The sequence below is a fragment of the Amblyomma maculatum genome, unplaced genomic scaffold (genome assembly GCF_055883805.1).
Source record: "Amblyomma maculatum isolate TAMU_Amacu unplaced genomic scaffold, ASM5588380v1 scaffold_13, whole genome shotgun sequence".
Lineage (NCBI taxonomy): Eukaryota > Metazoa > Arthropoda > Arachnida > Ixodida > Ixodidae > Amblyomma > Amblyomma maculatum.
In genome coordinates this window covers 33,993,716-34,065,804 of record NW_028146738.1, presented here as the reverse complement: position 1 = coordinate 34,065,804, position 72,089 = coordinate 33,993,716, and the positions used below count along the sequence as shown (strand labels likewise).

The window sequence follows — 72,089 nt, the reverse complement described above, 5'->3', positions numbered from 1 at the left end:
GTGCTTAGGAGGTCCGCCTTCAGGTCATGCTGTCTTTAAATGACTTAAGTTTAAATTAACGACTAGGAATGTGTAAAACAAATCCTATAACGTTATTATTTCTAGTGTGACTGAAACCGAAAAAAAATCGTTAAGGCTATGAGGTAGCGCTTGTCTTATTTAATTTCGGCGCTAGTTCCCGCATACCAGCGGGCATCTTTTTATCATGCGCATCGATTATCTCGACATTAGATCTCGATCGCGGTGTTCGTCTGAGACCCTCCGCCAGCCGTGAGTATGTGCGCGTCCAGAGGAATCGGACATCCTCCCTCTCTTCCCGGCGCCGTTCAGGCACTATCTTTTTCTTTTTTTGGCATGTGGTGTTTTTGAGCCTTCTCGCGTAGCGTCTGCAGTAGCGACAGTGTGACCGTAATAACTAGTTGAAAGTGTGAATTGTGCCAGCAAAGTGTGAAACTGCGATCCTTTCGAGTGAAGTGCGTCAGCAAAAGAGGTTTTAATTTATAATTTATCTTTTTATAAAAAGTCATTGTGCTTTTAGTCTGGTTTTTCCGCCGTCATGTCTTATTCTTTGAAACCTCATTTTTGCACCAATTTATTCCGCGATACTTCGGAAGCAGCCCCTTTCCTACTTTTGTGGGCTATGCCAATGACTCAATCAAACAACAAACAGAGTGAAAATTTCCTTCCTGGACAAGACTGCCACAAAGGTCTTTAAAGGAAGGTATATTTAAATCAAATGCCGCTAGACAAGTGCCCCCCCCCCCCCCCCTCCCCGACACATCAGAGCCCTTTGACCTCAGTGGGATCAACAGGATAGATACATGTATAAGCTATAGAAATCTTATAATGAAGGAGCTGATTAGGTGGCACGTGAACGATCGATTTCGTGTAAGGGCACCCGAGGAAAGCTATAAGTTCCGTTATTGCCTGAGGATAATTCTAAGCGCACGTTGCCTTGACCTTGTTGGGTGATCGTTTGTTCAACAACATTTATTTTCGCATGGGCTTCGCGGGTCACAATGTTCATTCTCTGGGCGACCATGATGAAGGCACAACGGAACTTCCACAAAGTGTAGCGACCATTTCATCAACCTTGCTCACAGCGACGTTTTATATCTGGACGTATGAAGCTTCCAGGCCTTAGCTACAACTCTCATTTTTTCTCCTTCTGGCTTTATTTCGCCCTTTTTTTTTATCCTCCGCCTAGTTCGCTCGAGCTCCGGCCAGTTTCTTCGGGCCCACTTCATAAGCAACGCTTGTGCGGGCGCCTACATAAAGCAAATACACAACATAAAACAGCATTGTGTGCCGCCCCGCAAGTATGCTTTTCCTTTCCTTCCTGTGGCGCCATCAGTTCCCTTCCAGGTCCTTACCTCGTTTGTCATGTTCCCCAGCCTTGACTCGGCCGGCAGCGTCTTTATGAATGACGCCGCCGTCGACGCTTGCTTTGAGCAGGCCCGGAGTTGCTGCGTGTCGGGTTGGCTGGTGTCTTGTGTCATTGACCTCCGTGTCCGTACTGGCTTCGGCCATTTGGTTCCTTTTAAAGTTTTTCTCCCTTTTTTGCTCTTTTTCAGCCACCTTTAACCCTTCCATTTTGCTCTATGCGGAATAAGCGATCAGCTTTTAGTCAGCGCACATTGCTTCGTTCGAACAAGCTGACTTTTTTTTTTTTTTTACTTTGATGCAGCGCCGAAAAGGTCCTCATCTTCTTCAGAGCGCCCGCAGATGACCTTGTCGCCGTGCTGTCTTGCAGTCCTCTACCGAACATCCTTGTCTGCAGTAAATGTGGCTTGGAATGCCGGTGGCTTATTCTTTGCTTTTTTTTTTTCCTATTTGAGCTGCCTCTTTAAAGCAAATATTGTAAACGCGCGAGGGGTGCCGCGATGAGTGCTCACACAGCCACCGAGTCACGTGCACCGCATGTTGTGGTCCTTAAGATGGATGGTTTATGGATTCATTGAGCTGTGCCGCCGCATGGTTTCTGCCAACAGGGGCTAAACGCGCGCTTCTATGAGTTCTACTATCATTGTTCGCAAATGTCGCAAATGGCCTTTGAACGTGAGCGCGTATGAGAGTTAGGGTTGACTCGCAGATAGAGGCAAAGCGCTTAAGACGCCCTCCCTACTCGGCTGAGTGTTTTGTTTTCAAGCCGTGGTGGGTAAGGGTGAAATGCATCAGCGTACATGCACTTAACGCTAATTTAATACGAATCCATAGGGTATTTTGTGCCTCGTGATGTTTAGGGACATATTTTCTTTATGAGGTATGTGGTTCTAGGCCCTGTCTATGTGTGGCCTACTGTTGCTTGTATGCTGCCTTGTCTCTTGCATGCTTATCGTCTCTTGTAGCGAATAGTTAATTTTTTTCTTTTAGAATGACGAGGTCTGCTGCCTCAACCGGCAGCGTCTCGTTACACGACGGATGACGATGTTAATCAGATTTAGTGCCGTTTCTGCTGTCCTATCGATCATGGTTCACTTTCGCCGAGTGTGCAAATCTGCGACGATCATTCATCACACCTTAATCATAATTTACTTCTTCATATCAATACATCGCTTTATTATTTGGCCAGAAAGAAAGTTTTTGACAGCACAGTCTCGAAGTTCAATCAGAATCTGAGGCTCTGAACCGATATAAAGATGCAATATCAAATCATTTTAAATCATAACACGCAGAGAAGGCTCCAGATAGTAAATTTCGATAGAAAATATCAAATTTTCACTATCAACGTGGTTCGACGAACGCGCTAGGGTGGAGGAGCAAGCGGTTCACCGTTTCCACAGCACCGCATGTAACCATCACACGCACTGCTTGTCGCGAGTCCATAGTTAACTATTAAATAGTACAAAAAGAAAACGACTTCTGCAAGCCGCAGCATCTGCCATTAAATACAGCGGATCACGAGCTGCGGCACGGAATAGAAAGAACAGCGAGAAGACAAGGATAGGAAAGAAAAGAAGGGACATACGAAAGAAAGGACGCGGTAGGTTATAATGGCATTAAGTAAGTCACATGAAAAGTGTACAATAGCACGATGCCCGCAACCATTGTCTCAGCATATCACAGCTTGCCTTTACGGATAGGCGTCGAATGGGGGCCGCCACGAACGCCACACAGGCTGCCGGATACAGGAACACCATGCGGAGCAAAGAAGCACCCTCTCTCCTCGCAGCAAGAGTTCTCATGCAGCCAGCTAAGCGGAAGGGGAAGTGCGTGGAGGCGCGCGCGTGAGACGGGCGGAAACCGGTTGCTGGCCAGTTCCCGAATCCGATCCTCCAGAGAGGCGGTTTGCCTGCAAGTGCTCCCAAACTTGAAAAACGTTTCTCTTCGTCCCGTTGTCCACCACGGAGTAATGGGCGCCTCGTAGCGAGCTGATGCATGTAACTGGGCAGGTTGCCGTGGAGAATCATTTCTGGTAAAACTCCGTATCATTATCGTGCTGAAATTAGCATGCCCTTCTACCACACTAAAATTTCCAGAAAGCCCCTTTTTTTCCCTGATACTGCCCGTGCATCTGCCGTGTCTGTAGCGTCGGTCCCGCCGAGCAAACGACTGCGCGAGTGCTGGAGATGTGCGGGGATGTTGCTTTTGCTAGCATGCGCCGCCCTCCTTTTCGGCCAAGAACGTGTGATATCCGGATGCTCAACGATAGTGAACTCTTCTGTGGTGCGGAAATGATGGAATATATCATCGACGTAAGAACAAGAATAGATTATTTGAAGAGATCGCTACAAGTATGGGGGAATATTTCACAGGTGAAAAAGATTTATTCGTCCGGTTGTCTTAAGAATTGAGATAAAACAGAAGCAGCTTTGCGATTGCTTCTATGAAAATCATTGGCACTCATCGAGAAGATAATCCCTGCACGGAACAAAACTTGCGTGCTGCGGTCGCGTCGGTACCGGCAATAGCCCATGATGCTACTTGACGTCCGCGCGATTGGCACAATTAGCGGTAAGCATGCATGTCAGCAGATAGACACGCGAGGCACAGTTTGTTTTGGCACAATGAGTTGGTTTTAAGGTTGTTCGAAGGCGGCTGAGGGCAGAGAGGTCGTCGCGCAAAAAAAAAAAAACGACTCGTAAAAATTAGCCTCTATATGGAACGGTCTCTAACACTGTTAATTGTCTTTTTATGAAGTTTGTATTTTGAACTGAAATAAATATGTGTATACGCAACAAAAGAATTACCTGATGTTTTATTTCTGACAAAAAAAATAGGGTGGGCCTACATGAACGAAAAATGTTTGTTTTCTTGCCACTACAGAACACAATAAAAAAAATTTTCTTGTGACCTCGCTAAAGAACCATCTGACGTCTCTACATACCTACGTACCTTCGGTTGTCGCGACAATTACGCCAGAAGCTTGTGTTAAGGGCCTGTCACACTAGCACGACACGACGCAGACCCGACAACGACACCGACGGTCGGCCAACTCGTCGGCCACCGTGTCTGCGGCCGACCAAGCTGTCACACTAGGCCGACGACGACACCAACACGACCGAAAACCAAATGTCTTCCCAGTGTGACAGGCTTGGAGGCCGGGGACACCGACAAACCCAGTCTGCCGATTGTCGATGACCGAGTCTTCCCGAGATCGGCCGCCGAGCAAAAACTTTCTCAAAACGCAAAGCCGACTCAGTGTACCACGTCGACGGCGAATACCTTTCAGCACTAATATACGTAAAAAAAATAGAATCATTGCATGATCCCTGACCAAAACGCGAGCGTGAGCCGCCAAAATACTCGGGGCCGCCGAATGCGTGTGGAATATCAACGGCAGCGTTTTCTTTTCGGGGCGAGGGAATTCGGAGCGCATAGATTTGCGGCGCGCGTCGGGACCGTGAGCAATCTTTCAGCGTTTCCGAACTGCACAGAATAGTGCAAAATGAACATAGTGCGTGACAAATAAATTATCAAAAGAAGCGATTATTTTCCTGAAGCCAGCTGAGCTGCCGATCCTCATGCGCACTTCGATCGTTGTGTTTACAGTCATAACGTCTAGTTGCTGCGTCGCTACTTCGCAAGCCAATTTCAACGCTACGTTACGCATCACGCAATAAATGTTTCTTCTATAGTGCAATGTGATTCAAGAATTGTGAGCGCAAAAAAACGAAGAACTAGCGTTTAAACTTTTCAACAGAACCAACAGCAGCTGTGGTCCCGCTGCCGGCACTGTGAAATACGCCTAAGGTTTTACGAAATCCACCGAAGGTTTTTCGCACTACACGGCAATGATTCAAACTATCTGCAGTTCACTCTCAGCAAACTGAGCAGTCAGTTAAGCGGTAAACGCTACTACTACCTTTGCGCTTTTCACATAGCACGACAGCATATCAACTAAAACAACATCTCAACCTCTGAAAGCACCGGTTAGGCCTAACTTCGGTGGTGCAGTGGTTAGTGCAGCTAGCTATTGTACACGAGGTCGTAAGTCGTATTCTGCTTTTAATATACTGTCTCTTGTTCGCCGTGGAAAGCTTTTATTTTTCGAACACTGCCGTTCTGATCCGGCAACCAAAACCGTAAAATACTGGGCAGTATTCAGTCTCGGCGCAAAATCATGACTGGTGAGGCGCTTGTTTTGATATAGTTGAATATATGAAATAGAATTAACAAAAGAGTCCCTTAATTTTATGAGAATAAACCAAGTAAAATAAAAACGGGAGTAGGTGTAGAAAAGAGAATCTGGCATGGCAGAAAAAATAAAAGGATTAAGAAAACGAATTGTATAATGACACAATAAGAGACTGAGAATGGGAGGGCTTAGTCGGTGAGTATGTTTCGCGCGTTGTCTCGCTGGTGTGACATAGGAGTTGGGCGACCGTCAGCCGACAACCGTCTTGCGAGCGACGCGGCGCCGACACCAACTGTCGGCCGACTGTTTCCATCGGTGCAGTGTGACATAGACGCAGACATCAGGAAGACGCTCTGTTGGCAGACCAAATCGGCGCCGTGTCGCGCTAGTGTGACAGGCCCCTGACGTTAGAAAATTTCGTTGTTGCGACAGACCGTCGTGTTGTTACGTCAGAACATTGTGTTGTTTCTTGCGACAACAAAAAGTTTCGACGTAACAACACAAGGTTCTGACGTAACAACACAACGTTCTGTCGTCACAACACAATGTTTTGTCGTAACGACGCGAAGTTCTGACGTAACAACAAAAATTCAGTTGTTGCGACAGAAATATCTGTAGTAACTACAGAAATTTATGTAGCTTTTTCGACTGGGAGGAAAGTCGTGACATCGAGTCTCCAAAAAGGTCTCGAGTTAAGTGTGGTCAAGAGCTTGAATTCCAGTTATTATCATGAGTTCGATTCTCAGAAACTGGATTCATATCGCAGAGAAGGTTATGAGTTGCAGTGCCAGAAAAGGTCGTTGGTTCCAGGACCAGAGAAGGTACTGGGTTCGAGAACCAATGAAAGTCTCTGAGTCCCTAGCTCGCGTCACAGCAGTTGTGATGCCGTACATAAGGTAGATGGTAAGAGTAGTTCGCATGAGTGACAACTAGCTGCCATAGCAACTGTGATGCCGGTTGTATACGAGCTATCGAAGCAGCGCTACACGAGTCAGCTCTACCCTCCATTCATTTAGCCGGTCCTAAGGGTCTAGAAATATTTATTGAGTTATGTGGCCTTACTTCAATAGGAACCATTAAGAAAGACCATCAAGGGTTGCTCCTGTTCAATCCTATCGTCTGTCAGACATGAAATCTTGCACAATAAACAGCTGCTTAGCTCTCACAATTGCAAACATTTTCAGGGCAAATTTTTGGTGCTAAGTTTATATTCTGTCCTATGCGCGGCTCTCCAGACTGCCCAGGATATAGCTTGCGAAAACACGCCTTGTCTGGTCTTCCTTTTTGTCGCAGCAGACATCACAGCTCATGCGCGCACGAAAAAAAAAGTTACCTTGTACAATCAGTTGCGGTTTCTGGCTTCAATTACGAGTGATGCAATGTACGAACTCAGCTTGCTTAGCTAATCGCTTCGCATCATAAATGAACCTCAATACCCGTCGGCGCTTTCTTACATCAAACCTCGCATAGTAATGACACCTGAGATAATTTGCGCGCCGCTGCTTGCGAACTGTCTGCACAAACGAACACACACACGCACGCACGCACGCGTGCACACACGCACGCACACACATACCCATTTCGCGTCCTTGACTTAGCGCGGTGATTCTTGTTTGATAACAGTCATGCGCATGGTAGCATATATGTCATGACGAGTGATCAATTACCTTTGAGTGCCTCATTCTTAAAACGCTAGTATTCCCCGCATATCTGGTTTCAACAATTCAGTGTCGTCAGTGGCACGAAGCTTCAAATCGTTTACGAAAAGCTACAAACGCGTATGTCAGAATGATGCTCATTTTGCAGTTACGTCGCCTTTCTCGGTTGGTAAAAGCTGTTTTTTATAGCGGCGCCCACAACTTATACTGGTTACCGGTTATCATCCAAATATTGGTTTGTCCAAAATACAGCCCACCACGATATGCTGGCAATGCATATCATGCTATACGCCTGCTATTCACATAGAGGCAAATTTCAAAAATGAAGCGCCGAAGGCTCGGTGTGCACGACCCTGTGATCTGAGAAAGAAGCCGAACAATGTTCTTTACATATTCAGCTGTTTCGCGCCTTTGTAGAAGATAAAAAAATAAAGGGCGTGCATCTGTGAGTAGCCACAAAGGCGCCTTCAGATGCCGTGGCCGCTATAAATATTACATTCCTAACCCACGAAACTTAAAAAACAGAAATAAAAAATACTTGGCAAACAGGCTAGACATATAGAGATTTAGGTCTACGCTAGACAGGGAGGCATTATGATATTTCACATTTCTCTTGTTTGTTTGTGTTCGCATATGCGTGCGTGTGGCTGCGGGTATGTGTTTGAGCTAGAGTGTGTGTTTGTGCGTATGTGTGCGGGAACTAAGCCGATGTTTTCGAGTAACACGAAGAATAATCTACACAGTAGTGAATTAACTACATTGCCCTCTTACATGTTAGTAATAAAAACTCTTTTAAAGCTATATATATCGGCACTTTTGTATTTGCATAAAAGCGCACATTTGAAACACTTCGGCAGAGTATACAAAACGTTTTAGTGCTTAATGTATTTTTGTGTTCAACATATGTAAACTAATTAAGAAAATTTAGAGTGTGTGCCTGATCAATTAACTAGTTGAAATAATTGAAAATGAAACTTTTGAAAAAGGAGCGTTAAAAGGTGTCAAAATGCTCAGAAGGCAAAAGCAATGTTTTCTGAAGCATCGTTGTATACAACATGAAAACGTTGAAATATAAAAGCCAAACAAGAAATCAGAAAACACATCATCTGTGTGTGTGTGTGTGTATGTGTGTGCGTGCGTGTGTGCGTGCGTGTGTGCGTGCGTGCGTGTGCGTGTGCGCGTGTGCGTGTGTGTGTGTGTGCGCGCGTGTGTGTGTGTGTGTGTGTGTGTGTGTGTGTGTGTGTGTGTGTGTGTGTGTGTGTGTGTGTGTGTGTGTGTGTGTGTGTGTGTGTGTGTGTGTGTGTGTGTGTGTGTGTGTGTGTGTGTGTGTGTGTGTGTGTGTGTGTGTGTGTGTGTGTGTGTGTGTGTGTGTGTGTGTGTGTGTGTGTGTGTGTGTGTGTGTGTGTGTGTGTGTGTGTGTGTGTGTGTGTGTGTGTGTGTGTGTGTGTGTGTGTGTGTGTGTGTGTGTGTGTGTGTGTGTGTGTGTGTGTGTGTGTGTGTGTGTGTGTGTGTGTGTGTGTGTGTGTGTGTGTGTGTGTGTGTGTGTGTGTGTGTGTGTGTGTGTGTGTGTGTGTGTGTGTGTGTGTGTGTGTGTGTGTGTGTGTGTGTGTGTGTGTGTGTGTGTGTGTGTGTGTGTGTGTGTGTGTGTGTGTGTGTGTGTGTGTGTGTGTGTGTGTGTGTGTGTGTGTGTGTGTGTGTGTGTGTGTGTGTGTGTGTGTGTGTGTGTGTGTGTGTGTGTGTGTGTGTGTGTGTGTGTGTGTGTGTGTGTGTGTGTGTGTGTGTGTGTGTGTGTGTGTGTGTGTGTGTGTGTGTGTGTGTGTGTGTGTGTGTGTGTGTGTGTGTGTGTGTGTGTGTGTGTGTGTGTGTGTGTGTGTGTGTGTGTGTGTGTGTGTGTGTGTGTGTGTGTGTGTGTGTGTGTGTGTGTGTGTGTGTGTGTGTGTGTGTGTGTGTGTGTGTGTGTGTGTGTGTGTGTGTGTGTGTGTGTGTGTGTGTGTGTGTGTGTGTGTGTGTGTGTGTGTGTGTGTGTGTGTGTGTGTGTGTGTGTGTGTGTGTGTGTGTGTGTGTGTGTGTGTGTGTGTGTGTGTGTGTGTGTGTGTGTGTGTGTGTGTGTGTGTGTGTGTGTGTGTGTGTGTGTGTGTGTAACGATGTCGCTTAATACCTTTAATGGTGGAGCACGCTTTCCTCTGAATGCCCTCTGGGAAGCATCAAGTTTGAAGAAGCGGCGTCCCGACGTGAAAATGATAAAAATAAAAATCTAAAAGCGGAGAAACGTGATCCGTGTCTGTAAAACACTATCACAACGGCGGAGCTTAAGTTCTGCTTAAAATTTGTTCTAAGGTCTGGTTTATCAGACTCTCCTTGCCATGATTGCTTGTGTGTTTACGTGCACGATTGACAATACAGAGTAAGATAAAATTTCCGTCCCTTACGGGACCTCCTAGAAATGTTATCCCCTAGCAAGTAACTAACTGACCAGTAACAACAAATGCCACACCGTTTATTACAAACTAAGCATACTGAACACCACTGTACGAGAGAAACTGTTTAGCAGCACGACATTTTGAAAGCAATGCGAGGACTACGCGCTGCTAAAGTTCGAGCCCTTATTATGTATAATGGCTGAAGTCCCGCGGCTGTCTAAAACTAATATGCTCCTGGCTAGCCGAGCAACAACAGACACTGCCCCTATTTGCCCGGCTACACAAAAACAGGCACGCTACAACCGCTTTTACGCGCCGAACATGCGTGACGGCTCTTTAAACGAGCACAATGCAAACGATCGACTACAAAATAATAACACACTAGGCTTGCTGAAGGGTATGCTACTTAAGGTACACCACTATCTAACCTATTCAGGTGCTTCGCTTCTATAGATCCCTCTGCGTTCATGCATTTTGTTGGCGATAGGCCCACTCAATTTCAATACTTTAAACGACGCCATGCTTACGTGTGCCTTTGTCGAGAATTCGGCGAGAAAGCCCCGATCCCAACAGAGCTGAAGGAAAGAAAACTGATAATCGCAGGGATGCTACCAGTACGCAAAGAAGACCGCATGACGAAAGGGTGCATATTGTTCGCTACTTTTCGCCAAGGGTGGGGCACTCACATTACCTTGATTGTGAAACTCCTGCTTCGAATCCCGACAGCGATATCGCTGCTGAGTTGCATTCTACAACGTCATTCAGCACCAGCAAGAACGCCGTGCTGCTGCAGATGACGGAGGTGTGCGTGCACAGGCCCTAAATAAAGTGCCTTGCTCGACCTCTCTTTGACTGTGGCAGCCATGGACTTTTTTTTCAACAAGATGTTTTCTCGAGAGCGAAATTTAGAGGAAACAGCTGAAGAAGAGGTGTCGGTCTATCCTTTCGGTGGCTTGGCCAGCACTGTGAAGGAAAGACGGCATAGAGAAAAGCTCTGGCAGAAAACCTAACTCAAATCCCGGGGAACCACATTGAAACACTAGTAATTGAAGTTGCGGTTTTCGACTAGCTGCTTTTCCCAGAATACGCTATAGGGATAAGCCAGGTGACTGATTTCAAATTCAAGAGTATCCTCGTCTCTCCAGTTCAGCAGGTTGCACTAGAAATGGAAATTCAAATTTGCGAAGATAACTGCTGGCCTGTAGACCACAGAGAACCGAAAGAAGTGCAAATGGCCTTGGTTGAGTTGAATAGTCTTCTGTTGGGCTTTGCTATGACGGGAACCCCTTTCCTCTTTCCAGTGTTGTGTAATCTGCCATGCTCGTTCAGTGCATTGACGTCTGCTACAAAGACACTAGCCTGTCAGGCCAACTTCGACCGTTCTGGTAGCTTTAGAGCTTCGATACTCTTCATGCAGCTTCCTTCGTTGAAAAGAGGGACAACAGGTGAAAAAAGATTTTACTCGTTCTTTGACGTTTATAAACAAGTCACGCTTCCCGTTCAATGCACCTGACTTACGGCTAGCAAAGAAAGTAGCTGCATCAAAAAACGCCTGGGAAAGGTGCGGTGCCTGCGACGCAACGAAAGCAGACTGATGGCCTTTAAAGCATCAATCTGCAATTCACGGATCAAGACTTCACGGAAAAGTTTCCAGCAGAGGAGATCGAGGGTGTTTCTCATGGACTGTGCCGTGTAACTCATCGTGCAGTATTCCGCTAAGGAAGCTAACTACCAATGTTCACACCATGTTTGATGTGGCATCGAAAGCATAAGGCTTCTCGTCATTTAACGGTGCTCTCTCTACCTGCCCGAATCTAAACCCTAATGAGTTTCGATTTGTTGTCAATTGTGACTGCCATTAGGCGGGATTCATGCAAGATGGTCATATTTACATCTGATATCAAACTGATTTCCGCAGCAAAGATTCATTTATCTGGCATTCATCTGTGCAATCTGAAAACTCAGCAAATGGTTACAGAGAAGTCTGACGCATCAATAAGCTTGACATGGTGCCCCAAGTGCCCATTTAATGCTGGCGGCCACAATGCATTACCTGTCTAGCATATTTGGGGACCCCTCTAACTCAACACAAATTCTTGGAGTTAGCCTGCACATCGACAATTGAATAACTGAAATCAGCAACACAAGAAGAGGCGACGAAATTTCACGATGAGTAAGAGCGAATAATGAGATCAACATGATTGAAACTGCATTAATGGAGCTCCAGCCATGGTCGCCAACAGCAACGGATTGAATGTGCTAATATTAGATACCCCTACGCTGTCACTGTAAATGCAAAATCAGACAAGAGTGTTGGGGCTCGAGTGAGACAGAGGAGCACACGTTCTTCTCCGGAAGCGCTTGACCTTTTACCTTCTGGCAGTGGAAGATATCCCACAGGTGCCAAGTGCCAATTGTAGCGAACTCAGGCGTAGTTGGAATTAACAGCAGTACCTTACTGAAACGCCTGTTAAATAGGTGATCAACCAAATACGTCTACTTACTGAGGTAATAATAACATTTCACTCCAGCAGCATCAATTGACTTGCAAGTAGACGCTTTTTGTATTTCTTCGAGAAGGTGTTTACGTTCGATTAACATAGAAAACTGGCATCGTCATTGTGGTGGTTCCTGGACATAACGGAAGAGCGGGGTCTTGCATGATATGGTTGTGAGGGGGAAGTGCCGTAGGAATTCCCGTTCGGCTCTCCTGTATCCGTAAAACACAAAATTTATGAACTGGCACTCATTCGGTAGGAAGGACGTTAAATATTTTGAGAGTTCCTTGCATTCAACATCCGTCAAGATGTTGTTACAGCTGAACGCAAGGACTCTCCCACTGTCTCCGACGAAAGGACACTCTGGTCCACCCAAAGAACAGCTAGAAATTGCAGATTACTCCTCTCAATGGATGGCTGTGCGGGGTGTGGCAGTGATTGGTGAGTCGAGGTTGATGCGCGGAGAGAACGACTTTAGCTTCGAGGGCGAGCAGCACACATTGTGCGGTACCGGAGTGGCACCCCTCTCGCTTGGACGCCCTCCGAGGAGTGGTTTCGTTTTTGTCTGTACAATTTTAATTGAATTTCGCTCGTTGATCTGCAAATTATTCTCCTTGCGACTTCAAATTCCTCCCCGATCACATAAATGCTCGCCACTTTTCCGGCGATGAATTTTTCTAACATGTACTGTGGTATGGTAACGGGGTGCAGCTGCTCGCACCCATGTTGTGTCGGTGACGTTCGGTCATCTCTCATAGCCTAACGCGTTTAGCCGCATAGACCCTGGCCTCGATAAGCTTCATTTATTAAATAATGTTGATGTGCTTCTGGAAAGGGGCTGTAGAGACCTCAAAATGAAGGCAGATGGTACTTCAAAGGGCTTCGAATTTCAGGAAGTGAGCTGCTGTATTAAGGACTTAGTGGCCCCTTTGAGTTCCGACAGCTAGCCGGATTATGCTTCTCATTTTGGTTTGTTTCACATGAAAACTAGTCGGCTTCTTTAGCATCACAGTTAAAGGCGTTGGGAGCAGTAAAATTCATATCGAAATTACGTAAACCACCATCCTCAAGTGGTGATGACGGATACTGAAACGAGCAGAAATTTAAGCACTAATACCATCTCCTTTTTGTATGACCTACATTCCAGCGATGTTATTGCGGATTTAATTAGTCCCTAGAAATGAAAGGACTAAAGCATGAGATGAAATTTATTTCAGAGATCATTGTTCTAGTGTATCAAGCTAGATACGAGAGAAAATTGAAAGATAGAAGTACTTATTTCCGGCTCAAATTCATTCTCAACAAAAAGCAAACTTCATTAGCGCTTGGAACTGCAATATCCATTGGTTTACTCAATAAACATCAGAAAAAGAATGCAAGGTCTGTCTAAAGATTATTTTCCTTAATGCACAAAACAATTGACGCAGTGCATGCTCTCACTGCTCATGCTCCCTGGCCTTCTTTATTTTGTACACTCCTGAATTTGGGTACGCACGATTGACCCGATCAGACATTTGGAAAACAAAACACGCATCACGTGGCTCCACGCCACTGATTCAAACCGCTCACCTCGTGTCCATGGACTGTGAGAACTTGATATGAAACGGGGCGCTTTTTTGCTTTTGTATCTACTGCTTTTATCTGTCATGTGAGTGCTTTTGGCATACGGGTGGCCCGCTAGAGTGACATGACGTCACGCATTCTTCCGCGACCTTAGCCATCAGCCTCGCAGTGTTCTGCCTGTATGTGCCCTGTCGACCTGTTTTTAGTCGATAAGCTTGTGTAGATATTTGCCATCTCATTACGATACCCGCACCCTCACGCATGCAGTACTTTCCACGCTTTGGCGCAGTCTGCTTTACTGGGCGTGTGACGCGTGCAGTGTTACGTATATATGTGTGTTTTTTTTTTTTTTTTGTATTTTCAGGACATCTTAAGTTTTCCCCCACCGTCATTACTCCCACCTTGGCCAGCTGGCGTGGGATTTGGAAGGGCATTTGGGCGTTATGCTTCCGTTCTGCTTTTCCGACTATCCGGACCGTTTATCAACATGCGGCACAATTTGACTTTATTTCTTTGATGTCGAGTGAAGTTTACATGCGTTGAATTTTCTTTCTTTCGGTAGGGGGAGGGGGGTTTGATATGCCCAGTGACTTGTGGAGTGGTAGATTTCATATTGTAATCTGTCAGTCTCACTGTGATTAATAACACTGTGTGCAAACATTGTCTTGCCTTACTGATTTTTACTAACCCGCGACGGCAACTGCTCGGCGGAAGTTTAATCTTTTTCCTGTGACTACTTTGCACTATAAACGCACATAAAAGTCAGCGAAGGGGAGCTGTGCGTCCGAAGGCCCATTCTGGTAACTTGTCTGTCGCCTTTAGCCTTGGTCTCACGGGAAAACTGTATTTTGCTACAAATTTCCGGACACGAAAAGAAACAATGAGCTTTATTCCAAGCGGTGACATCACATGAAAATGTCATTCCCGAATAATGCTTTCGAAGCGGAAAAATGATGCAAAAAGCTTTCTGCACTGGTGCTTTCAAAACTGTCTTTTGAAAAATCATTTATATTCGAATGCGATGGCATCTGTCCTCAATACCAGATGGCTTTGGTAGGTCAGCGCGTGTCGACTTGTATATTTTGGAGAAAACCAAATGCCCTACAAAATTTGTGCTGCACATGAGCAGGCACAATACCTTGCATATTATGACTAAAACTGATCATCATGGAACTCGTGGAAGCTATTCTTTCGGATTTCCGAAAAATGTTTTAATTAAACGATGTATTTCGACCAGCTTGCCAAAACACGCACCAAAATGTAGCTATTTAGTTGGTGATTCAGAGATAAACTTTTACCTAAATGTGATTATAACCTGAAAACAAAAACATCTTTAGATACGAACTCACTGATACGCAAGAAAAAGGCTTGGATGTAAAATAGAGAACTGCAGAAAAAGTAATCACGAACATACATTACACGCTACATTGCCTTTTGTTTCGGTTCCCAAACTCCGAAAAACCTATCTGTAGATTTGTTTTGGTGCTAACTCATTCGCTGTGTACCAAACATATTTGACTCTAGAGGGTCTTGTAAAAGCAGTCTTAATAAATGAGGCGTTTGTATTTTCGTCTAAAACACATGTTACAGCGTAGAGATTTAGACGCTCTTTCAAGAACATAAAAGTTTTATACATGTCACACAAAGAGCATCTCTCTTTCGGCATGCTAAAAAAGCGCAGGAAAATAAGAAAAGGCATGGGCACCCTTATAACTTCCCGCAAAAATGAGCCAGAATAAATAATAGACTAAGCGACCTCTTTCCTTAGCTGTAAAATTGTCGCAGGCCTATCACATAGAGAGATGAAAAAAAAAAGAAAGAGAGAGAGGGGGAAGACATTTTATTGGGATTCTTGGTGTGGTTTGGTCTTAGGTGAACTGCAGGCATTAGCTGCAGCCACGATCTTGCTTTCTATACACACGTCTGGACTGCGGGGCCTAAATTTCGAACAACCTCTCCCTGCTCGAGTAATGCTGTTGCTTCTGAACTGCACTGGTATGGGAAAATGATATGTTATCGGATAAAATTCCCCACAGAAGTATTGTAAGTGGCGATGTGAAAAGTAAATGATATATAACTCTGAAGTGTCGAGTGTGGGAAACTATTAGCTGAAAGCTGTTTTCGTGCAACTTTCACAGCCTTGGAAAGAATGTTGTTTCTGACTTGCTTTTTATTTCTTTCCCCAGCCTTGGAGAGAGTTTTGTATGTGGCATGTGTTGAGTTCTTTGCAGCCTGAAGTGCCGCAATAGCCTGCAATGTGAATAAATGCTGTTGTTTATCTCCATCTCTTCGTCGCCAAGAGCTTGGCCGGTGAAACCACGAGGAGCAGAGTGTCCGATATCATTACCTGGTAGGGGATAGTGAGCAGGAGAAGAAACAACCGTAGTTGCTCGTGCCACTTGCCTTCGTCAAAAAAAAAAAAAAGAATCGCATGGGAGTAGCAAATTTGAACCTTGGCGTGGTCGCAGGCTGCAGTGTTGGAGCCCGTAGCAGCCATCTCTGCGGCCTTAGGAGCCAGAACCGAAGCAATTGCCACATCCTACTTTTCCTTGAAACTCTGTGTACGGAAGGAAGAAATTGTTAGAATTTCGTGTCTTTGACACACGGCAACCGCATTTATTCCACGGGATCAAGGAAGACTATATAATGTATGGATATTTTTTATAATGGTTTGGACATTTCTATTGTTTTTTTTTAAATAAGGACCGGATAGGTTTTTTTCAGCATTAGACTGATAGTTACTTCTCTCAGGTTGGTTTGCAAATCTGCCCTCTCAGCCTACTCAGTAGTGGAAACTACACCTAGCTTGAATAACACTTCTTTGTCATATATCGTGCTTGATAGCTGCTCATTTGGAGCCATTAAGTGAGCCTCCGTGTGCTCTTTTAGGGCGCTATGAATTTCTAAAGTAATCTTTTCTGCAAAGCTTTCTAACAGTACCCTCAGTGTCTGCTTGTACATAAGCCTGCTGCTCAAGGAGTTAATTTTGTTCACCCTCTAAGAAACGCTGTGTCATATCACTGTAGAGGCTGATTTCCGCAACTGTTATATATGCACAACCTTCACTGTTTCTAACAGTAAAAACCTCATTTATATACATTGGGTATCTTTTTGTGTTAGGGAATGACATAAACGCCTTTATTGTGTCGGTCCATGAGCTGTAAAATTAACCAGGAGCTGTGAGTTGAAAATTAATTAAAGAAGGTAAGAACACTCAGAACTGAACCCTATGTGAAAGTTTTTCTTCTAGATTTTTATTGCGAAAGCAATACAACGCCAGGTTTCGGTCCGTCACGTAGTCCGTGGCCGCAGTCACGAATGACCTTGAATAGCCGCGAAGATGAAGAAGAAGAAGAAGTATAAGAACGCTCGGTCAGCCGCAGCTAATGCTTTCGCTCTATATTCGGTTCAGCAGCGTTGAATCCTTCTAATTTTTCTTTTCGTGTGAGTGAATACTTGTAGTATTTTCGCTATACTCAGTACTCTAAAAAGGGAGTGCAGCTCTACTCTACATTTCTTTAAACACTATTCCAGTAAGCGCCCCTCGCGATAAGTTGGGAGCAAAAGAGCGACTTGATACCGTGCTGGCTATTAAACCGAACACACTTCTGCTTGTCTCAGTATATTTGACCCTTCCAAGATGTCAGTACCGCTTGCAGCAATGCGTTCAAATGACAGTTTCAAGGTAGCATCGCTACGAGCGGAAAAGAACGCAGTTCTGATACGCCAGAATATTCGATGACCGTGCTTGTATACAAAGTGTGGTTGCCGTGTGTGGTACTGTAGACAACATCATGTCACATTTTATATTTCATCAAATATACAATAGGTGTCCGTATATGATGCACAAGAATCGAGGCGATGTAGTCTGTTAAATATGCAATGTTGGTAAGCCGATTCATTAGGCTTACAAATGTCCATTTCAGATGTTTGATATTTAGGACAGGACTGTCTTTTCAGAAAAGTTAAAAAGCTTTCTTAGTTTTTTTTTTTTTATTCACAGCCTTCAATATTTATTTATTATGGCCCTCTGGAACCCAAAAATAAGAAGCTAGTAAAGATTCCAGGTAAATATTTCTATAACCATTAAGCGTGATTGCGTATTTAAGGTCCTTTTTTATTTACAACCCACTTCCACAAACCACACATACGTACCCCTCCGAGTCTTGAATTTATAATTCTTTAAATATTAAAAACCGCCTTGTTTATGAGCACGAGCAAGCACAAGCCCAGATTTATGAGTTAGAACTCAAGCGACATCAGCTGCCCAATAGTGTTTGATTGTTGCTTTCGGCGTAGCATGAGAAATTCACTGCTGTTTGTTTTTATTCATTGTGGCGCTAAATACAAAGCATTGAATCTCCAATATAATTGCTCCTCGTTGTACAAGAAACTTAATCATTGAGCTTGAATTCTTTCTAAAGTGCACCTACCGTCTACCGCTCCAATTTCATGCCTGACGAAAGCTACTTTTTAACCTCCACTTTACAAGCATGATGTGATAGCCAAGATTTCGGCAGTATCCTGCCTGACGAGGGGGAAGAGTAGTGGTCGAAGAGAACACATACCCGCCAAAATAATGAAAAACGCTTTAAAACATCACATTTTTGGACATGCACGAGTGCCTATTTCAAAGTGCAAAAATTGTTATCAAGCGATTCGTGTGGTCCACGAAACGTCATATTTTAAAAACATTTTTCATTCTTTGGTGAGAGTATATTTTCAACCTCTAAGCGTGAATTAAGCGTCGAGAAAAAGTTCTTTTTTTTTTTACCTCTGAACATAAAAATAACCGATTGGAGTAAAAAGGGTAGACTTTCGCAAAAGAACCTGTTGAATCAAGGTATCCATATTGGCCATTTAAAGCCTGCAAGATAGCTTAGAGCTTAGTGACAGGCCGTGAACTGTATACTCCAGGAAAAAGAAGAACTACAAGATTCTGCATAGTCTTTCTTATTTCGAAATGTGGCAAGTTCGCTGAAAACCGATTAGTGCGCACAACACTCTATCATAGCTTTGTTTAAAAAGAATCCCCAAAGGTTTCACAAAAACTATTAACGAATGAAGCAGAATCCCCATGTCTGTAGTAAACGATAACAGGATCTCTTATGACCATTGGGCTACACGATATAGTACAGTTGTTGAATTTATATTACTCCTTGCGCAATACTTTGCGCCTATCGCGTTGTCGACAAATGAAGCGATAAAGGCAAATTATCTTGTTTTGAAAGTATCTCGCAGAGTAACTTTTATATTTTATTCATTATTTTTACCCCTCGCGTACAACCCTTTTGCGCAGCCGGCTTTCTGCGATCGAGTATTTCGCCTGAAGAAATACATCCAGCCCACGCCTAAGCCGTCCCCTTGACGTCGTTGGCTGGACAACGGCCAAGTGACTCAAGCGTGCGCCTCTATTTGAAAGGGGGGCGATCGGGGCTGCCCACATCGTAAAGCGGTTCTGCGGCATCGGCGTGAGAGCGTCAACGAATGCGCTACGTTTGCAGTCGGGTGAGGGGGACGAGTGAGCGTGGAGATAGAGGGAAACACTTGATCACTTCCACCGCCGCTTGACACTTGGCTTCTCCGAGATCTCCGCTGGTCCGGCTTAGCTTGAATTAACGAATCTTAGGATAAGAGTGTCCCAGAGGTGGGCTTTCCCAATACTCTCCCCCAAAACGTAAACGCATTTTCGTCAACAAAGAGAGGTTGTCGTGAGCGCGCACCTTTCGGCCCTTTCGAAAAGCGGCGTCGCACTCTTGTTCCGCTCATTCAGAGAAACCGCTAAGAAGTAGCAAGTAACGTCCGACGCACAGCTAATATTCGCCAAAAAGTCAGTGAAAAGTCACTGTCGCATTTCGCATTACCACTTTTCCAGTTAGACAGATGTGGTGGCGCTAAAAAGACTAGAAGAGTGCCTTGAAACGAATTTGTTCACCACCACTCTCAAACAGAGGCTTGCTTTGAGTCCGAAGAACGAGAGTGGGCGCACGCCATTGCAGCTTTGCCGGCTGCTGCTTTCTAGTCATGGCTTCGAGACTGTCGTTGAGCGTTGAACCTCAGCCCGCCAAATTGCTTTTCGTTCTTGTGGCCAGCTTATTGGCAGGCCCCAATCTGTGCCGATGCTCTCTCAGCGAGGTGTCAGCGCCTACAGAGACTGCGGTGATGACAACAGCGTCAGCCGAGCCCGAGATCAGCTACATGGACATGCTCAAAGATTGGATCGGCAAAGCCATCGACGAATCTTCTCCAACATTTGCTCGAAAACTTCTGACAGCCGAGGTGTCCCCAGAGTGCAGCCTTGGCCTACTCAAGTTGGTGCGGGCAATCAGGAACCTGGAGCCTTGGGCGCTAAGACGTAAGTTTACTCTCCCTTTTTTTAATGCAAGCAATAACGAAGGTTGATATACTCCGAACATTTAATGTCGGAGTTTGTCTGGCTTCGCTGTTGCTTGTTTCCTATCTTGTTAGGCCGGTTAGCACCGCTCACGACCTTGCAGCCGCAAACCATCCGGAACGAAGTTAGGGAATTAGTAACGGTGTAGAATATGATTTCCTCTGTAGTAAAATTGTTGGCAGGTTCAAGGACTTGGCAATGCACAATTGGTGGACGCAAATGACGGGCACAAAGAGAGAGCTGAGCTGTGTTCGCGAATCAAAATGCGGAAAAATAGAAAAGTTGTGTCGGGTGAAAGTTGCAAGTATCTCATAGCTCTTATTAAGTGAGAATCGAGGCTCTGCTGATAGACCATTGGGTGGCTCGTGATTTTATTCACTCTTTACTAACGCAGTTGGCACAAATATTTAGGCCATCCACTACCGTCATGCATAGGTTTATTGCTTGTGAGTTGCTTACCAGCCGCGTGCACTGTGGTAATTTTCATGGCAGGAAATATTACATAAATCAGTAAAATCAACGAGGAGTACCTGGTATTTACAATCATTCCTTTTCAAAATTCTTTTTAGTTCACCTGCTCCTCCATTAAGAAAAAGATCTCATGATACTCATGCTGTTGAGTAACGCGCGCTTGTGGGCGTGACTACATTCCCTCTTCTGCTGCGCAGTGTTGATTTGGCAGGTAAAAAAAGATTTAAAAAAAATTCTTTACAGCCCTGACGATAAGACCACCTGCAATTACCTTGAATTTATAACTCATGATACACATGCTGAGCTAAAAAGCTGTTAATAAATTGGAAACATAACTGAAAGAGCTGGAAAGTTCAATATAACTCAATATGGGCCATACTGATTGATAGTAAAAGGCAGAGAAGTAGATGTGGCACCTAATGAAACTGTGAAAAAGTTAAGTACAAGACTTTAGTTATAGAATCTCAGAGGAGCGAAAATTTTCCCGAACTTGGCACTACGGCGTCCCTCGTAGTTAACATGCAGCCTCGGAAAATTAAACGACACAGAGCTTAGGGAGTATGCTCCCATTCTAGCAATACGCAATGAAGGGTATGAATCCTCCTTACTGATATTTTACTTCTTGTCAAGCAGTTGCTCAAATTCTAATTAACTAGGCCAGTGCCTGAGGCGCAAGTACCGGTTCCCGAAAAGCGAATGCGGCATTAAACAGTTACTAGTCCTGCGTAACGATCGCGATTATCTGTTCGCTATCATTAAAAAGAAAAATGTTTGTTGCAGTATTATACACCTCTTGCAAACGAAATGTGGCGCGCGCAGCGTAAGTTCCAAAAATAATGGACATGACAAACTTGTTAAAAACGAATGCTTTGGAACGCTAAAAAAATGGCAAACGTCGCTTATTTATTGATCTACCCCAGATTCAAACACGGTTGCGTGTTTTGACGATCTGCATCTGCTTACGTTTGCATCCCCTCCTATTATAAGTTGAAAGCCTTTTTTGGATCACGATAAACATCTCGTGTGAGCGATATTTGTTCGTGAGATATGTCCGCCATATTCCGCTAGGTGTATTCTCCCTCTATAGGATTCTTGTCGTCTGCATAACAACTTAGCGACCACGACGACGAGCGACGCCCTATAGGATTCTTGCCGTCTGCATAACAACTTAGCGACCACGACGACGAGCAACGCCTTACCGCTAATCCCACACTTGCGGGCGCACTCCAAAGAACGCGCGCCAAGGAAAGCTAATTTCCACTCTGCGGCACGAGCCATGGCCTTGCCAGCAAAAGCTACACAGGGGGCGCGTGCTATGTTCCGCGTGCAGTAGCAACGCACTGGCTTTCGCATTTCTCGATTGCAGACTCCGAAGTGCTCTCGACAGTTTTTGCAAGTATTCCTGGTGATGAAAGAGGAAGAAAATTAAAAAATAAGGCATGTACACAAGACTCTAAACTTGCAGCCTGTGAAATGTTTTTTTTTATGTTGTTTTTTATGCGAAAGTATAGGAAGAAAACATCTATTGAGTATTTTATTCTAAGAGATATGTAATTAGTACTCGTTATCTGCCTTTATTTTTGATCAATAATTTTTGGGAGCTCATTACAAAATGAGCGCCATCGAAAATGACACCCGCTAACACTACCTGCGAACGCGGAATTGATGTACGCTGTCACTCGTTACGTTGGACAATGAGTGCCATGAAGAATGGCACCCGATAAGATCCCTTACAATATGCGGAAATGAGATTTTGACCCGTTACTTTGCATAAAGGTTACACAAAACTTTACGTAGCAGTGACGCGAGTTTGACTTCCAACAGGAGATCAGATTTCCTTCTTCCACATGAGCACAAAACCTCGGCACACTGAGTAACTCATTATACTGCCTTCAATAAACATTTGAAGCAAAGTTTTTAGAAAACGTAACTACATTCGAAATGTTTTAATTGAAGCATGTAAGTAGAAATAAGCGGGGTCTTTCCCATTAGCATTCCCTTAAACACAATCATAGTGCTACGAAAGAAAGCGATGCATTTTCACAGGCTACTGCATCAGTCGTTTCCTAACAACCCATTACCCCTTCACTAAATTACAGTCAGAGTAAGATACACGTAGAGTCTCGCTTGTGTGTCGCCAATTGACCGTGTTTACATGTATCACTCTCCGCACAATAGTCCTCGCTTAGGCCTCATGATTTGTATAAGAAAAAGACACATGCAGGGTTAGTTTCATATTCTCGAATCTGCTCCAGCTAAGCCGTTTCTTTTTCCCACAAAAATGATTAATTGCGGTATTGTCTAGCCGGGCACAGAAAGCTTACCTAACCGGTTTCCGAGCTGTGACCGCATAATTCGTACAGGTTATTTCTTGTTGCGTTTATTTTCATCTCTATCTTATATAAATCTAAGCAGTAAAATTCACATAGCCGCACAAAAGGAAGTGCGACGTAGAATCACACGCGTAGAATGGAAACTAAGCAAAATAAAAGCTGTTCTGGTAAATAAATAATAATTTTGCTGCATTGGATGCGCGTAAACAACGTTTGGTCGTCACAACAAAAGTTGTTAACTGAGGCTTCCCAGTGTCATGCAGCGCGCCTAATAAGCGGCACATGCGAAAAGCTCATAGACGGGAAAAAAAAACTGAGACATCCTGAATTTCCCATTTTAGCGAGTGGCGCTGACGTCGGCGACATTTTTAAACCCTGACATGAGATATAAATGGAAGCGGAATTTTCATTGACGTCAAACTCCTGCTGTCATACATTTTCAGCGAGGTGAACAGAGAAGCACGTGAGAAGAAAATGCCAATTCAGAAAACTATACTTAAATGCAAGTCACGGAACTAAGGGTATAGAGACGGGTCCTTATTAAGTTCACGCATGGTAGCCACAATGGATTCCGCCTGAGCGCATCTGCCGTGACGAATTTCCCCTTGTAAAAGCCGTGGCACTCTTCCACGTATCAGATTTCCGTGCGGCGGTTCAATAAACCGACAAGCAATAGCGTTTCGCTAGCACAAACAATTATAACTGACAACAGGGGTATAAATGAGCACCATTTATACCAGGAAAGTGGAGTGAATGATGAGATAGTTGTCCCTTACCTTGTCTCTGAAAAGAAAAAAGCAAGTTTGGAAAATTGAGGCCCCATTTATTTTCCACACAGTGACGCATGGCTAGCAGCCACGAGCTCCGCCAGAAACCAGAAAGGTAACTTGCCGAGCTTAGAATTACCGAGCGCAAGAAAATCGTCTCTGGTCAATTCGTTTGCCTGTACCAACGTAGGTGCATCTTCAAGGCTTCCGCGCACAAACACGCGCGGAAGGTAGGATCATTGATGGAAGAAATGGCGCGTATTTGGCACAACCTCCCCCCCCCCCCCCCCCCCAAAGCGGATCTTAATTATTCATATCATCGTAGCGTAACTCTCAGAGTCAGAAACAAGGGTTTTACTCAGGGGCATTTTCTAAACAAGCTCTAAGTTATCTATAATCGTGGTTACTCCCAACAACAAGAGCAGCAAAGGGCTGTTTACCGTATGCTTACTAGGAGGAAATTCCATTCGGAAAGGAGCGGCAAACGTGAAGAATTTTTGTCACCTAGCCAAAGAACCTTCCGCCCCAGGTTATTTATAGGTTATGCTAAATCTACACACTTTGTATTTTCGCGATAATGTTCCGGCATTGAAAGTGCTTCCAAAGGAACTGTTTGCAATGCATTTATGATAATGAACTCCATTGTTATGTCCTCAAAGTCGGTAATGGGAAAACATTTGGGCACTTGTCTCCACTGCCGTGGTCACTATCTCAGCAGAGATGAGTTGTCGTTGTGAAGCTAGCTAACACGCGTAGCAAGGCTTATTTTATAAATGAAGTTTATCACTACTCTTGAAAAATAAAAGGGTTAAACAGGGTGGAAGAATGGCGCAACGTCTCTCCCGGCCTGTTCTTGATTACTCGTTGTGGCAGAGTTGTTTTTGCCCTAATTATATCTTATGCCCATTACTTTCTCACTGCCTTCGTAGGGTATCAAGAGCGAGGCAGAAAAGCATACACTTGCGCTATTGAAAACCATGCAGGATGTTGTTATGCAGAACGCCCTAGATTTAGCTAATCAGCCTAAATATTCCGACGTTTAGAACGCCGACATCTATTTGATTTTACTGTCATCATACTGTTAGGAACAAAGAAACAAACTTCAGGAGGGAGTAGCGAGTAACAAAACAGGAATTCACTTCCCATGTCCTCTCCCATGATATTTGGTGAAATTAGCCTGCCAGCAGGAAAGCAAGCACTAGCCCTTCAGTTTTAACCACACTGTAGCATTTCTTTCTGGAGCTTTGTCTACTATTTGTTTTTAAGCAGGCAATATTAATTACGACTGCATTGCAAAACAAAAAAAATTAAACTGTTTTATCGCCATCTGGGCATACCTTCGCTGCCGGTTCGCGTAAACAGAAGTAATTAAATGTAGCTAATTCAATGAAGTACAGTTTACTAATGCGCAACTTATGCGAGACAAGAAATTTAGTTTATACTAAGGTAGCAGATTCCACAGCTGGCTTTTCTATATGAAAACCCGTATTGATAACACAGCACGCCTCTCCGCCCTAATAGCACGTGTCTAGCTAAAGGGGACCTGACCTGTCTATGTCTAAATCAGCTTTCGCTGCCATCTATGTTCAGCCGCGGAAATACACATCTGAAGTTTCCAGCTGTAGATGCACTCACCGCTCACATCACATTCCTTTACATAAGCGATGTCAACAACTGCTGAAAGATCCCACCAGACATAACTTCAAAGCGTTCGCATTCGTTTTAAACCGGCAACGTGCTGATAGGTCATGACGCTCGCGAAAACCAGTATAGTAGAAACTAACAAGCCTATTCCTTTGTGCGTTTTTTCAAGAAGAATCTTCTCCAAGGGGTTTAACCAAATGCAAATATTTCTACCGGTGCCTGCTTTCACAACATCACGTTGGCTTTGGCGTTCCACCATTACTGAGTATATTTACGCAAAAGAGGATTACTCGGAAGCATTAAAACGTACTCCTTTGTAAAGCCACCCAACCACGTTCGAAGCTCATCAAGGGCAGCCTGCTTATTGTGTGTCAGTGCAAATTATTCGAAAGACAGAGTAATTTAAGGAGCAGAACGCAGGCTGTCAGAGGCTGTGGTTTGTGCTCTTGCTTGCCTAATTATCAGCTTGCTTAATTATCAACGATCACCAGACGCAGTCATGCTTTATTTTCTGGGCATGATTTCTTCACGTTACAGTGTTTGATGCTTCTGGCAAGTACCCAACGGGAATGTTTCAAGCAACCCGCGCGGACTTGGGCGCATTCGATGAATGCCTTGAAACCGTGGTGCGAGACAACGCTGGTGAAGTGTCGGCCCGAGGACAGTACTGCAGCCTCCTCGCGTACGCCAAGAATAGCACCGACGCTGAAAAATACATCTTGCCAGCCATTGAGATGACGCATCCTAGGGTAAGAACAATGAACCCTGAGGTCGCTAATGTGTTGACATTCTTTTATTTTGAAATATTCTGTACCGATTCTCTGTTTTGCCACTATGCAGAAAAGAGAAAACGCTCCTTATAAAAAGTTTTTGGTAGTTTTGAAGCCAAATAATGCAAGCTATGTGCAGAGGCACGAATATGTGAGCAAAATATAAGCCGGACTCTGACTTTGTTCTGGGCACAAGACGCATTCGATACAGTATGACACCCGCATGGGTGAAGAGTCAGAAATACATTTACATTCAACTTCGCTACTTTCTACTTACTGTAAAAGCGGACGCTGACGACAGAATAGTCAAATAAGTATCACGTGACATCTGTCTTCTTATCGCCGCCTACCACGCAGTTATGTAGATCAACATCACTCTATAATGGCGAATAGCCCGTCGAAATGTCATTCCCATTCCCAGCTTGCATATCAAAACCTGCACAAACCCTAATCTTTCCCGGGAATGATTAGCGGATTAGGCATGCACGAGGTCTTCTGCCCTGCTGCATGAAAGGAAACGACAATGAAGGGAGAGGAACCGTACAGACCGGAACAGGTCGTTATATGACACTGTTTCATGAGAAAACGCTACTATCGCGGTCTGTCGTATGTATCTTCCAGAAGCAGAGATAAAATCTTCAATGAGCACTCAGAGGTCGTATGTGAAACGTACAGCCTTGGTCAAAAGTCCTGAAGCCAAATAATTTTCGTCTCTGCTGCAAAATGGACATGTCACACCGCCATTAAAGGCCAAAGAGCGTTTAAAAGGCCAGGAAACACTTTCTTATTACATCACAAAACCATCTCATAGCATTTCACAGCCATTTAGCCTTTAATGAGCCGTGACGGCTTCATTATGCGGCTGAGGCGAAAATCGCTTGGCTTCAGGACTTTTCACCAAGGGTGTGCCGAAAGTGAAGCACAAGTTGATATGTGAATTTTGCGCTTGCATGAAAAACGTTTGCGTTTTTCTGATGCAGGGCCATGCAAATCTGAGTACTGCCTGTCATTGCTTTTGTACTTGTCTCGCAACCTTCATCACTTTTTTCCTTATGTTACAGATAAAAAAGTTCAGGAACTATTTCTTCGATGAAAGATTCCCAATGTTTCGGCTTGGAATCTGTGCAATTAGCTACTGTAACCAGCAGGAATTACAAGAGCTAATCAACGCAGGTATGTGCGCCTTCGGTACAAAATATTCAAGTTGAAAAAGTTCCAGCACACTGCGAGTCTGGAGCCCCTTGCTACGATGCACTGTGTTTTGAATTTGTTGCCACAGTATGGTTAATGAACTAATAGTGATGGTTAGGAATCTTCGTATACTAGGCTGAGAAGCTTATTATATTGGCGCTGATGGCGGCATTTATGAAATTTATTTTACCTGTTAACATTCGAAATGGAACAAATGCAGACATGACGATCACTTTTTAGTTCTTTCTTGTGTGTGCGTCCTGGTAAAGATAGTAAACATTTTTTTCTGTCTGCTTTTCTACTCTCTAACCTGTACCTGAGGCAGTACAAAACTAACACACACCGCTTCCAATCAGAAAACTCATAAACCAGGACGCCATCAATGCTTTTATCTGCCTGTTAAGCCCTCAATGCCAAGCTATCTTCTCTTGCGTAACGTTTGAGCAGAGGAGTACATATAAAAAAGAAAAACAAAGCACTGTATTTTATCATAAAGCCTTCAAAGAATCTCCCGCGAGACCACAAACTGGACCGTATTGAAATGAAGAAAATAACCAATTTAGCTCTGTTTTTGTCGTCCTGCATGAAAAAAAAAAAAAACATCAGCGGCAATTTACAAGCGAGGAGAAATGTCTAATTCTTGGCAGTTGACCGTGGTGTACACTTTATATGGCGTTCACGAGATATTTTATGAGACCATGAGATCTGGCGTTCATGGGTCTCTGAGCAGTCTTCAGGCAGCAAGGAATAATTAACTGGATATCTTAAATGCAATATAGAGAATTAGATTTTCTCAACTCAATAGGGAGACAAATGGCATGCCGCACTTTCCTTCATGTAAAAACATTATAGTTGTAATACCTTATTCACATCACGAAATGGATGCGCTACTTAGGTGGTTGTTATACAATTCATCAGTCGTAACGGCCGCAATAGAACACAATTCTAGTATTTCTATGGTAGCTCCTTAAGGTTTGCCATGACTATGGTTGAGACATCGCCTAAGTCATTAATATATTCAGCCACAATACCATGCCAAGAATCATTTTCAAGGATAATCGCAGCTAAGGTGCTTCATATGGCAGTTTAGTGCTTATGCTGCGAAGACTTTCGCATGCATGTGTTTTACCTTTTTCTTCTGCTGGCATCCTCACTGATTAAAACTGCAGACATGCATGCAAACTAGGCGCCTGTCTCAATATTGTCCACTCGCACACAGAAATTATATCATTATTCTCTGATTCCATTCCTGATTTTCACCACTAAGTGCCAGCACTGAAATAAAATTTATTGCACAAATGCAGAGTATTTTATAGTTTTTAGCAATAACTAAGGCTCCACAGTCACTGAAGCATTCCGTATAGCCCTATACCTCGAATAACAACTCCGGCATGCTTCTGTGACCGTTCTGCGGAATGGTGATACTAACCCTGAGTGACCATGCACTGCGGTAGCTTCGCGGTTAGAGCATTGGATTACTGAACCAGACGACGTGTCTTGGATACCAGGCGCTGAATCCAGGTGTCCATGACGGCGAGACGGAATCCGACCGCCTACTGTGTGTTGTCAGTGCATTTTAAGCAACGCCAGGTGGTCGAAATTATCTGGAGCCTTCTACTATATACGGCATCTCCCAAAGCCTGATTCCTTTTGAGAGATTAACCACCATAAACCAAAACCTAACCCTTAATGTGTATTGTCTTTGCCCCACAGTCATTCCACCAGTTGTGAAACTCAAGGTGACAAACTGCATCACTAACGAGTTTCCTCGCCCGACCACGGGGCAGGTCATTATCATGTGAGTTCCATTAGTCATTAACTTTGGAAGAACAATCAAATAAAGCATCAAAGTTCTGTTTACACCTTCGAAGCGCATTCAAAAACACGGTTTTTCGTTCATTTTTTAAACAATAATATATTACCAAATATAGCATTGTCTTACGTCGCAAAACATATTTATATATTCCACGGACCTGGTGTCGCATCTAAAGGTAGCACTGTTAAAAAAATGTGCCGTACCCCCATGAAACAAAGTAATACTGTTGCTTATATGTTCAGTGGTGTTTAGTTCTTACAAATAATTTATCCGAAAGTAACAACTAACTTTTTTGTTACTGACTTCAGAAGTGTACCGTGAACGCAAATGTACATTGTCTTGAAGAACAGTCGTCGACTAATTGTTTTCACAAAGGCGCCATGAGCGCGAATCAAATTTTCTGCCAGTCTTAGGAGATAATCCTCACCATACGGAACCTTTCACACCACTGCAGTGCTGCTTCAGCTAGCCAAAACTCGTGCCAGTCGAAAAACCTGATTTTTATTAAGGGTGTAAATACTCACTGACGTCCACCCAAGCGTAGCCATACGGCTACAAAGGAAAGCTATAAAGCTTTTTCAGAAACTTCGTAGGTAAAGAAAAATTTGCCTCTGTCAGGGATAAATGTGCAATTACTCCCTTATTGCAAATCTACTCCACTTCGAGGGATTCCCCTAAATATTCGACCAAATTTTGATTTCTGTTAAAGCGCGCTCTCCGACGGAGCTTTCAAATCGCATCAGGCCACAGGTATGCATCATCAGCTGTTAGGCGGTACCTTTATTTTGAGGCTAGAGAGTTAAGCGCCGTAAATGGTGGCGTCGTGTGAACATCATAATTTATTTACCTTAAAGGCCCTTAGGTTAGGGCATTACATAAGGGGGGGGGGGGGACAAACATGACATAATACACGGCCAGTGATATGGAGCAGAATAAAATATACATGTATACATATCGTGGTAAAATACAAGAGATACATGAAAAAAAGAAAATCAACGCATTAACATAAAACACACAGCGGCTCAAGAACAACCCGGAGAGATTAAAATGCACGTACACGCACATGAACCGCGGAAAATAATTCCGTACCTGAAATACACTGTTAATAACTACCTGAATTTGTTAGGTTCTCTTTCTGTGACAATGAAATCGGGCAGCTCGTTCAATATTGCAATGATGATGGGTGGGGAAGATTTATTAAACGAGTTTGTGGAGCTGTGTATGCGCTGTTCCAATAGCGTTGTTCCAACAGTTCCAATAGCCAACGTTTCATACTATGCAGTAAACATTAAACATAGCTCAATAAACTTTTGTAAGTTTCCATGTGTAAAGAGCCAAGAAACAGACTGCGGTCTATGTAAAGCAATTCTCAAATGCATAACGGGGAGTTAATTTTTCTGGGCTACCCAATTCTCGTCTTTAAAACTTTGGGTACCTTTTTGCCGGGATGTCCGGTATATCATATAACTGCCGAAACGGTTGTACAAACGATAAAATAGTCAGCTAGAAATGATTCACAAATACATCTCAGGCAAATTGATTATCGCTTGCATTGCGCACGACGGCGTCGTAATTTGATCCTGTATTATATTATATCGTTATTATATTAGTCAAATTATGGGGAACCGATAGTTATTGTGCTGCAATTGTGGTAAAAGGTTTTCTTGATTGTGTCCTTCGCATTTCCGCTTCTTTGGTCGTTGAAAACGCCAATAAACTTGAAATATCCCTGCTTCTACTTCCTTTTCTTTATTTGTAGTGCTTTCCTTGCGACGATCGCTTTCCTGGTGATTGTTGGGACCGGATTAGACATCTATAAAGAGATAAAATCACCCAAGTTTTGTAACAGTAAGTATAAGTTGTCTAAAATGTTCACACTGGCTTTGGCTCCAGAGAAGTAGATACCTGCCGATAAGTGCAATTTCTTTCCTTGCAACTGGAGCAAAACAACGACTCGTAACTTTCTTACTGAGTGCAGTAAACTTCTGCTTAAGCTAATTTTGTGTTTACCTATTTTATTATGGGGACATTATTTTTCTTTCTTTGGTTCCAGCTTGGTAATTGGCTCCGTGAGAAAAAAAAATGTCTAAAAATTATTTTACTCATGGTTTACAATTCTGATGCCACTATTCTAATAAATATGCCTGCATCCTCGTACAACTAATTTCATTGCTGAGTGGGCGGCCATTCTTGAGAAAATAATACAAGTTCTCAAAGCTAGAAAAAAGAATGGAATATATTGCGAGCACTTTCTCGTCCAATTTCATTGTTATGAATAATTAAAGCTTGCGTCCAATTGGCGCTGAAATCCGTTGAGACAGCTTTAGTTATTGCATTGCTATAATATAGTGCATACATACTACTTCGAAAGTCTCACACCACCTTAACAGGAGTATATCACTTAAAGTGTTAAAATTTTGTAATACTCTCCCACAACAGGTTCCCTAGCTCGGCTGGCGCTGTGCTTCTCGCTGTTGGCGAACACGCGCTCTATGCTAAGCACCTCGAAAGACAAGAGCACGGATGCGTACAGGTTCAAATTCCTGCACGGACTTCGTTTCCTCAGCATCATCTGGATCGTACTGGGCCACTGCTACGGAACACCTTCAGAGATCTACTGTGAGTACTTCCAGAGCACGAAGGGGTGGTAGTTGAAAAATTATGTTCTTGCAATCGCTGCACGATTTTCCTCTCACTTGGTTTAATTATTAAGCTTGAGTATACTTGTCGCCCGCGTCGTCTAAAACGCATTTTACTTTTTTTTTGCACTTCAGTAAACCAAATTTAACACAAATATATGCGAACAATGCAACTGCACGAAAGTGGTTGCAAGTTACGACAAGATTAAGCACGCAAAGACTGGCCCTCTAAACATGAATAATGCAGCGCCTTCGAAAGAAGCTCCTGCAAAGTGAATTAACAGCCTTCTGCAGCACGTGCCAAAGGCGTTAAATTGGAAGGTAATTAAAGGAAGACGCTAAAACAGCCATTCCGGCAAACGATAACCTCGAGTTCGCTACCAGGTAGTAGTAGCTTGAATAAAGATTACAGCCGCTGCCTTGAATGGTAGAATGTGTTATTAGGGCTTGCCAGTGCAGAAAATCGTTAACGCAATGATCCTTCCACACATGCATGGGGTTGTATCTGTGGTGGCTAAAGTGAGTGATGCGTGATGTGATAAAAGCGCAGGCATGTACTTCACTATTTGCCATACAGCCCGCTTACGGAGAGCGTATACCTGCGCAGTTCGTCCATATGCTCGATGCTCCGCACGTTTGCGGCCGTGCGACCTCGCGCATATGTGCAGGGTTCCCAGCACGGCATCCACCGCATTCTTTCAAGGTATCTAATATGTTGCATCGTAGTTCAGGTGCAGTCGTAACTGCGGCGGCCGTTATGTCGCAAGAGCTGAAGCTGTCGTAACCTTAACTCCCTTCAGGATTTCTTAAGAGGTGTTTCTCGGAAGTTGCTACGGTCTTAAGCCCAACCTGAAAAGAGCGCAGTTAGCGTGAGAGGTGATGCAAGGACTGTGAGTATGCTGTAAAAGTGGCAGCTACGAGGCTAATGTAAGCGCTTACATCTTCAAACAACATATAAAAATCAAACCATCGTTTCGGGAGCTTTACTACTTTGTTGCCTTAATTAACATTACGCTGTCACCGACAAACGGAGAAGTAGAACAGCTCAGCCGTTTAAAGAGGTCGAGCTCGCCGAACCGCTGAGCTCATTCCACGCACCGAGATATAGGGATTCGGCCACACGGTGGCGCCCAAACAGTGTCAGCGGTGGAGCAATATTGATAGCAAGGCCAGAGCGGTGCCTAGTTGGTGTTTCCTGAAAAGAGTGAAATATTATTGAATGAGTTGAAAGACAGATTTTCAACTCATTCACTTATAATATTTGTGTGTTCACGTCTTTCTGTGCCACATAGCGTGATTTCTTCAGTATTGTATTGATAATCTATTTTATCCAGGTGTTTAAATTTTACAACTGCGTTTATTTAGCTTCATAGTTTGCATTTCCAAGAATTTTTTGCGACCGGTTTGTTCAGGCCGCAATAACGGATATCGAAGCCATTGTGTACGCAGTCAGCCATAAAAATCTATGTGCACAACGAGATGCACACATTAAACAAGATGAGGCTGAAAGCGTTTCAGTTCGTGCTATTTATTTTGTATTGCCGAACCATCGCTGCAACTATACATGTCACAACGCTGATAATAGCAACCTGTAATATCGCCATGGCATGCGGTAAATAACCACATGCCATCGTGATGTTATCGGTGTCACCAGAGGCACGGGCTTAACCGTGCTTAAGTTATACTGTGGTATTCCAGATCCCTAGCCTTATTCACATACCCTAAGGTACATGGTAAGGTGGTGTATCGTTTCACCAGCAAAGAAATAAAGCCAAGTCGCTCTCTGTATTATCACAACCCAAAGTGGTGCGCTTGTCAGCGGAATAGCCTCAACCGATTTCTTCTTGGCACTCGACTATGACCATCCGCCGTGAATTCTACACCAAAAGGGGCCTTTGACACTGCTGTAAACAAATCCCACTTGTATAGTACATCTCCTGGTTCCGAATGCAGTCTGGTTAATTATGCCTTCCCTTACCCCACTCGCCAAGTCTCCATATACACAAAATGAAGAACCGGTTCCTGTACATCCAATAAAGAACTGCTATTGCGACCGCAATTTTAATGCTCAGTATCATCAGCGAGCACGTTCAGAACGCTCTTGGGAAGAGATGGAACACTTGACCGCTATCCTTAGCGGTCATTATCTATAGCGGACATTAACACCGTTTATCAATTATACGTCCTGCCTCACTTTGTTTAATAATCATTCGATGCACTAATGTGCTTACCAGATTCACGTAATGAACAGCCTGCCTATCTGCCAATCCTATGCAAATGCTAAGACTGCCGACTTTAATGCCCCATTGAGCAAATGCACTCTTTATCCTATGAAGCCTAGCTAGTTCAGTAAAATTTTATCCCAGTGTTTTTATGTTTGGAATAAGCGTATACAAGCATTTGTTAATGCTCAGGATCCCCAACAACATTCGCTTGGAATTGCCTCCTATTTTCTTGTTAGTTTAGTTTGCGAAATAATTTACATGGACTAAAACGGGTTGAAGTTTACATCACGTAAATTACACTCATGTAAAAGTTTGCAGATGATACAAGTTTCTCGAGAACCCTATTTCTTGACTGTCATTGGGCAAGAAAAGGAAGGCACTTCCAAAGTTGTAATATGCGTCTCTCATAGCCTGATTCGCTTTGGGACGTTAAACCCGATAAACCAAGCCAAACCAAAGATGTCATTTATGGAGTGTAACCCCCCGAATGACACACGAGCTACGAGGAATGCCCCAATGCAGAACCCCGGCAAAATTTGAAACGCCTTGGTTTCGCGCACTGCCATTGCACACCGCGCAGGTGTTCTTCCGTGTTACTTACATCAAAATACAACCAATACTATCGGTACCGAACGCGGGTCCTCTGTATCACAAGAAAAACGCACAGGATCTGAGCCACCGCAGTCGGCAGAAAATAATTGTTTCCAACCCTATCCAATGTAAATCAAGGCAGTATCAGCTTTTGCTCTTGAAGGCCACGAAATGTCTACCAATAACAGGTCTTGGGTTTTGAAAATCACATTTTATTTTCAACTTGATTTGTTTTGTGGATACGTGCGCAAAATATTCACGATAATGTAATTTTGTTTAGATGCAGGTGATAATATAACTTGTTTTAGGCTTCCCGGCACTTCCTGGTATCGTTGCTCTGACTAGCGTGGGCCTTATCGCATCGCCTGGTCTGAATCTGTTTCCCAGGCCACCTTTGTTTTTGCAGCATACAAGATATCAGATTATTTCTCTATCACCGCTATCGAAATGTTTCGTGCTGTTCACAAGACGTAGGACAGCGGGCGAAAACGCTACTCCAGCGCCGATGGCAGTACCGCTCGCAGTGAGAAGAGCACCTGCTGCACTATAAACTGTCCCCCAGGCATCCTTAACGGATGCATTCCGATTGCCCCGCGGGTACTATTGCTGATTGCAAGGAAGGAACAGCTCAAACGGACGGGACGTGTAGGAAGGCGAGACAGACACATGAGCTGTGTCTCATGTGTCTCATTTTGCTGAGATGGCTGCTTTTAAACATTAAACATTACATTGTAGGTTGACTAGTCATGAAAGTGTAATATTTCGCCAGAAATTAGGTTCGACAGTTCTATAAAAAATTGATCGCTCTCGTTCCGCTTTCCAGAGAGCATTGCCAGTGATCCTGCAATGCTCTCACCGCTGCTCGCTGGGTGGCGCTGGTTTGCTCTGCGATCGGGCGATCGCGGCGGCTGCTAGCGAATGCCCGTTGCCTATAGCAGAATGTGTAAAATTGCAAACGTGGAGCTAACATGGTTTTCATTGCACTGATCCAAAGTAAAACAAGGTTAGCTCGATAATGTATTTCGGTGCAGATTCGCAGTATGGCTTTAAGAAATCCTATTTTTTTAATCCTATAATCTTATTATTATTATTATTATTATTATTATTATTATTATTATTATTATTATTATTATTATTATTATTATTATTATTATTATTATTATTATTATTATTATTATTATTATTATTATTATTATTATTATTATTATTATTATTATAAATCAACAAAAAGTGGTTCACATTGCTTCATCGCGCATTGCCTTCAAGCCTGCTTTCCATAGTACCATATAGTCATCCATGTAGCTCGTAGGATAGCCTTGGCCACATATTTGAGCGCGGTCAGTTCTTTGAGTCCACTTCATTGTGAAGTTTCTGGAAAACACGCTCAAACTATCTTACCACAGTTGGTCCCTAGGTAAAAATTAATAATAATAATAATAATAATTGGTTCACAGGAAGGGAAAGGCGCAGTATCTGTCACACTTGATCTGTGTGTTGCAATTTTTAATAAGGACGCAAGCGCAGTAACTTTGACGTAAGAATTATTCCAAAAGCGTACTGCATTCATTTACTATATTTTGCATCCCGCAAAGAAAATCAAAGCCTCATTTATATTTAAACTTTTACGTAACTGGCAATGCACAATTTTCAAGCAACAAAATACGTCCGTAATGCGTACTTTCCCGCTTTTGCAACAGATAGAAACCGGTCGGCCATGTTGTAGACCTCGCCAAAGTGGTTGCTCCCACTTCCGTCAGTGCTCGAAGCGCCGCTGCTTATATTGAGACGAGGAAAGCGGATGCCTTGAAACGGTGCCAGGTTCCGCACCAGCGCTGGCCCTCATTAGCCTTGCCTCGAGCATCCAAAACAGCCTCTTCTACTCCTATTCCAGAGTAAAAAAGAAATGCATGCTCGCACACTCCAATTATAGGTCGTTTTTTCATTGGTGCGAATATGTCTGCGTAGGATTGTTTTTCATCGCACACTTTTCCTTTTTCTTGGTCCTTGGCAGTCCATTTCCCAACCTATTTTTTTATCGGACATTTAACAAGGGACGAAGCGTGTTACGCTTTTCCAGCAAATAATGTATTTTATTTCTTTAAAAGCTGACGATATCGGTATTTATTCGTACATATGGTAGAATTAGTACCAGTCCAATCTTAAGAAAGATGTGAAAGATAACAAAACTTGAAGAAAAAGCACCGAATAGGAGCCTACTTTACATATTTTAAAGGAGGAAAATAATTCTAACCTCGAAATTCACATTAGTCACCCATTGAAATATCCATACCCAAGTTTTCGGCTGCTTTATAAGCCACTCAGGTGAAAAGGTAACCTACCTGATTCGATTAGGCATCATGGCTCAATTGCTGAAGGCGCGTTCACATTAAGCCGACATAGGTCGGCAGACCATCGCCAGACGCGTTTTTGCGTGGTCGTCGTGCTTGTCACACTGCTTTGACGCTGACAGTGCGCCGATAGTCGGCCGACAAGGTTGTCAGTCGCCCGACGCCGAGAGCGATGCGGTCGGGCTGTCGTCCGCCGATTTACCAGTCACACCAGTCACATTACGACGACGCGGTGCCTCACTATCACCGCCGACCAATAGCTGTCACCGCCTTCACTTCTCCCCGCCTACAGCGTTGCCGCACGTCTGCTGCAGACTCCGGGGCTACTGATTTAGGCTGATACAAAATACTTCAAGACAATGGAAAACGCTCTATTTCCCGTGTGAGCGAGCAATTCTTCCTAGATTACGCCGATGACGACGAGTGCATGTCATCAGTGCTGCAGTGTACACCTGCATGCACACACACACAGCTCGTTTTCATTGCAAAAAAAAACGCACATGCCGGGCTCCCCCCTACTTAGGTATTTTCTCTTCTCGCACTGCAGCTGCAACATTACGCATTTACGCCATACGATAACTCCACAAGAAACGCCGACGATGCGACGCGCCGCATGAGAAAGGATTGGGTTTTGGCTGTTAATATCGCACGAGTCCGGCGCTTCCTGCTAATTGTATTTGCTTTCTTCGATGTCATCAATTCTTGATTCTGATTTGCTTTACCGGGAAGTATATGTTCGGCTACCGTTGGCACGAATTAAAATGGTGTTATTGGTGTCCCACGAGTGCGGCCGCCGACTGCTACCAGCCGCCTTGAACATTGCCCGGCAGACCGGGTCACACCGGCGCTTACCGTTCTCTTTACTGGCGTCCTGTAATAAAAGCAAACGTCGATATCAGGTCACTACAACCAAAACTACCCTCGATGACCATTTGCACTTGCTAAAACATGGTAATTTACCCTCCACTATCGCTGAAATCACACACACGAATCCTGGGGGCTCGTTAGGTCTATTCACCGTAGAATGGTCCAGCGTCGACTCACATCCAACAAATAAAAAAGCATCACCCGCGAGTGTCGAAGTGCTAACATATCAAACGCCACCCTCCCTTGCTTAATTTTAGCATGCATACGGCAGAGAGAAGCGCAGCTATGCACTGCACGTCGTTCGTCGGCATTACTTTTCCGCTCGCTCGCCGATCTGCGGAGGACCGATTGGGCGACCATCTGCTGATGCCTTTCGTCGGCTTCGCGCGCCTGAAAACTTTCATTACGTTAACTTAGTTTAGAAAATATTTCAGAATAGAGCTTTGTAAAACTCATAAAGTTCGCCTTTCAGTGCAGCCCACCTGCATCATACACCGAGACATTTTTCGAAGTTTTTGAGATGCAAATCTGTAGACAGTAAAAGGTCACTCTGTATGGCCGCAGTGGAAAATACTTATACGAGCTGCGACACCACCACATTCTTCCCTAGAGACGGTAACGAAATTTCATTTAGGAAGCGTATTGGACATGGGTCATGATGTTGACGTTACTAGGCAGATCGTGTTTAAGGGAGGCGAGCACGGAAGTACATTGCGTAGAACTGTGGGCATACTTTAAATAAAGAAGTACAGATAGAGTTGATTCGCTAAGTAATTGAGGGGCCAAAGCGCATAGCATGACTGAGAAACTAGCGCAACAAAGCAAGACACTGGGTGTAAAACGTTGGCCCATGATTACGGTACTCGATAGTGCGAAATTTGAGCACAGCCATCTAGGTATCTAAGTTTTGCCATAGTCTTAGGTATAGAATTTGAGAGGTGCGCTTCTATTCGTGTGTAGATTTAACATACTCTGTACTGTCTCCTATATTAATCCTTCAAATGAAACTCAATTGTTACTCAGTACTTGACTGTTATAAAACAGGCGCTTTCATGCCACCAGCCGGTGGCGCCGTCGCCGCCGTGTTTCAGTGACCTCGCCTCCTTTAGGAGAGAGTGGCGACGCGAGAGCGCTACTCATAAGCGAAACCTTGTTACACCACGGTTATCTGCGCACTCCTTAAGCTCCGCATTTATATGCACGACGTGACCACGTTACTGGTTTCCGTCTGATATCTGTTTCCCTTCATTTATTCTGCTGGGCGTCAACTGAAAGAAACGCGCATACATTAGTAAGCTGCCACAATGTACTTAGAAACATATGATGTAAATTGAAGCCCAGATTTATTGAAGCCATATGAAAATCCCGGCGTTGCCTACGGGTTTCATGTCTTATTCGGACTTCCAGGGTCCTGGGTTAGATTCTTTGGTCACCTTTTGATTTGCTATCTTCCAGTTAGCAGCTGTTTTCTTTTTTTTTTTTCGAAGAGTTTGCCATAAGGCACAAGTTGAGAAAGGGGGAATGGGATGCAGGAGATAGAAAGTTAAAAGAAGGAGTCAAGTCCAGTTGCGCTTATGTATTCGAGAAGGTCAGTATAGCGATTGTTCATTGTCCATTTCTCATAATCACTATCGCGATTCCACCGCAGGCCCACCTTCATGATTATCCGTTGCCTAATGTGAGTCGTTGATGGATACGTCCACAACAAGTGACGCACATCGCAGACGTCAGGTGGAGCGTCACAGTGAGGGCACCTGTCAGTCACTGGCAGCTCTTTTTCCCTCCATCGATGTCGAACAGATGGGGTCAGAGCCGCCCCTGCCCTGATCCGGCGCACTGTCACCTCCTCCTGCCGAGTAAGACTACGGGGGAGAGGGTGCGAACACGGAGGAATGAGAGCACGTGTTCTCTGGCGCAGAGCTTGCGAATCGGAAACGTGGGACAGGAACGGATCTGGGGGATGAGGGGAAGGTGGTGGATCGCCTGATGTGTTTATATGCGTCATAGCATCCGCTTGAATATTATGTGGATCTCGAGCATGGCCGCGAATCCAGTGTATGCGCACAGGACATGGGTACTTTGAACAGAGCAAATGTATGGACTGTGTTATTTGGAATGGGCGTCGAATGGCCTTAAGCTGTTTAAGGGCAGTGAGAGAGTGTGTGTAAAGATGAACTGCATTGAATGTAGGAACTGGTGGAAGGGAATGTATGGCATTGTAAATTGCTTGAAGTTCCAGTGCCAGAGGGGTGCACGTATCCGCGGTATATGTCACGTGTGTGTTGAGATGCGGATGAGAGGGACTATACACAGAAGTAACTCCTCGCTCTGCAGTATGTGATGCATCGGTATATAATATGCACCCTTCAGGCAGATGTGTGGATGATACCGACGGGGAAGCAGAGGGGCGATTGTCCGTGAGCTGGCAGTACGACCATGGAGGTAGTGTCTTTAAATGGTGTAGTTGTAAAGACTGTTTGCGAGCTCTGTTTGCCATCCGCTGATAAACGAGTTCAGTGAGCGTATTTAGCTGGGCATACTCCTGAAGTACTGGTATGGGTGTTAGGCGGGGAAGATATGTTATTGCACGCATAGCCTCACGATTGATGGCCTCAAGGGAGTCCCACTGTCTGCGGGTGAGACGTTGAAACTGTGCCTGGTAGATTATACGCGGCTGGAGGACAGAGCGAACTAGCTGGCGGGCCGTTTCTTTTTTTTTTTTTTTGTATATGAGTCTTAACAAAATTCAGTCTGACGCTGTCACGGGATTTAACTGCACTAATGTATGAGTGCTAGTACTTTTCAATTATAATGCGTTGGCGCACAAGTCTATTAGGAATATTCTCGTCATCACCATCCTCAGTTGACTATACCCACTGCAGGGCGAAGGCCTCTCCAATATTCCTCCAATTAACCCGGTCCTTTGCTAGCTGTATCCACTTGACCCCTGCGAACTTCTTAACCTCATCCACCCACCTAACTCTCTGCCGCCCCCTGCTACGCTTTCCGTCACTTAGAATCCAGTTTGTTGCTCTACCAATGCATAATTTCCTACTGAACTCGACAGAGCTGTATTGCAGTTTTCTTTTAGCGCTGAAGTACGTTCTCTTTATTATTCACTCATCGAAGCGTAGGAGCTGAAACGTAGTTTAAAATTTGTGCCGCAGACACCCAGTACCCCACCGTACCTGCTCCTTTCAATATCCTGCAAGTCTCTCTGTGTGTAGATGTGAAATCATGCGGCTTTTTGAGTGAGTTTAGCATTTACAAATAAGCTCAGCAATCGAGAATACAAATTATACTTCGCTTCCTTTAAACTCGACTTGTTGGCGAAATCTTCAGTTACAACTACTGTGGTCGCCCCAGATATCATGAGTTTACAAAAATAGTTATATTACCGCACGTGCGGACAATACAGATATTCATCAACTTGTTTTACCAGCGAAATGAGACGCATGCAGATTAAGCTCGGCTAAGTTGTCATCGGGCGCCTCGCTTTGCAGGCCACACAGGCGGCTTTGATGGGAGGAGGCTTAAAGTATAGCTTAACCCATCCGTTACAAACTCCTCTGTTCCTATGAAAACGTCGAAGCTCAGAGGTAACAAATGTTCATGCAAGCACTGGAAACGCTTGGTTTGATCTGGTATTGATCTAATCCTGATTCAGACCGACAGATCAGCGTGCACTGACGTCAAGCAAGGCGCCGTGGCCAAGCACAGTAGCAGCGCACGGCGCACTATGTTGCTTGTTCCCATGCAGTGACGTCACGCTTCACGTCAGTGCGATGTAGTAGACTAAGTATTTCAAACCTGGGTCATCACAAATTTTAATATAGTTGGTCAAGTGCGTAATACAAGAGAAGAAGCTAATAATAAACCTAAGGACGACACCAGGAACAGCTGTAGCTTCAGTATTACACTGCGGTGACCGTTGTGTGAATGCGCTTTTGACATTATCATTTCAGCCCGCTTCTCGAATAACGTCGCTCTTGGGTCCAGGTGGGACATCATGATCATCTCTGCTGGGTTCATCAGCGTTGACACATTCTTTTTTCTCAGGTGAGAACAAATACATAAAAATATTGCCATTTGCCGTCATATTACAAAGCAGCGAATGCGGAGAAAAACGGCTTGAGGGCAGACATATGGTAGAGTAAGCTCCATTTACCAATGCTTTCGTCGGCAGGAGTTAGAACAGAATACTGACCAACATGTGGTCCATATCTGTTCGGATAGAATAGCGCATAGAATGAAAATTAAAGCATTTTTTTCCTGCCAGTTATTTTAAAAGAATTCTTTTCAGATCGTTTGGTAAGTAATCCAGAAACTGAAAACTTCTGCATATTTGACTTTCTTGAAGTTTCACGTTTCCAGGTAGTTAAGTGAAATTTTCATCTTCTGTGCTTACAGATGTCTGTTTGTTGTCGCTTGACTTTGCTGATTTTTTTAGTTTCATTAACATTACTCTTTGCTTAAAACCCAACACGCACCAAACAAAACTTACATGGAATTACATACCGCATTTAGACTTTCCTCTAGGCCTGCATTTAGTAGTATTTATTGCCATGTGAGGCCAGTTATAAAAGTTTGTACTTTCCATTCCAGCGCTTTTCTTCTGACGTGCGTAGTTTCTAAACAGAAGAATTCTGGCATCATCGTGTTCCTTTTTGCGGTGATCCGAAGACTGATCAGGTGAGTTCGCGACAGAAAGCGAATTTTAACCTACATAATTCCATTATATGAACCTTTAGTTTTTTGGGTTGAATAGTAAATCTTCTGATCCGTTTCGTAAGTCTTGAATTTTCATAAAAAATGATGTTATTTCAATTTCTGCCATTATGACGGTGTTTAAAAAATGTGCAAAGTGGACTTCTGGCACAGTTGGTAGGTCATGACTTAGTGGGCAGTTCTTTTACAAGCAGAACTTAGAGACACTGCACAGAACTCTATTGTCTGAGACCTCCGAACACTGCGCTTAGCAATTAGCCGGTACCGACTGCAAATTTCTTCAAATTAGTTACATTCACACCGTGCCTTTCATCTAGATGTAAGTAATAAGAGCACTGTACTACATCGCTTTGCCATAGGGAAACATCTTTATGCAAGTATGGAGAATGCAGTAAAATGTAGTACATGCTAAAACGTAGGTTAATATGATCGTTGAAGTCGCAGCCCGAACTGCAAACGCTGCAGCGCGTTTAATACTTTGTGTTACGTTCCCACCTGTTAGTATATGCGTGAGTCGCAAATCGCAGCCGCAGTGCTTGCAAAGATGTTCGTCAAAATAGGACTATATCATGGACACGATGACATTCTGAATTCGGATGACCATATACACTACCCAATGTTTGCCGCTAAAAAAAAAAGCGACCTATTCAACATTCACAACGTGAAAACCAATATTTTCAGTACGGTTTACTAACAATTTCGGATATCATTGCAACCTCGGATATCATTACAACATTTGCAACCACTGAATGGTTCCAGGATAAGCGGCATTTACCTTAACCTCAAAAAGGGAAATGTAACGCCTCACATTTTCTGCATGTAATTCAAAAGAAGCAAAACAATTATACGAAATGCCTTACCTCCATGCTATGTACATATATTGAAATTAAAATTACCCTAGCAGTATCGTGCTTGTTCTATACTTCGAAAGTAATAATGCAGCCTGGCATTGTGAGAGCTGACGCTCATGCTTGATGGATTTTTATGGTGCCTCATTACGCAAGGCCGTTCATAGCAAGTGCTTCCGTTGCTTCCACGCAGAACGGCGGTGCCGCTGTTTTTCATGCTGATGTGCATGCATCTGATTCCTCTCATTACAACCGGCCCCGGTATTCCCGAATTTATGCGCAAGCTGTCCGATGAAATCGACAACCACTGGTGGCAGCTGCTGGCGCAGGTCCGGAACTACTTCTACGACGACAGCGATGTGGTGAGAAGCCCATTTGCATGATAGGCTTTTGTTCTTTCTGTGTCATGAGCTCAGTCTGAGTAAATGAGCATTGAATTGGCGCTTATGACCACAGAGTTGTTTGTCTGTTACAGTAGAGCTCAGGCGACTATGGTTCTCCTTGTCCGTATGAGGCGGATATTCTTACCGCCGTCCTCAAATTACCCGTGTCCCTCAATTACCCATGCCCTCAAATTCGACATTATGATCTGATAAGAGGTAGGCCGAATAAAACCTTTCCAGTTCCAGAGCCGTTGTTACATGCTGGAAATACCCAATAATTTGAGCAACCTCCTAGTGCATGGCGAAAAACTCTTACGAAATAAGCATTTAATTTCCGCGTAAACCCTTCATTGCTGCAATCATGGGTTAAGACATTATCTCCTGGCCAAGCAGTCGCAGCCGTTCGAGAAAACGCTACAATGACCAAAAACGCAAGAACATGGAAAATCTGTTAGTGTGCTTACATATAAATGTTCATATATCTCAGCACCAAAGAAATTCACTGCGCCATTTACAAGCGCGGATGATGCAATTTTATCTTCTTTCTCCGGGTAAACGAGAGAAAATACATTTATTGCTTTCTGTAATGTTTTCAATTTGACCTCAAGAATTAATGCTGGTAGCTTCAGCTCACCGAGGTCGAAAAGGAAAAAAACCTCTATTGCCTTGGTGTTTCTCAATGCAGTCCAACTGCTTGAAATGATTTGCCCTCGGCATTAAAATTAATTTTTTTTTGTAGCACGTCGCCTGTACAGCTGCTTTAAAGAAAAAACTTATTTTAAGAACAAATGGGAAGCTAATACTTGTGTATCGCTGTTTCAGCCACTGCTGCCTCATCTGTGGTACTTGTCATTGGACTTCCAATTCTTCCTGGTGGCGCTGCCTATCCTGCTCGTGTGCAAAAAGTGAGTATGCGGAACTTCCTGCGGCTATTCTGACGAACGCTTTAAGGCACTATTCGTTCAGTTGCTGCACGCATCAAAAGAATATAAACTGATTTTCTCGTAAAAACAACGATTTTGCAGAACCATATAATATACAAACTTTCATGGTTTGCGGCTCTCAAAGGAAAAAACTAATGTATAAATAAATGTAATCAGTTCTTGACAAGTGCTAACCCAGCTTGAGAGTTCTACTAAGTATCAAAAGGGTGATTTGAATTTTAAAAAAAATTCTTCCGTTATTTTTTCTTGAAGCGGAATGAGAGCGAACTTAATTGCAAACTTTGGAGAATTTGCGACCTCTCTGAGTTGACAATGCCATCAAATTATTCAGCCAGGAGGTGATATCGTCACCGATGATAGCAGCGATGCATTGTTTACGCTGAAATTACCTGCTTATTTTGTAAGAGTTTTGTGCCATTCACTAGGAGGTTGCTCTAATTATTGGGTGTTTCGCCTTCCTAAGTGACAACCGGAACATCATTATTCGTTGAAATGTTTAAAACCAAGGTCGAAATAATTTCCTCCCATCCATAGGGCTTGAATATCGACGAAAATACAGCTCGGCACGACATACGCATAAGGCTCCCCTTGCAAAGCGCCCAGCTGAGGCCGGTAAACATTAACATCTAAACTTCCTTCGCGCTCAAATAAAACCCTTTCCGCTGCGACATTTCACACCCAAAGAAGACAGCGGAGAGCATAATGCAAAGTCTAGGAAAAGGCTTGTAGGCTAACAAAACCCTATAGTTGACATTTCAAGGAGTGGCCAATAATATCCGCCCCTGAAGGAGCCAAGTTAAGTTAGGAGATTATTGTTGCTGTAAATCCTTTCGAAACAGGAAACAGAAACATAAGAACTTTTCTTCGTTTACAAAGAGGTGTTTCTTTCATAAAATATTGAACAGTAAACTTTATCCTCCTTCTCAAAAACTTGGCTAAATGAGGATGTGTGAATCGCAGCACAAACTGTTTCTTACAAGTGCGAGGTAAAGATTGTCCTGGGTCTACGCTGACGTTACACACAGTTGGTAAATAATGCGAGAAGTGCGGGATTCACTTCCTGGTATCTCTCTGTGTCCAGCGGTGGCAAAATGGGTACAATCTTTTTGGTCGGGCCTAGTACTCTCTTTTTCTCAGGTATAATGCTTGCGAAATGAGTTTCTGACCCAAAGTGTAGCAAAGAAAATGACCTAATTTGGTGCCCTTTCGTTAAAGCATATTTGCGCTAAAAAGGCATCACTTTCTTCCACACCAAATCTAATAACGAATATTACATTTAGGCTTATGAATGTTCCACGACTGATTGTAGCATTCGCATGTGTCTTGTGTGGGCATTTCGCTTACCAGAATTCCTTACTTTTCTGCTACAGCTATTTTGAATTTAACGCACTAGCTGCTGCGGGCGCTACACATCCGCCATTAATATGCATAAGCAGATAGTGTAGAAGCGTTACAGACAAAACAATAGTAAATTTTGACTCTGAATGTTTGCTTAAGAAGCGTTCTCCTAAATTTGCTCACTCAGGTTGTCTGTTTGCAAGAATTGATTCGCAAAAGGTTATTTGAGTATTTCGAAAAGTAGATACTGCCTTCACTAAAGTAAGGCAGCCAGGTTTTGTTTTCACTTCCTTTGAGAAGCCATTACGGCTTCCCTGAATATATTAACGCTCTAAAGGGGACGACAAGGTTTCTCTTTTTAGCTAGTAGATTTAGAGGAAGACATGCGGCTTAAGCTTTCCAATGGACAACTTAGAAGCAAACTATGCAGCGTGGTTACTGCCTGCGAGGATGATGCATATGTGTTTGTGTGCCATTAAAACATTTTTCCTTGTGAACCTTACACAGGCAGACTTTTTAAATATATTAACTGTTAAGCTTAAAGATGTTAACACTTTGTAGTGGTCGCCATTATATGAACAGGTCGCAAAACGTTTCTGCTCGGGTTTCCTGCTATTTGACTTACCATAGAAAAATTCTCAAAATATAACCAGCCCTTATATTTGGCATTCATTGATTACGAAAAAGCATTTGACTCAGCAGAAACACCGGCAGTCATGCAGCCATTGTGAAATCAGGGTGTAGAAGAGCTGTGCATGAACGTACTGGAAGATATATATATATATATATATATATATATAGTGCCTGCACAGCAACCATAGTTTTGTACAAATAAAGGAACAAAATACCTATAAAGAAAGATGTTAGGCAAGAAGACACGATCTCCCCAGCACTATTCACAGCTTGCTTAGAGGAAGTATTCAGAGACTTGGAATGGGAGCAGTTAAGGATAAGGGTAGATGGAGTCTACCTACGTAATCTGCGGCTCACTGATGATATTGCCCTGCTGAGTAACTCAGGGGATGAACTGAAATGAATGATTTATGACCTAGACAGGGAAAGTAGAAAGGTAGGCGTGAAAATCAATATGCAGAATATAATGGTAATGTTCAACAGCCTCGGAATGGAACAGCAGTCTACGTTAGGTAGCGAAGAACAGGAAGTAGTAGGCGAATATGTCTACTTAGAACAGGTAGTGACCGCTGATCCGGACCATGAAAGGGAAATAACAAGGAGAATAAGATTGGGATGGAGCACATTTGGCAAACACTCGCAGATTATGACTAGCAGCTCACTGGTATTGCTCAAGAGGAAACCAAACGACAGTTGCATCTTACCTGTGCTCACCTATTGGGCTAAAACGTGGCGCCTATAACGAAGAGGGTTCTACTTAAGTTGAGGACAACGCAGAGGGCTACGGAACGGAAAATAGTAGGGGTAACGTTAAGATTTAGTAGGCGTGCAGAGGGGGTCAGAGCAGAGAAATAACTCAAGTCACTGACATTCTAGTGGAAATCAGGAAGAAGAAATGGGCATGGGCAAGCCATCTCGTGTGAAGAGCGGATGACCGATGGCCAATTAAGGTAACAAACTCGATTCCAAGGGATGGAAAGCGTAGCTGGAGGCGGCAGAAATTTAGGTGGACGGATGAGACTAAGAAGTTCGCTGTGCTCAAGTGGATGATAACGATGATGAAACGATAGAGGATATTATAATATCATACAGCCTTCTTGTGAATACTTTGTTAGTTATTGGCGTTAGCTGCGTACTTCTAACAACAAAGAGCCCGACACAAAATTCTTTTTGATCACACGTAGCAGCATCCAGACATGGTCCTATTAGTCTAAAGCAGTTCACACATTCAAATACAGATGCTTTAAAGGAATCTTTTTTTTTGCGATGTTTATTGCCTCGGGGGATAAGAATCCTTTCCAACGCATCTATTCTTGGCAGAACTTGTGTGGAATATATGCTGCACCTTTTAAAGGCGTCAATCGCGTTTACGCTTTCATCATTTATGTGTACTGCAACAGTTTACGAAAACTTATAGCCTAAGGCCATATTTTTAAACGCCACTTTTTCACACTATAAATTTCCATTCCTCTATGTCTGAATGAGGAAGTATGACTGGCAATTATGTCCTGAAGATTACGTGCACCGTGAATATATGGTGTGGCCAGAATATAAGAGGTGCTGTACTAATAACTCATCAATGCGTCATTCTTTTGCAGGCGTCCACGACTTGCGATTAGCATGTTCGCATTTTTGTGCCTACTTGGAGCAGCGTTATCCGCATGGCAGGTGGCCAGTAACAACATCACACCTTTCGTGGTGGTGATTGTGGAGTCCCTCAAGTAAGTAAACAAAACTTTGATTATAGAATAAGAGACCAACTTCCACCTTCGATGATCATGATGAGATCCATTACCACGCAGAGTTGAATGCAATAAAGCTATGATTTTTTCTGAAGTGTTTGTTGCGCGAGAATCATCTCACCTCTATTGAAGTTTTCAAAAATATATTATGATCACTTTAATGGTTACATCTTCTCAAGTGGCAGTATGATTGACATTTAGTATCCTGCCGGTAATTGATCGAACTGTTTACAATTCAGGTATGCGTGTTTTAGAAACCTTTTCAATATTGGAAATTATAGAGTGGATGCGAGGTGGAAGGCCTCGACCACAAATTGTGATGTGTTGTACCAGCTGTGTCTTTTCGACTGGAACAAAATTTTATTTGTGACAAACGTTAAACGCAGAGCGGGTCTGGAGCACATATATCACTGTAAATATTCAAAGGTGATAATGAGGTGCTGGAGGTTTACGTGAGCAGTAGAAAAGAAACGCACGAATTCTATTTTATCAGCTTGCACTGTTTATAATCTTAATTTCTGATATGTTTCAAATGTATCTCGACTTATCTCTTGCCTCCTTCTACCCGTCACTGAGTTATCTCTTTAATATAGACATCCTCAGAATACGACGTCCATTCGAAATAAACACTATCATGGCACGGGGAAGTATTTAATAGTTGTGGTATCATTCCGACTGATGTACATCAAAACATAATCACGCACAACTCTTACACTGTTCCACATTTTTTCCTGCGAATGTAAGTTCGTGGGAGTCGCTCTACATATATTTCAACCCCTGCTGGCCACTTTACTTCTACCGATTCTGCTCGTTTTCGCAGCTTTCCATTGGTGCACTGTGATCTGCCGAGTTTTTAATCGTGCAGCGTGGTATACTGTTTTATTCTTTGAGAATAATCCTTGGCAATGACATAATTCTCTGTAATTATGACGCTACAGCTTAACATCGCAATATCTGCTCTATCGCACTTCGATGAATGGATGGATACAACTCTTTATTAAGTACCAAAGAGCTATTTTAGAGCCCTGATGGGTGGACCTCCTACTCCGGTAGTCCTCAATCAATACCACGGACCCTGACTATGGAGCAGAAGCCGCGATAGCCCTCGCCGTAATCACACTCCTATGGTGCGGCGAATATCGAATGAGTCAGAATGCTTGTTCCTTGATGAATATTGCAGTCAAATCTTATGATATCAATAGCCTTCAGCATAAAAGCGTCAACCCCAAGACCGTGCCACATTCTCGAAGTTGTGTACTAGAACCCATCACGCCTGCACGTAACTGTTTCGCTCGACGATCTTGCCTGCAACTCAAGTTTCAGTAGTTAATTCCATGCACCTACTTTTAGAGCCTGTTGTGTCTGTTACAGCCGCACTGCGGGATGTTTTTTTACTATGGAGCGTTGCCTCGAGGTTTGTCCCCAGCAGTTTGGCAATGAGAATTTTGTACGCAAAAGCGGGAGCGCTCCATGACGTGGTTTCTCCACTGCAGAATTGCCAACGCTGTGTTTAGAACTGTCATCCTTTCAGTGCTCCAGTAGTGCATCTAATATATAGGAGCGTATGACAGGCATAGAAATGCTCGGCAAGATTTAACGTCGTTAGAAGCACACATGAAGCTAATTTCCCTCAGCCAAAAAGCGATACACGACAGGTATTTTGGACCCTGTTTACCTTTTGATGAAGTTGTCAGGTTGTGTTGGATGTAAATCAAACAAAATGATGCAGGCAAAATTTTATTAGTCTTCAATAAAGCGGGGGCTTTATGACTTTGGCACCCTTGTAACATGTAAAACGATGGGTGGACAATCCCTAAGGTGCATCCAAGGCCAAAACTATGCTCTGCGATGGCTGTCTTTGGCCAAGCTATCCTTGCGCAAGTAAAAATTATTTTGTCTTCTTGCTTTGTTTTCACAGGGTGTTCTTCGACACGGCTTACGGCTACTACTTTTACCCTTTCTACCATGTTATGTGCTACTTCATGGGCTGCATTACTTTCCTCTCTTTGGGATGGTTCCAGCGCCAGAAGATTTCTCCGGTATGCTTGTCCTACTTAATATTTCATTGGGTGACATTTCGAAACGTGCTGGATGAATTCCATCGACTGAATGATTTTTCTCCTCTTTCACTGAGTCTCATTCGCTTCGGCATAAAATAATTTTACGTGATAATAGAGCAATTTTTTCATAGTGCTGGCGACAGTCAGCAGGCAAAGAAGCGAGTGTTCCACATTATATTTTCCATGGCACACGTAGCACAAAACACAACAGAGCCCAAAGTAGGAGGAAGCAGATGGCACAAATAGTAGTCATACGCCCCTTGGCGACAGACGATGGCTGTTCTTTTTTAAACGCAATGCAATAACTGCGTTTAACCACACACGAAGTGTAACCTAGAGAAAAATAATAACAACACCCGATACAAGAAGGCCCAAAGCCAGCTTAAAACAACTGGTTTCAATATTTGAAGTAAAAAGAAAACATCTTTTTAGCATTTTATTTGTTATATATGGCAAGCAAAGTATGTAAGGAATATTAGAAATATGACAGAAAGCATATTCCTCTTTCACTAGAAACTTGGGATTACGCATACTTTCGTCCACAGAAACATCCCACCTGCCTTTTTTAAATTTAAATAAAGTTCTAAAAGCATTTCTTTCTTTTATAACTTCAGACGGCCGACTGCAGGCACTATCACTCGCAAAAAGACGTCGTTTGCTTCATGTTGGTTTTCCGAGCGCAGTGCGGCGCGACTGTGCTTTCGTACCGCCGGTCCCAGGCTGGATTCCAGGACAGCCTCTATCGTACAACTTTATATCGGGTCGTTTTTTTGGATTAGATTTTCGAGAACTTCGTAGTTGAAGCTGCATTTACTGCGCCATAGGAGCCCGGCTTCAATAATTAAGATGAATGTGTGATATCGGTTCACAGGTTGCCTGCTTACATCTGATATATTTTAGTACTGAACATGTGTCCAACCACTGAGTTCTAACAGGGCAGCATCAGCATTAAGATAGGGAACCTGGTTAGCTCGAGGAAGCATTTTTTGCTGAAAGCATCTCTGTACTAATTAAATTCATCTCAGGGCGTAGGTAGGATCCCGCGGTTGTTGCAACTGACGAAAGTGGGCTTAATTCATTGCATATAAATGGCCGGATTATTTCTCGTGCCAGTCCTGATTTTGAGAAGGATAATAGACGATTCTTTAACTGCACAAAAGGCGTTCATTTTCATTTCTATATTCCAGCACTCAGCCTAGAAACTTGAGGTCCTGCAGCCACTCTTTCTTAAACTGCTTCACGGTTCCAACACCGCCGGGCGGCATGCTCGGCAACAGCAAGCACGATGATTGCATTAACAAATGCCGCATAGATCAGCTCAACTTCGGCGTGTGCCCGTGTGCAAATATTCCCCACCCTGAAATATTACTGACGCGATGCGCTGACAGCGAATTTCTCTTTCAGCAATGAAAATATTGTTTAAGATTTGGAATGTTCCTAAGGAAATACATAGGACGACCACAAAGCGCTAGAAAAAAGTCAAAATGACCTAAAGAACGCTAAAGAACGCTGCAATTTTCACCTCCCGCAGTACGAAATGTTTGCTCGCAAGGCAGTCAAAAATCAGATGAATTTAGCGGGAAAACCGATAACTTCTCAGCACAGCCCACACGTACCTCCATGATGATTTTTAACGTACTTGACTAAAACGTCTGTGATCGTCATCCTTCGGGATTAAGCTATAGCTACGTCGCACGACTACATCAAATCAAACCAAATTTATTCCGCAAACAAAAGTTTATTTGGAGGACAGGAAGAAAAGCTCTGAAAACAGCTTGAGAAGCCCTGACCCCTACAACATACGCAGCAGAGGATCATGCAGCTCAGGGGCAACAATTTAATGGCAAAAACACATTCATGATACATGAAGCATAGGCAAAATATAAGACAAAGAAAATGAAGCCGCAGTGTCACGTATCATAGCGCAAGCTTACTATAGTACTCGCCATAATATTCATTATGGTTTATAATATTATGCTTTCGTACCCTAATTAGGTATTAAATACTTTGACTAAGCGAATTAGGAAGGACACTCTGAAGAGTAGACCAGCTGACCCTTTATATTATGCACCAAGTCCATTTTGCATATTGCAGTGCGGTCGCGGTAATTTTGTTTAAAGTTTTTTATATGCCCTTCCTTTCGTTTGATATACGCTCCCGAATAGCGCGCTACAATGGTTCTTGGGTGTGGTACGGCTACACCGCGCAGGTGTACTAAACGAGGTAATTAAACAAGGAAAAAATGGTGATTTGTAAACTGTCTTCGAATGGTTTCTTATTGTTTATTGGAGCGCAATGAAAACTTTCGACTTTATTTTCAGAAGACGCATCTTAGCACATTATTCATCGACTAATATCATTGTTGGAAATTTCTACTTTCCCATGAGGCGTAAAGTTAAGAAATAAGGTTCAGTATATCAGGCTTGTTAGATTAATTTCTTTGCCATAAAGAATTCCCTTCTGTGGATTTCTGGCAAGCGGAGTGTTGAGGTTTACTTTCAAATTAAATCGACCAGTACTCATTTTATGGACTGTGTAAAGGCGCAAACGATGTAGAGATTGTGATGATGTGGGTGCGCTCTTAGGTGACGAGGGCTGCTACGCTAAACAGCGCGAAGGCAAAAGGCTGTTGTAGCAAAGACATTCTTCAATGCTGCAATGATACCGTCACAAAGGAAGGACGATGATTTAGCAGCAGAGGCATCGACTGGCTATCAGAAACTAAAACCTTCTTTTCTGGATAAAGTTATAAAGCAAATTTGAAACTTTCTCTTTCCTTGAATCTGCGTTTCTCCTTGGCTTTGCGTTCAGCTATGGAGAATCATCAAGATACGAAGTTTGTTTTGGCTCGTTAACGCATGTCCAGAAGAATGCAATATCGATCAAAAACCAGAGGCAAATAAAAGTAAAACACCTTTGTCTCTTGCGTGCCATTTTTTTTTCACACGCTTCCAAACTTTTTAGATAGTGCTCCTGTCGGTTAAGCGTAAAAGCGCTGTACAGAGCTGGTCCGCATGAATATACTACTATAAGCACTCATGGACAGAATGCTGCTAAACAAGCGCTGTCAACCTGGGGTGTATATTTCTTTAATGTCTTGAGAAGGAAGTCAAACATGAAAATTAGTGAGATGAAATAAAATAATGTTAGAAGGCAACAACCATTGACGTCTGCGGGGCGCAAGTTGTCAGCGTTTACCGTTGCGATTCTTCAGCTCCCCAACAAAAATCTTTTTATGTAGTGAGGCTAGGAATAAAGGTCGAAAATAGTTGTCGCTGTCTGCCAAGGGTGCGCTATTTCAGGGTGCAAACTGCTCTGAAAGATTTTCATTGTTTTTTTAACCGTTTTCGTTCAGGCGCAATGCATTTCATCGCCATATTATTGGCACATGTTTGCACGCTATAGGTGGAAGCCTGTCCAAAGGTGTCATGATAGTGAGGGGAAATGGCAATAAATGGCAAAAGTGGCTAATAACATTCCAGGTAGAACGAGAGGAAGAAGATGGCTTACACGGTATGAAGGAGCACTGAACAGGGGTAAAGGGGGTGCGCCTCAGTTCGCAGGTCGAGCCAACGTTTCAACAAGTGGACTTGCTTTCGTCTGGGCAAAGCGATCAACACTGGCAGGGGTTTAAACACGCTTTTGCTTCCGAAGTAGAAAAGCTGGGGAGGGGAAAGAGGGCGAGAAGAAAGTAGGTGAAGGAGTGGGGAGGGGGAGGATGGGTGAGAAGAAAGTTGGTTATGAAGTGGAAAAAAAATGTTTCTTCAGTATGTATTTCTCAGCCTGGAACCAGGGATCCTGTGGCCTACAACAGAAATAAAAGTGGCAGTACCAGGAAAAACTACTACAGAGGGTAGATGATTATAGTCACCATTTAAGCAGGTTTGGTGAAATTACACCTTACAAAGGAACAGGCTTTGCAAAGGGTCCGGATAAGGAATATATCTAAGGGTGTGGGGGGGGGGAGAGAGAGAACGACAAAGAAACAGAATAATAACCGCACAGTGAACCACAACTGACTTGAAAAAAAAAAGTTCGAGGGCAAATTCAAGTTATAAGTGATAAGGAGGAAATGTGTTTGGAGAAACATGTGCAGCTTATGCTACTGCGGAGGGGAATAGAGTGTACATGTGCTGTGAATAAAGTGTACAATTAACGCTACGCGGGATTGTTTTCCCGAATAGGTATGGTGCAGAGGGAATATACTTAAGGGATTCTAAGGTTCCTTTGGAGATATTTATTTCTGCTGGTTCCAATGTTCTAAATTTATGAATTAGATATGCTTCTCTATATTTTCTGTCCCTTGAGATTTAAAACATGACTAGAGAATATATAATTTAATTTTTTCGAACATATGGTCTTTCTGATTGAAATGCTGGGAAACTGCTTTCGGGAGGTTTTTGCCTGTGTCTACCCGATGGCCATTAAGCCTTAAGTTCATTGGTTGCCTTGTCTCTCCGATGCACTGTTTATGACAGAAGGAGCATTCTAGAAGGTAGACAACATTTGAAGATGTGCAGTTAAAGCCTGACTTTATGTGAAAATTGAAATCGCTTGCATTACTTTTAACCATGGTGTCTTTTTGTATATTCCATTCCACGGAGACAAAGCAAGTATTGCCATGGGCAACCATCAATAAAACCTTCCTTGTCTTGTAGGGCTCGCAAATGAACTCTTTACGCAAATTAACAGTGATGTATTTACTTATTTCCATGGCATTAAACAAACTCTACCGCCAATCAGTGTGGGTATCACAGCCGTGAAATTACGTCCAAAATATATAACGACGCTCAGTAATCTAAACGGCGTGGATCAACAATCAATGTCGATAACATGCTCTCACATTTGTTCATGTTGGAGACCCCTAATTAAAAAAATATAATCACTGCCTACTCGCGAGGACTAAGCACTTCGCTCTGACTAACCGTCACTTGTGGTGTATGTCAAATTTAGCATCTTTTCTCTATTTATTACAGGTATTCCAAGCAGCAGGGTGGCTCGCGGCTATCGCTAGTGGATTGTGCTGCATATTTGTGAAGCTTGTGTGGTACCAGGAGAACCAGACTTTCACGCAGTTTGGAAATCTGTCCGCCGCTTTCTTTGATCGAGTTCTGTGGTGCATCTTTCTCGTCTGGATTACCCTTGCCTGCGCTACAGGGCGAGGGGGTGAGACATCTTTTTGTCATAATTATCAATTCGACCACAGCGCAGAGAGCGAAACGAAGAACCTCCGAATATCGCACGTTTTATCATCAAATCCCACAAATCTCACAAGTCACAAAAGACTAATATGAAAACTGCAGAAATGCCTTTTTTGTTCTTTTGGTTCCCATGCTACATCCTTTTATTTTGTATAGTACACTGATCTCGTTTGCTCCACTTACTGTTCTTGCAGAAACTAGTTCAATTTGATACAGTTTCTTTTTTCATATCTCCACAAGCACTGAAGTGTGTTGTGCTGAAGTGTATCCTTGCACGGGAATACCAAATGATTCCCTCATTGTAGACCGTAGTAAAATGACATGAAGTTGCAGGCGTCAGGCATAGCACTTAAGAAAGAGAAAAACAAATTTCCTTCCCCAGCCTCGGCACTCTGGCAATGTTTCCGCAACTTTCCTCACTACACTACATGGGTGTGCTTAATTAGGGGCAGTAAGATATGATTGGCAGTGAGAACGTTCTGGATGCGATAGGCATTCAAAAAACATGACCACTTACCTGTGTTCAACTCAAGTCACCAATCAGGAACATACTTCAAATTACCGCAATTACGGGATACTACAATATTGTCTTATGCTCAAGTTCATGGAAAAAATATAAGATTCAGATGCTTGAAAGAAATTTGCTTTCAGAGTTTTACTTGCATTCGTACTTAGTAGATAAGCTGCAATAGAAAACCAATAGCCTTAGCTTTTAAAGCAACTTCAGATGAGCAGCAAATACCGTGTTCTGAAGTTTCTCTTGTGCTAACAAGGGTGTATATAAAGCTGCCATAGACAACAAATGAAGCGTTTTAATTAATTCTGCAGTAATTGTAAAATAATGTAGGAGTTCTTTACTTACACATTTGTAGCAACGATCAAGCCTTCGGACCCGTGAAATAATTTAGCTTATGATCTTTTTGTCGCTCTCAAAACTAGTAATTTATGCTGGTAAATGAAAACCCCCCAGGTATAGTTGTCAAAAGATAAAATCTAAAAACCTGCCAAGGCAGCATACGCGAATATATTTTGAGTGTTATCGCCAAACTTTCGGGCATATAAAAGCAGCCATAAAATACTACTTCCTTTAAAATTTGCATAAGTCTTATATACGGTTGCACACAACAGTTTTATTCCCCACCTTTATTTATAGAATGAAAGTTTGCAAATTTTCAGTATGTCGAATTCCTGAGTTCCTAAAAGCTGACCAGAGGTATAAGCGATGGTGAAAATATTTACTTCCTGTTAATGGTGCGAAAGCATTCATTTATCTTCCTCTGTTATTTTGTTTTATTGTCCACGAAGCAAATGCTCCAATTATCCCGATAGTAAGACGTTTACTTGTGTTTCCGCCAGCTACAAAATTCATTGAGGCAAATTTTACAACGCCATATTTTTTTTATTATAATTGTTGAAGCATTCTTTCGCCTTTCTGACCCAAACAGGTTTCATGTGCAAGCTCCTAGCATGGGATGCTTTTGTGCCACTCAGCCGCCTCACCTTCGGAGTCTACTTGATTCACTTGCCATTCCTCCAGCTCTTCATACACATATCTCGGGAGCGGATATTCTTCTTTCACTTCGTCCTGGTAAGATAATGTTTCTACGCAGGTTCAGTTAGAACTTCACACCAAAGACACGAGCGTGTAAAGAAGAGTTACGTGTACCGCGTGCATTTTCCATTTCTTTTTTTGCCTCATGACAGTTATGTTAGGCAATACAGTCTTCGTCAAAAAGTATATAGCCATCGAGGGTTGCTTCTTACCCTTCTAGCGGAGCTCTCATAACGCTCATTAAGTTCTCAAACAGAGTATGCTGCGAAATAATTGTCCTCATTTTTCGAAACCTGTTTAGCTTCAAACGGGTCATGAGGGCTCCACTATACGTACGGTTAAGAGGGTAAACACTGTCGCCCACTTACTTTACGCAGATAAGGTACTTGCTCAAAATGTAGACAGTATATAATAGATAACACAGAATAAAACAAAGAAAAAGACAGCACCGACCACTACGATTGACAGAAACCGTGACGGCTAGATATACTTCTCGCCGCTTGAAAGACTATAATTTTCATTCGCGGTTGGCAATAACCGATATTGTCGCGTGAAGCCGTTCTATGCAGCACATTAGTATTAAATCATTTATTCACATCTTAGACTCAGCGTACAGTTTCGAGAAGCCATACCTCTGAAAAGTACGCAGTAAAGGCTGCCGTGCGCCTTGAAGCCAAGCGAATTCGAAGCATCCCAATCAACGAAGCAATTAAACTCGTATGGGGCCATAAATAACTGTATGCGTCTGCACCACTGCACCAGCATTTCTGGATCAGTGCGAAAAACTGCCCTTCTAATCTTGAGCATTTAGGCTGCAAGCAATTACTCTGGTTTTAATTCGCCGTTCCGAAAATACGTATCCTACATCTTTAATTCAAAAGTCTATGAGTCGCATGCCTCTATTAGATCGTACTCGATTATTCAGTCGCTGTAGTTCGGAGACGTAAGTGATGGTATTTCTTCCCGGCTGCTTGGAGTAGCTAGCGGCATGTATTTAATGTACATATATGCAGCGTTTTACATACAGGCCTGTGTCTGCTGTTTCACAACGAGAATATATAGTTTAATCTGTCGCTCTGTTTTATTATAGGCGCGAGTAAATAATTGTTCTCGATAAGCTAAACGAAGCCTAAATAAGTTTTTGATAACAACCTATCTCGAAACAAACACGCCGGCACACAATTTAGGAATTTTTAAATTTTATCTTTTTGAGTTCTTTATCGCTATTAAAGCGTAAAAGCTGCTCCACTTTTGTTTGTCAAAAAAAAAAAACTTCTGAATGATTCTTTTACCTCAGGAAGAACCGCTTTTAAAACATAATGACTTAGTAGACTTAGTAGTAATAGGATGCATCTTACCTGTACTCACCTATGGGGCTGAAACGTGGAGGCTAACCAAGAGAGTTCTACTTAAGTTGAGGACAACCCAGAGGGCAATGGAACGAAAAATGGTAGGGGTAACATTCAGAGATAGGCAGCGTACAAGGTGGTTCAGAGAAATAACTCAAGTTACCGACATTCTAGTGGAAATTAAGAAGAAGAAATGGGCATGGGCAGGACATGTAGTGCGAAAAGAGGATAACCGACGGTCGCTTAGGGTAACAAACTGGATTCCAAGGGAAGGAAAGCGTAGCAGGGGGCGGCAGAAAGTTAGGTGGGCGGATGAGGTTAAGAAGTTCGCGGGGGTCAAGTGGATGCAGCTAGCACAGAACCGGGTTAAGTGGAGAAATATGGGAGGGGCCTTCGCCCTGCAGTAAGTATAGTCTGGCTGATGATGATGATGATGATGAGACTTCAATATTTCACGTTGAAGTAAAGTTCAAAGTGAAATATTTTACTACCGTTGAGTGGAAGTCAGACCCCTAAAACTCACAAACAATTCTTTGTTATAGGACATTAGCATAGCGCTGGTTAAGGCAATAGGCTCTGGTCGCCTCAAGTGGCGCTATTTATTTTCGTTATTTTTTTTTCACATGCACCCAAACAGGTGTCGTTAGTCTTCAAAAGAGCTTTTGTTATGCGCTCCGCTAAAGCGAGGTATCCGACGATACCGTAAGCTTCGCGACAAGGCGCCATTGTAAAGGTAGTTTATTCCTAATCTCTCATGTAGAATTTTGTCATTCTCAGCTACGTAAGCTATCATGCAATTCATGCATTTTGTTGTTGGTGCCGCCGGCGAAGAAATCATCCGCAATATTTCTTTTTTGTGGCTTCGCCAACGATGCCGCGCTATCTGTGCCGACGACCATGCCATCAAACGGTGGACTGGCTCAAAACTGAACCCAAGGTCACTGCCTATCCTAATGGCTGCCAGGGTTATTGGCTTAAAGATGCATGGAAGAGCTAGCAGAGAAAAATCAATCTGCTCTATTGATCTTGGCCACGAGCAACAATAACAATAAAAAAAGCAATTAGCTCCTGAATGCATTCCCCGATTTTCGGTTTGTCTCAAATGGTTGTGCTTTTTATAGCGTAAGCATTAAGTTTTCAAGGTTGGGACATCAGAAGTTTGTCGGCAGGAATATGTTCGAACGAAAAAGTGATAAAACATTTAGTGGTTGCACTAGATAGAGACTGAACAAATCTCGCTGGGGAAAAATTTGGTGGTGCATGTAGAGTAATTGTTTAACTAATTAGAGCCAATTCGCTCAAACAAACGTAGTGCATGTCGCGTCACCTGAAGGTTGTCGGCAGGATTACGTTCGAACGAAACGAGCGATAAAAAACTAATGGTTGCACTAGATAGAGGATGAAAAGATATCGCTGGGGGAAAATTTGGTGTATGCGGAGTAATTATTATTTATTTAAAGCCAATTATGTCAACCAGACGTCGAAATAGCCAAGGGGGTAATGTCAACACCCACCGGCGCTCGCGTGGTAACAAACGTTCATGCGGTGTTACGTTATAGTGTGATGTCACAAACCGGAAGCCTTTTCTTTTTCTTCCGTGTCTCTTATTTCTTCCAAAAGCCTTCCCCCAGTGCGGGTGCCGCAGTGATCTCAAACGTTTTTTCAAATGTAGAACACAGGCAGCGATCTAAACTTTTCAATTATATACAAGTGAGAAATGAATAGTATTCGATTCATAAGCAAAACATACCCCGCCGGGGTGGCGCAGTGGTTACGGCGCTCGACTATTGCGCCAAACGACACGGGATCGAATCCCGGCCTAGGCGGCCGCTTTTCTGTGGAGGCGAAAAGCAAGGCGCCCGTGTGCTGTGCGATGTCAGTGCACGTTAAAGAACCTTAGGTAGTCGAAATTTCCGGAGTCCTCCACTACGGCATCTCTCATAGCCGGAGTCGCTTGGGGACGTTAAACCCCACAAACCAACCAAACTAACCAATCATAAGCAAAACATCCACATTATGGCACTCTCCCAACAAGAAACAGACTTCACAAATCGAAATACAAAGAAACAGAACGTGTCTTCCGTCCTTTATAGAAAATCACATATTGGTCCATCTTTGTTTTTTTACCAAAAAGGTTTATTTTTACGGAAGTATTCTCGTAATGGCCTACTCTACCTGAAGTAAACGTAAACGCCGCAGTGGAACAATGGAAACTTTTTTAAATATTATTTCTGTAATCGTGATGCGTGGGACGAAAATGCTTGTTCAGACAGCATTGTTTCCTTTTCGTCTATTTTATATGTATATATTTTTATTTATTTATTTCTTTATTTAATTATTTAAAATACCTCTAAAGGCTCTCCACACCTGTCCGTAATTTATAAGAGATGGGGGGATTAACAGGGAATTGATAAAAAAACATACCGACAAATTGAATAAGAATTCAAGCAACCAAATACATCATTTTAAAAAAGTGGATCTAGTGTATTCTTCACTAGGCTTTTCAATGTTCAGCCAGAAGCGCCAGTCGGGAAATGTGTGTTTTTTTTTTTTTTTAGCGATACATCTGAAAGTTTCTTTAAAGAAATTACGCTTTCCATTCCTCTCAATTTGGTTATTGCGCCCCAGCTATATGGATAACAGCAGACGATGGCAGCATGAATATCCTGTTTTGTTTCGTGGTTTTTAATGAAGAAATTTGGTATTGAAGATGATATATAATATGCTTGTGACAGTGTCTAATAAAAGAACGTGGGCTGCAATTTGTACAGCAAATCTCTCTCCTTCCGCTGATGAGGAGAATAGAGGCACTATTGCAACCCACAGATTCACTTGCTTCTTTAGAAAGCTTCCGTTGTTGATAGCTTTTTATTTCTCTTGTCCCCTTTCAGATTTCAATAGTTTTCATCGTTCTCGTGTGGAGCTTCATTCTCAGCTACATCATGTTCATCTTCTGCGAGGCGCCTACCGCGAAGTTGGACAAACTTGCCTTCGAGAGACGTGGCCAAAGTAAACCTAAGATTCCTGCTGACTCCGCGCCTGACGTCCTGGCAAGCCCGTCAGGGAAGCCGGCCGATGCCAGCTGCGTCACGAACAACCTTGGCGAACTGGAAGCGCAGACAAGATCCAATGGCGTTCGCAGTCACATAGGATTTTTGCGAGACAACGGACACTCGTGCAGCTACCAATTGTAGAAATATACATTTAACTCGCCGAATATCACAGTCATTCTCTTCTTTAAAAAATTCTGTTTTATAACAAAACATCTTTCTGTAAATAAACACATTTTTCGCCTACGATGTACAGTGCTGTATTTCTGGCAGAAAATGTCATGCTCTTCATTCAGGTGTATCGAAACAACAAGATGACTCGCGCTGGTAAGAAATATCAAGATATATCGCACTACGTTGATGCAAAATATAACCCAATGTTTATAGCGACGGAGTTTTTCGTTGCCCACATTTTTACATACAACTTACACCCCGTTATGCACTCAGAAAAGAGCAAACCAGAAGATAAAGCAGAAAAAGGGTGGCGAGGTTAGCTGCTACTTCATGCAAGTTGCGCTTTATACGAAGCTGAAAGTAATGTCAAAATATGCAAACAAATGGGGATGACAGAAATGCCACATTTTGTGCGAAGCTCACAGGCGTGTTATTTCGTGTAAAATATTCTCATCACACAACAAAGAAGAGGGAGCAAGTGGTAGACCAACAGAAAATTATCCTGACCAGGTAACTTAGTGCAGCACTCCAGTGCCAGCAACTGCCTAGTGAGGCTCACAGTAATTGATGCAAAAACGATGCGCAACACTTGGTAACTTACTTTTAGTTTGCGCTCATGCCGTTCATCGCGGTCAAGGTCTCGTTCGAGAGACCACATTACAAATTCAGAGAACATATATTTTAAGGCGCAAGCCTCCTTTACGTCAGTTGTGGCATGATATATGGGCAAAATGTTTGGACACGAAGTGACAACGATAAGACAGCGTGAGTTCACATCAAAGTTGTAAATGACGCTATCGCATGTGTGTGTGGGTGTTTGTGTGTGTGCGCGTGCGTGTCTGTGTGTGCGTGTGTGTGTGCGTGTGCATGTATGTGTGTGTGCGTGTGTGTGTATGTGTATGTGTGTGTGCGTGTGCGTGTGTGTGTGTGTCTGCGCGCGTGTGCGTGCGTGCGTGTGTGTATGGGCGTGTATGAGTGTGCATGTATGTGTGTGTGTCTGTGTGCGTGTACGTGTGTGTGCGTGTGTGTGCGTGTGCGTGTGCTTGTATGTGTGTGTGTGTGCGTGTGTGCGCGTGTGCGTATATGTGTGTGTGTCTGTGTGCGTGTGTGCGCGCGTGTGTGTGTGTACGTGTATGTGTGTGTGTGTGCGTGCGTGTGCGTGTGTGTGTGTGCGTGTGTGCGTGTATGCGTGTGTGCGTGTGTGCGTGTGTGTGTGTGTGTGTGTGCGTGTGTGTGTATGTATATGTGTATGTGTGTGTGTGTGTGTGCGTGCGTGTGTGTGTGTGCGTGTGTGTGTAGTGTTAAGGGTGGTGCCGAATCATTCCACTTCCCATTCAGCATCACTATGCTGGTCAAGTTGGAGGCTAGCTTACGTATAAAATTTGAACCAACTACTTATGCACCTCCAATTTTATGCTGTTGTAAGTGTATACGTCTTCCGATAAGCGAGACAGATATCGCCCCTTTCCTTTATAAAAATTGGCACCGGGATGGATCAGTGCCAATCTGCAGGAGTCAGATTTGTATATTCCGCCAATTTACCCTAAATATTTGGGCTCGCATACAGATAGTAAATGAATGAGATAAAGGGTCGGATTATTATTATCTGTCAAGTTATACTAATGCAAGCCACCAGAATATTTGAGAGCAGTTACTCTTGCATTCCCGTATGCGACCACATTCGTTCGTTAAGCATGTGCTCAAGTAGGCTCCCAGTTTTTCATTCTTTATCAGTGTCTTGACAGCGGAACGTTTAAGAACAAGGCGTAATTCCAAATTTCAAAACTTTGTGTACGATGGCAGCTGAACATATGTCTAGCCGATTTCCTCTTTTAATTCGAGAATATCCATGGCATCGAGAAAATATATATTAGTTTCCGTTTTGAGTGGTAAAAAATTTGGCATATAGTTTTGGACTGTTGTGTAAATTGCAGCTATTCCACGTTACCACTAACACTATGATTATTACTTTTCTCTTTAAAGCATTTAAAACTGAAATCAGCTTCATTTAGAGTTGCGTTATCACCTGCCAAACAGTAGTCTCAAAACGAAAAAAGTGGTCGGATCGGCCAGGTGGCCAACCCGGCACCGTCATGATGACCACGGTGACTAATGAATGGTCCAAGATGCCGGTTGCAACGTTTATCTCAGGCGATCTCGATGCACATTCTTTCAGTTCAAGCCATGTAAAGGAACGACGTGCTATTGACTTGATTCGAATACACGTCAGAACTCTTTAGGTTAACCGATTGAATAAAGCGCAAAACAATGAACTCGAACAATTTCACGTTCGCATAACCCAGGCATTATTACTCGCAGCCAAAATCTCGAAAAAAAAACATTTCCCTCCACAGTTACGTTCTTGACCTCCTCTTACATTCCCCCAAGGAAGTTATCTATTGTGTCAATAAACGAGATATCTCCAAGGGGTAGGTAACTGCACATGTAACCATTTCTTACGTCCCAAGATAAAACCTATGCTATACGGTTTCTACGCCGAATAGACGTTGCATAGGTCAATTCTCAACTACAGATCATTGCTCGACATCTAGCTGCCTGCGCGAGAAACCGCTGATTCGTGTCAAGCACAGTAAAGCGCTTTGGTTTCCCGTTGCCGGCGCACTCCAAATTACATCTCTGTTCATACCTATAGTCGTAATTTCGTAGATTGAAATTGCGAAAAACCAGAAAGATAACGTCGAAACCCTTTCTGTGTTCCATTTTACCTCCCTTCTCACTAGGAAGTCCGCACAGTGTATTTTGTCGTTTTCCCAAGCAAACTAACCCGCGCCTAGGAGTACGTCATGGGTAAAAAAATGACTCGAAAAAAAAGTAACCGTGACCACTCCGGGCGAACTTCTTCCTTCTCAGAATTTGTCACCTGCTCTTCTCATAGATCTCATGCAAAAGTGCGGCCATCTAGCGACCGGTGCGCTCGTTTCCGCCATGTTTGAGGGTAGCTGAACCGAGGAGCGGCAAGCGGAATAATGTGGTGGTTGCGTGGCCCTGGGTTAATGCTCGTTCTTGCCGATAATGCCGACATACTGTTTTATTCCCTGCGGCACGCAAAACTAAAATAAGTTTGCCATAGAAAAGAAGCAGCAAGTTGTGTCCATTCAGTTTTTTTTTTTTTTCTGCTTGTGGCCCTGTCTTAATCTGCTGTTCCGCGGTTCTCACGCTGTAGGCACTCTTTCGTTAAACGGCACGATAAAATTGTAAAATGGTGTACTATGAAGCCTGTTTTCAAAGTTTTCAAGTTCATACTCGGTACCAGGGCAGACGAAATATATCGCCCGCAGTGTGTTACAGTTTCGGCCAAAGGATTTCACATAGCGTTTTCGCGTAAAATATCTGCAAGACTGTTGCTCTTGATTTGCAAGGCTTTTTACGCCAACTCATCACCGAGCTTACTGCTTGGTGCATGCAAGCTGTCTAGAGATTTTTTTGTTTATTTGGAACACAACATTTTATATTCACACAGCACTGCTCGAATACGCGTTCACGCTTGACATTGCGCCTGGGTATAAGGCGGTGTGTTTACGTTGGCTAATGTATCGATTTTCTGTCGATAACGCATCTGGCAGTGTATCGATTTTCACGAAATGGAACCGCGATTATGACGGTGAAAGGATCGCACTATTTGAAGAGGATCGGCGCGTTCGGAATCAAGTCGTTAACCAGTTGCGTTTCTTTCACAAATTCGCGTTGTTGGGAGTTTGCTTGCACGCTAACGAGATACGCGGGCCGCTAAAGGTCCAGAGAGCGCATGGGAACAGTGGTCCGGGCGCTGCATTTTGAATGCTTTCAGGTTCACCGCAGCGCGGTGTTTAATGCGTACCTCACCAATATTTAAAAAAAAACAGTATCAAGCTCTTACGTGTACGCGTATTCGCACAACGTATTAAGGAACGACAACGATCGAAGCCGAGCGCCAGGCACGCGTCGTACCTGGCCCGCGCTGGACTCGAAAGCCTCCTGAAAAGGCCCACAGAGTGCAAGCACATCGCAGACGCGTTTACACCTGACTCTAACATAAAACTCATTATAGACGCGTATTTCAGCAGTGTATTAAGGAATCCGTTGGAGCAGAGAGAGAAATTAGAAGCGGCAACGCGGGTTTTGCCCTCTGTAACTACGCTGATGTTGCCGTTCACAAGAAGCTTTGAGAGCGTATTACCGCTTTACGAAGTAAAACGGGAATGTAGCCAGCGTGCGTCATTCGTGAATTCTTTCGTCCTTTTTTTTGCTCTAAATGCGAGAAAATTGCACGAACACTAAAGCCCTAAAATCACGCAGCTAGTGCGACGGCAGCAACCTCAACTCACTCAACCCTTCAACATGGCGTCGCGGGGTGTCCTTCACTTAATGTCCGATAAATAGCAGGAATTTTGCATAAGGTCTGTTACTAATTTCATTCCACATGATCGGGCTGTGGTTATGCGGTTTCGCTTTATAGGCCACCTGCCACTAAAGACTGAATTTGTTTCTAAGCGTGCAGTACAGTCTCCAGCTGCTTTTACATTGTTGCAGTTGACGACTGCCCTCGTGAACTTAGCCATGCGGTTTACATTTCAGTGTGCTTTAGCGGCTGACAGTCTGTTATTTAGAGGACAAGTAGACGATAAGTTGGAAAGTAGGGAAAGCGTAAATTGCTCCTATGTCCACGATTTAGCTTTGCCTTATTTTCTCCAACTCCATTCGCTCCCCTCAATCCCACTCCGCCGCCTATTTCCCTTTGAATCCTCACTTGCTTGGAACCTGTGAAAGAAGGCCATCAACCTACCCTCTCCATATTCTTATGCTGTCGGCTTTTCTCAAGCTGACCTTACTCACACAGTATTCAGCTGTCGCTTGTTGAACCAAGACTGTGAATCGAACTCCGTGCAAATCAGTGCGAGTGAAAAAGTACTTTTTCGCAAGCTCCCGTCGATAAACACTCATTCACTTTATTTTGATTCTAAGAAAGCTTTACGAAGGCTGATAGCTACACAGAATATCGTGTAGTTCAATGATGATGCGGCTCGATCCCTCCTGATGGCGTCAACACGTTGTTTCTGAATGCCAGCCGTCAGAGGGTGTTTATGGAAACGCGGTGTGTCATCAAGCGCAGCCAGTACGCACGTCGCTTCTCATGCAGTCGTTTGATGTTGCTCAAATGATGCAACCACAGCCGGCTGTACAGAAATGCCGCGTTTCACCAATACGTGGCTGAGAAGAAATGAAGGTGAACTTCCGTAGTTAGTTGAGTGAAAACTTCAAAGCCACTTGCCTGCAGCACGGCATAAATAGTACACACAAACTCGGTAATATGTGTGCACTTGCCTCCCAGCAGGCTGGCCTCTTAGACGCAGAATTTCATTGTGAGGGTAATCTGATGTGCTACACTCTACAAATCGAACGCATCTACGAACAGGACCGCATTGGGGTGACTGTTTCGAAATTATGAGTATCGAGTTCGATCAGGCAGAATTGTCAGTCCGCTTAATCTTCTCGCCATCGACAAACGGCAAAAAATTACACCATGTCTTAGAAATTGAAGCACAGCACTAAACGGAAGTGTCTAAGAGAAGATAGATGGTTGGCTATCCATGTTTTATGTTTTGTAGCGGGCCAGACATAACAAATTCTGCAGTTGCGAATATCTGTCCTAGTGTTCAAGAAAAAATGCCGCACCACATCCTCAAAATTGGCTGTCATTTTTGAATACACTAACCAGATGGATAAATTTCTGAATCTAAGATTGCAGTGTAAAGCCAAGTTTCGGTCATTACCAAGACATTCGGCGTTCCCTCGATAAAAGTACGTTCAAAGTCGCCGATGATATTATATACGCTACATTCGTTCCCTTCGGACATTAGAATTTAACTTTGCGCACGTGTCTTGTCGTGTGCATCTATTTATTTATTTATTCATTCTTCAAACGTCTTCTGTGAGACATTACACGAGGGAGCGGGCGCTGCAGGAAAAACAAGTATAACTAAAATCGCAATCAAGTGTTTACGATGAGCCGCTTGAATATTTTGGGGTCGATAATTGGTGGCGACTTCAGTGGCCAGACCATTCCAGTTCTGTGCTTGGCACAGGAAAAATTACTGCTGAAAAGTAGTAGTATGCGCCTGTGAGGGATACACTGCATTAATGTGGCAGGTGCGGGCGATTCGGTGGGCCCTTTTTATCTACGGGTTATCAGATGGCAAAGAATGGAAACGTTTAGGAAAAAGTTTAGGACGCGCAAGTATACGCCTTGAGGCTAGAAAGGTTAAGTTTATTTGTGCTTTCAGGGCTCAGATAATGAAGTAATAGGAATATTTTGACCAAATAAATCGTGTTGCTCTGTTCTGAACTGATTCGAGGGCGCTAGTGAGATTATTTTCGTATGGCGGTCTTCGTCCTGTTGTTCTGTGAAGCTTGTTTACCTGATTGCCGGGATAAGCTTCATCATGTCCAAGAAACTCTCAATTGTTAATACGGAAGTGTTACACATTTTCTATCACCTCTTCTCTCGAGGTTCATTATATCTTCAGTGAGGAAAAAGTGTGTGCCCTTAAACACATTCGCATTAAGAGTACTTGCTACTTTTGACTAATGTAAAGCATGAAATAACCTGGCTGATATTTTTCTCCTCAGGCTTTGCCGCTCTGAGTGAGCTGTCAGCTAGGACAGGTACACCGTTTTTTTCTTGAACACGCCTCTGAAAATAAGACAAACTAATTGTTATGTTTCAATTGGAGTTTCCTCGATACCCCTAATGCAAGAGTACATCGCCTACAATGGTGTTTGAGATAATTAATTTTCCTTTGAATGCCTTCGGCCACGATGTGTATTAACCGCCATTGCTCCTACAGTATCTTTAAATATTTTTTTGCTCTTTTTAACTTTTTCATATTGATTTCTGCGCACTAGCCAACGTCTTCTTCATGGCCGATAGGTACGCTTTCATTGCGTTTTTTCGACTGGAAACGTTTTCGAAGAGTTCTTTAATAATATGACATCAGTTCCTTTCTATGCCCTGAAAATATTCCAGGAGAAATGGAACAACGTCCAAACGATCTACAGCCATTTTCTGATGAGTACTTTGACCTGGAAACGCTCTCAGACTAGGACAGCATCTCTGAGACAACTGCAGAATCATTTTTCCTCAAACCTGAACGACAAGGATAAGCGGTTTCACCAGGCTGTTTTTTCCAGTGCTGCCAAGCCCACTGCCGTTGCAAGGGTAAGTTAGATGCGAAGAAACCGCCCCCACCTCTAACGACCACTTCAGTGCTTTTATTATCGCAATTCAACCATACACTGGAGGCCCACCAGCGGCAAAAGTGTGCCGCTCACCCCTGCCATCAGCGATGGCATTGATGGAAACTTCATGTTCAATGTAACTCCTTAAATCCTCGACCGTCGCTGGCCGAAAAGGCGTAGCAAGATCTGGAGGAAAACAAAAAGAAGTCTGGAAATTGTGGTCTTTGAGATAAAGATGCGTTAAAAGTAATGCGGATTAAAATCAGTACAATCAGCCTTAGTACCCTCGTGTCCGGTGTGGCTGCTTTCGATAACTACTAACTGATCACGCTCGAAGAAGCGGAAAACTTGTACTGTAGTAATTTCAGTAGACGCATTCGCAGCACTTGACGAATGACTGTGATACCTATCTTGTTTTGTCTTTTTGAGGTGGGGTAAATGGTCTATCGTTTTGGACCATTTGGCGGAAAAGAAGCCGAATGCGAGACCAAGAAAAACCTAGCACCCTTCAAAAATCAATGTGCACGCGGCAGACGACGAAGTCACCTACCGCGAACAAAGCGGATTTTTTAAGGTCTACGCGACTAGGCTACCGATTCAGTTGATGTATTTTTTTTTATTTAAAAAAAGCAGCTGATCTATATTTTCTCTCAACTTCTGCTCGCTTCCAGTTGCAAGAATTTTTTTTACCATGTGTTGTACGTGCAGGGTGTTTCATGAATATTGCGTAATTTTAAGAAATAGTGCGCTCAAAATAAAAAAATGTATATGGAGGCACAAACTCCCTGTCGGGCCAGACCAACTATGGTTCAGAAGTCTTTTAATTATCCATCTTAATAGCGAAAACCAAGTAATTCGCTTTTAATCATCGCAGGTGTGTGGTTAGCAGTCCCAATTGCGAGTTCGAAGCCTTCATTTTCTCATTTTCTCATTTTCTAAAATCCAACGCTTATTTTCTGAGAGTGAAACCGAAACTGACCGTCACAAATGCGCAGAAAGCTCGTTGCAGAAGCGACATTTGACGACATACACATTCATGAGCGCCATTGTGTTATCTACATTCTTTTGGCGCGAAAGGCCATTCATCTCTGTGGCCGTTATTTTTATGGGCGCCTAGTGAAATAAAGTGCATTTGCCGTCGCAGCGCAACAGGCAATTCGAATTCGGCGTCGTTACTACTGCACAGGTCATATTCTGACGTGGCTTGTGTGCCGAGCTTCCTGCGCATCTCTTGCGCTCAAGTTTGGGTTTCGTGCCGAAGAAAAGCGTCGGATTTTCTCGGTCCGAAGTGTTTCAGAAAATAAATTTTTCTTCCTTTCAAAACCTGTCATCGCTTCCCTTGTTCATGGCTTCGAACTCGTCATTGCGACCTGCCACACAAATGCAATAGATAAATGTTAGTTAGCCGGTCAATTTGAGGAATCTTGCGGCATATATTTCTGCCGCGGCAGAGAGTTCGTTCTTTGGTACTATTTTTTCTGTTTTAAAATTAATAGCTTGCATAGTTACGAGCAGTGTAAGTCTCTTCAAAGGGGATAACTTTGAGCTGCGCTTACAGGAGCCGCTAGGATGGAAATGAAAGGGCTTGAGGCCTGTGGGTGGTGTAACTGCTGCAAATCAGGGATCTTCTGGCAAATCCATTAGTGTGCACAACCGCCATGAAATGGCGCATTGTCTCGGACATCTGATTTTGCCAAAAAAATTAAAATTGCTCTGAACACCGGACTGATTTCCCATCGTCGCTCGCAATATAGGCAGTGGCACTGAAGGGACGTTTTACATGTCACATTGCTGAGCATCGACAAAGAATTAGCCATCACTGCAGACCTGTTTGCACCGAATTTTACGACAGTATATATTGGTTGTTACAACCCATGTGCAAATAAACGCATTCAGTTACGCAGTGATTGCGCTAGATAAAGACGGTAAAGTTAATTTTATGGGATGAATTTCAATTTGAATTCTAAGTCTGTTCGTCGATTGCTGCATTTTTGCAGTTTCTCAGCCTAAGTGTGTTCTTTCCGCTCAAAGTAAAAACAATATTTCAAGACGGCTGTTGTCTTAAGTCGAATATTATGCAAATATCTTATGGCTACTTTCGCATTAAGCTTGTACTATTTGTAGGGAGTCTGCACCGGGCAGGTGCAGTTACAGCTGTTCGAACGAATAAAATGAGGAGGGTTGATCGCTACTTAACCAAATATTGAGCGAAAGCCTTAGCTGCGGGTGACCGAGCGTTCTTCTTCTCTTCTTCTTCTTCCTCAGCACACATATAAAGCCCCGCTTTAACCAAGCCGTATGAACGTGCCTTAGGGGCCTATAGGATAACGTGAATGCCAAGGTCCTAGCAGGCTGATTCTGACATATTCGTCCCACGTGAAACGACAGAACCAAGTTGGCAGTCCCTTCCGGGAAACCACGGGTACGGACACGGCACACAGCGACGAGCGGTTAGATCTGGCGCAGTACTTCTTTTGCAATAAACCTACTCCCGTGAGTAACTTGCGTCGCGATAAACCAATGCCTTCTAGACAAACAAGTGCGGGACGTTTTCTTCTCTCCACAAGACTGACCGCGGTGGTAAGCTTCTTCGTTTCGCCTCGAGCGTAGGCTAATCTGCAAACCATCTGCTGCTCTCTGCGTAGCTGCGTCGCAGGAGCCAGAACTAACATCAGCCGCTCGTTTCCTCTTGTGGCGCGTAACAAAGCCGTCATTTGCTCTCACTTATACTTCTCACTGCTTACACACCGAAATGAAATGCCGCAAAGTTCTTTGTCCAGCGAGATGTGGAACGAGAATGCAGTCGTTGATTCTCAGAGGCGACCGCGAATTCTGATGGCGATAAAATGTTTCTCTCACCCAAATTTCTTCCCGGCACGTACAAGACCACAGAACACTGAACAGCAACTTAGATTGTCAATCCACTGCGGTCTTCTCCTCAAACTGATCGGCCTGACTACCCCATAGGAAGAATTTCTTCGTCGTGAAAACGTACAGCTGCGCGGGAACAAGGAACAAAGAAACAACAAGAAAACTACAACATGACTCTACATTCCGACCGGCAATTCACCGAAATTC

At 43.4% G+C, this 72,089-nt stretch overlaps 1 protein-coding gene across 1 annotated transcript; it reads left to right on the top strand.

Moving 5' to 3' along the window:
• The first annotated feature begins 19,660 nt into the window (after positions 1-19,660).
• Positions 19,661-61,745, top strand: LOC146172542 (nose resistant to fluoxetine protein 6-like). Its single transcript, XM_084586030.1, has 15 exons — positions 19,661-20,072; positions 25,864-26,075; positions 27,158-27,269; positions 29,001-29,085; positions 30,863-30,951; positions 31,543-31,722; positions 41,739-41,832; positions 42,379-42,465; positions 43,543-43,711; positions 44,555-44,637; positions 48,246-48,368; positions 50,308-50,428; positions 55,426-55,615; positions 57,096-57,238; positions 61,443-61,745. Exons 1-15 carry the CDS (start codon positions 19,742-19,744, stop codon positions 61,743-61,745), a joined length of 2,322 nt encoding a protein of 773 aa, XP_084442156.1. The 5' UTR covers positions 19,661-19,741.
• Positions 61,746-72,089: the final 10,344 nt, after the last annotated feature.

Bases quoted from the DNA above. Each gene is read 5' to 3' on its own strand.
- LOC146172542 (XM_084586030.1), top strand. From the start codon at position 19,742: ATGGCTTCGAGACTGTCGTTGAGCGTTGAACCTCAGCCCGCCAAATTG. The intron at 41,833-42,378 runs GTGAGAACAAAT...TTTCCATTCCAG, and splicing joins GACACATTCTTTTTTCTCAG to CGCTTTTCTTCTGACGTGCG. The intron at 57,239-61,442 runs GTAAGATAATGT...GTCCCCTTTCAG, and splicing joins TCTTCTTTCACTTCGTCCTG to ATTTCAATAGTTTTCATCGT.